Source organism: Poecilia formosa, unplaced genomic scaffold (genome assembly GCF_000485575.1).
Source record: "Poecilia formosa unplaced genomic scaffold, Poecilia_formosa-5.1.2 Scaffold292, whole genome shotgun sequence".
Lineage (NCBI taxonomy): Eukaryota > Metazoa > Chordata > Actinopteri > Cyprinodontiformes > Poeciliidae > Poecilia > Poecilia formosa.
Genome location: NW_006800231.1, coordinates 414,447 through 465,551, shown reverse-complemented (window position 1 = coordinate 465,551; position 51,105 = coordinate 414,447). Strand labels below are relative to the sequence as shown.

Below are 51,105 nucleotides of genomic sequence, written 5' to 3'. Positions count from 1 at the left end.
TATACACACACACACAGTTTTTGGCCAACTGAAAAGATGTCGATACGTGTACACTATTTGCAGTCAATACTTGGCCAGTGCTCATTTTGCATAAATTGCTGCATCACAGCAGGTGTGGAGAAGAGCAGCTTGTTGCTCTGCTGAGCTTTACTGAAGCCCAGGTGGCTTTAATAGCCTGGTGTCTCTCATCTTCCCCTTGACAATAAAAATCCTCCATAAATTCTCTAAAGGGTTTGGATCAGGTCAGTATGCTGGTCCATCACAGTGACACCATGGTAACTTAATCATCTTTTGGTACCTTTGGCAGTGTGGGTAGCTGCCAACTTATGCTGGGAAATGAAATCAACATTTCCATGACGCTTGTCAGATGAAGGCAACATGAAGTCTTTTTAAATCTCCTGCTAGGTAACTATGCTGACGTTAGACTTTAATAAAAACTAACACCAGCCTTAGACTTGGCTACCTAAATCCTCATTGATTGTGGAAACTTCACTTTGGACCTCAGTCAACTTGAATTCAGAGCTTCTGCATTTGCCTTCCAGACTCTGTGAGGACAAATGCTTCCAACATAACTCACAAAGCTTCTGATAGTTGTTGCTCATTTCTCTGATATGTTTGAGTGTAGAAACGTTGACTCAGCTCCAACCTCTCACATCTCCCACTGAATGGCCTTTGCTTCACACTTCTCTCAAGGTTATTGATACTTATGTAGCGCACTTTTCTCTACCACACTTTTTCCTTCCTCCCAACTTTCCATCCAAATGTTTGGATACAGCTCTCTCTGCACAGTCAGGCTCTTTAGCGATAACCTTGAAATGTCTGGCTTGCCTTCTGTGCTGCACACGATTGAGCAAGCCATAAAACAGTCATAGCATTTCAGTATTAGAATCAGTTTTTTATCAATTTAATGAAGCACTAAATGTTTCAGGTAAACTACATCTTTGGCTTTTAGTCAGCTCTAAGTTGTCATCATCAAACTTACATGTTAGAAATATGTCAAAACATGTCTGAAAATTCAGATCTCGTATCTCAAGCTCATTCCTCTTACATTTTCTGCTCAGTGTGACGTTACTCTGGGAACGTAGTGTGAACAGGAACAACTCGTGCTTCCTACAACATCACTTTTATCTCTGCCTCAGTGAAATTTAACGCTGGAGGACAAAGCTGGATAAATAAATGAAAGAAGGGCGGAGAAGTACAGTGAGTAGTAAAGTAAGCAGAACTGTAATTTTTAAACTTAAGCAATACAACCAGAAACCAGTGCTTTATTAGTGGAGCCAAAACAGCATGTAAAAAATGTATCTTTATTGAAAGATTGACCTTTACAGTGTCAATATCCCAAACAAGCTTTTGCACTTCAACAGCATTGTTATGCACTTATACTGTCATAGTTCAATGATCCTCATGTCTTTAGATGGTGGCCTTGGAATGCTGGCCCAGCTTTCACCCTTAGCAGGTTGAGGTATGATAGTTCATGTGTTACTGAGGGTACAGAAGGAGTTCCAGCACCTTCAAACTGGCTTCTAGGTCCTTGTATGACTGGTGTCAGAGCTTGGTCTGATTTTTTGTTTCTGGTTGGACTTCACCAAGGTTGCCCTCTGTCACCTATTCAGTTAACAATCTTTATGGAGGTGCAGCCAAGGTATCTGAGACCACCTTTTGGTGGTGTCAGGTCTCTCCTTTTTTGCAGATGATGTGGTTCCATTGGATTCATTGGCTCCAGCTTTAACTGGAGTGGACTGGAGCAATTTCAGGGATGAAAATCAGCATCTCCAAATCTGAGCTGAGTCAAAGACCATGGTCTTTGGCCAGAAGAAGGTAGAGCGCCCTCTCTGGGTTGGAGAAGAGGTCCTGTACCAAATAACGGAGTCTAAGAGGTTTTTTCAGTGGAGTTGGTCTACTGGGGACCAAATTTGAAACATTTTGCTACATCTTCAACTGGTGCGGTTTCCTGTCACACTGCATTCTGTCAGATGAACCAAACCCTTTGAAAAATCTATTTACCCTTTCACCTTTGGGGGCACTGCACCAAGAACTACTGAAGGAAGCAAAAACACAAACACCCCACTGAGCGCAACTTCTTTCTTCATGAAATGTGTAAGCAAAATGGAGTGGTGTGTACGGATCCGTCTGGTGACATGGAAAAATAAAGTTCATGGTCACAACTTGTTATACACCATCACCCCCACAATCGCACTGGAGAGAAGCGTGTAAGATAATGGATGGACGGACGGAAGCTTGGTTTCTGGGAAGGGCTCAGAGTAGAGCTCCTGCTTTATGCACCATTAAGTTGTTAAAGGAATACCAATATAAGATAGTAAAATCTTTCCAACTCTAAAACATATAAATGACTGAACATTCATCCAGCTTACATTATGAAAGCTGCGTTCACTTTCCTCACTGTGACTCATGCACTCCGCAGGGAAACATGACTCAACATGTCGGAAGATGGTGATGTCATCCTATGTGTTTACATATTAAAGAAGTTAATTTTTGATAGGAAATGATCAATGATGTGAAAGAATAATATGGACATTAATGACACAGCAATTCTACACAGCAGATTTTTTTTTGTGTGTCACTTTTGTCTTTTTGTTTGGCTGTAAATATTTTTTCTCTCCAAAAAAGAGAGACCATTAAAATATTTCAGGTCCTGTTTTAATTCAGATTAATTTTCTATTTTAAAAGTTTAAAATCTATATTAACATATTTCCTCCAACCTCTATTGCATGTCATTTCATAAAATCAGAAATTTCTGTTAAATAATCAGTTTTTAATGATCTAATGTTACATTTAAATATTCTGATAATCTAGATTTTGGTGATTTATTAGCTGTAAGCCATTATAATAAAAACGTTGACAATATTTTTCTCTATGTATAGTGAATATAATAGATTAATTTCGCTTTTTGACATTAATTTGAAAAATAACATTTTTTTTAGTGTTAACTAAATAAAAAATGTAGAATGACGATAAAACATTACTAAATGTTGTCGGGAGATCACGTCCAATCAGGTCTAATTTTATTCGACTGAGAAGGCGGGACTAGTTGGAAAATCTAGCCAATGAGAGCCAGCCAGCCTCCCGTTAGCTGCTATTTTCTAACAAGATGGCTGCCGTTCCTGAAAGCAGAGTTCTTACTTTCAGCGTTTTTAAATGGAGCTCATATTCCTCCACATATTTACCCGAGTGAGTGTTGAGGACATTAACTAGCTGCATGTTTGCATTAGTGTTAATGGCTGATGGAGGGCGTTCCGTCGCTCGGAGCACCGGTGGACGGTCCAGCCGGCTGGACTTGGCCTAGCTCGTCTCAGATCCAACACAGCCAGCGCTAGCTGAGACAAGGGCGCTCGCTGGGATGGTTTATTTATTTATTTATTTTGGCTATTCTAAAGATTTTCTGATTCAGTAGCGTGTGACATTTATAGCCCTTAATACAACGTTAAACTGCCTATTATAAACGTGTAGCTAAGCCTCAGTAGCAGTTACTGGTCATAGCACAAGGTGCTGTGAGTTCTTGCAGTCGGAACGTAAACAAAGCAAAACATGTTACTATCTTTTAAAAATGGGGCATTTTAAACAACTCCAAATTCAAAAATCGATACCCTGTTGCATTAGCATGCTGTGCGGTAAATGTTTATGTTGGCATAACTGAAGTTGATACACACAGGTCCTGTTACTATTGGCTAACCAGCTCATTAGCTAATTAGCCTATTTACTTGTGCTTTGAAACTAAATCAGACTTCGTGGTTTGCTTGAAATATGGCAACACTGTTTAATCAGTGGAGTGTTGGTAATGTCGGGTACAGTGTTTAAGTCTGCTATATTTTAGCTGTTGCTTCTTCACAGCTTCATCGTCATGCTAGCTACTGCTAATTGAACTATCGAGCTTCATACTGTCACCGGAAGCTGTTCATTTACGCGTATGGAAGTTTATATAATTACTGTCCTGTAAATGTTTTTTTTTTTTGTTTTTTTTTTAAGTCTTTTCTTGCCTTTGTTGTTGCTAACTTGATTTGTCACTTTCCAGACTAGGTAAATAAAGCCAATCTTTTTCATTTCTTAGGAATATCTTGGTGGATAAACCTAACGATCAGTCCTCAAGGTGGTCTTCAGAGAGCAACTATCCTCCACAGGTAGGCTGATCCAATTGGCCAATGACGTTGCATCTATAAAATGTAGAAAACGATGTCCCTATATACAAATTAAGATATGAATTTAAGTGCATTTCCTTTGTACTTCCTGATCAATGTGAAATTGAGGACAAATAAGCGAATAACATCACATAACGTCATAATAGTCCTATGCTGACTTGTCTCCATTTTAATCTGCAAATAACTGCCTTGTATGATTGAAAGAGATGATTACCTTTTGTTCACATTTTCTTAATAAACATGCAACTGTGGTTTTCTCCTTCATAGATCACTTTGTTCTGTCACACCTTACAAGTTGGTTTATTGAGGTCAAAGACTGTGTTTTCTTTTAGATCACACAGCAGGGATTACAAGACCAAAGGGTGACCAATAAGTCACAGCATTCACCTGAGCAATGCTGTGTATCCTGTTTTTACAGGACCTTTAAATACATTTGGTGTCCTAAATGCAATCAAAGTTGTTGTGTGTTCTCCTTCAGATGTCATCATCTGCATCAGATTATAGGGTTGTAATATCAGTGGGTTGCCTTCAACTTCTGGACTTATCAGTAGAGCCTCAGTTCTAAAGAACATGTGTAGCTAAAGGATGAGCAGAAAGGGGAAGAGGATAGAGATGCTCTTAAAAGAGGTGAAACTACTAGGCATGTCAACAGCCAATAATGAGTTGTTTATCATGTTTAAATGAAAACATGATTTTTTTTTTCTCTGGATAATTAGTTGTTTTTGACATGCCTGGGAGGAAAGGACTTAAAGATGGGTGACTTTGCTACATTCTAAGTCTGGTAGCTTGACCAAAACACAATGTGTAAAGTTCCATTCACGACAAAAAGGTTCTCCCCTTTTTGTGATTTTTGCAAACTTTGTGGCTCTACTTACTGTGTGATTCCCCCCCCCCCACACACACACACACCCTCAGTTTCACTGCAGTGTCGCAGAAGTTAACATTTACAGTCTTAATTATCACCATACTTGGCGGTACAGCCAGTCTTCACCAAGGAATGGTGCCTTGCTATTTTTATGCTTCATGTTGTTTTGTGTCTCTGTCTGTTCTTCACCAGTTTTTAATCTTGAAGTTGGAAAGGCCAGCGATTGTTCAGAGCATCACCTTTGGCAAGTATGAGAAGACTCATGTCTGCAACCTCAAGAAGTTCAAAGTGTTTGGTGGGATGAGTGAGGAGAACATGACAGAACTTTTGTCCAGGTGAGCTGCTTGACTACAGAGTCCAGTTCTAAAATAGACCACTTGATCTCTGTCTCTTGCACAGCACTTAGCTGTCAGAACCAGGGGGGGAAATAAAAAGTTAAGCTGTTTTATTTTCGCATGGGGTGTTTATCTTTGTTCTCAGTTTTTGCTGTCCCAGCATGATTTACAGTTTAATGCCACATCTCCTTGAGCAAATAAACAAAAACCCTTAAGGAATTTGATTCTAAGTCAGGATTGGATTGTGTCCTAAGGAAGGGAAATGTCAACACTGGACAGTCACTCTTCTCTGTCCAGGTGATCTCTCCACCTTTTCTAGGTGAAGCTCCTCCTCAGAGCTCCTCAGCTTCTTCAGACTAGCCAGCAGCAATTAGCTAATCCAGGTGGAACTGCACATCTGCTGAGCTCATTATAAAAATATTGGTAAAAACGTTAAAGGGTTAATGGAGGAGGAGTGATGTTTTTGATGACTTCCTGAAGGTGGAATTCCAGAAGGAGCAGGAGTTTTTAAAGAGGTCGCTAAATTAGGAAGTCAAATTAAATGTATACAGTATTTTTATGATGATGTTAACATTGTTGCTAGATTATGCTGTTATGGAAATGTATACCTGCCAAAACGGTTATATATATATATATATATATACCTACTTTATGCTAAAATGGTTATATATACCTGAAACACATATCACTGATGTTTTATCAAATATGTAAAAAGCATTTTTTATAAACGTTTCCTACTGCGGCTTTAGTGAAATAAACCAACAATGAAAGTTAAAATAGTGTTTCAGAACTGACCAGTCTTCTTTCTGCTTGCCTCTCAGTGGCCTTAAAAACGACTACAACAAGGAGACCTTTACGTTAAAGCATAAGATTGATGAGCAGATGTTTCCCTGCAGATTTGTGAAAATAGGTAAAAGGCATCCGTCTGTGATCGGGTTTGTTTACAATGCTCAGGTTTTCCATTTCTCCTTAATTTCCCTGAATCTTTTCTGCCTGTTTGCCGTAGTGCCTCTGATGTCTTGGGGCCCCAGTTTTAACTTCAGCATCTGGTACATTGAACTGCACGGCATTGAGGACCCTGATGTGGTGCAGCCCTGCCTTAACTGGTACAGCAAGGTCAGAACTCCAAGCTTTATCTTTCAAAATACTCCTAACATTTCCACTATTTCTCTAACATGAATTTAACTATTTCAAACACCTTTTTTCTTGAGAATTAATTTGTAGAATAACTTAAACTTAGGCATTTCTTTCTTTATTATTATGCCACTAGAAGCATATATATATATATATATATATATATATATATATATATATATATATATACACACACACACACAACTTTACATACATTTGGCACCACAGAGGCAATATTCTTAAAGTAATCGGTTATTCATAAGACGTGCATGTTGAAATACTCATCAGAACATTTTTGATATTATTTCACTATCATACAAGATCAGTGATTTTTTTTCTCTTTAACTTAAACTTATTGTAGAATTTCTCTAAACCACTGTAGATCTGGTTTTAGATGGTGGTGCTGCCATCATGATGTGGGCCTGTTTTCTGTTTACAGTTCTGATGCGTCATAGAAAGAAGCTTGTTTAATGAAGGAAGGATGAATACTTTCAGAATGAGTTTTTCTTGACTCTTGGACACAGACGGGCATGTTCTTAATCCATAAGGCAGATCTATCCAGTCTAATTCTATGCTTTGTGCTCTTAGCAACATCATGTTTTACTATTTATTTTACATTATCTTTCAAATTCCTAATTGCGCTTTCTGAATGAACCATTTGAAAGGTTTGTTGGAGTTTATATTCACATGTTTGACCAAACTTGTTCTTGGTGTATGTAAGTGAGCTGTACTGGTGCAGAGTTAGCAAATGAAGCTGTAAGTCAGTACATTATTTCTGTATTAAAAAGAAAATTAAACATTTTAAAGAAATTCAGCTGTTTTTCTGTAGTGGCTGATACTAGACCTCATATATCTGTACAGGTAATTCATCCCTAATTCAGTGTCATAAAATGACAGGAAGTCGTCTTCAAAGCTCAGATTAGCTTGTGGAATCGATGAAAGTTGCTGTCCATCATGTCATTTCAGTACAGAGAACAGGAAGCCATCCGGCTCTGCCTCAAGCACTTCCGGCAGCACAACTACACGGAAGCCTTCGAGTCGTTGCAGAAGAAGACGCGCATAGCCCTGGAGCACCCCATGCTCACACACCTGCACGACTGTCTGGTGCTGCAAGGAGACTTTGACGCCTGTGAGGAGCTCATAGACAAAGCAGTGAGAGGTACGGCCCTGTGGCTCCGGCTCCGCCTCATTCTGCAGCTCTCTGGAAGTGAACATGTGCCGACGCTCACTGCTTTCCCAACATTCCACCGTCTCATTTCTCTGCTAGATGGTTTGTTTAACCAGTATATCAGCCAGCAGGAGTACAAGCCCAGGTGGAGTCAGATCATCCCCAAGTGCAACAAAGGTACAGGCAGCCAAGAAATCAGCCGAGACGACGTGAACAGTGAGAGCTTCTATTCACCTGGGAAATCCTCCCAGTTTGTTGGATTAAACACTCCAGAGCTCTGAAAGTTCACTGGAAACCTAACCCTGCTTTCTGTTTTTCTGCCTCCTTCCTTCCCACCCACTCCCTCACTTTCATCCTCCATCCTCATGTTCCGCCCTTATCTCCTCCCCGTCTCCTCGTTTCCAGGTGACGCCGATGACAACAGGCCCGGGATGAGGGGAGGACATCAAATGGTCATTGACGTCCAGACTGGTGAGACCCACGCAGATGCTGCCATGAGTCACTTCCTCCTACGTCAGATTGGAAATGCAAAGCTCTGTTTCGGAGTAATCAAATTAAGCCTCGTTTCCTCCCTCAGCCACCTTCAGGCCAGCATTTAAAACTCACATCACTACTTCGGCTTTGATGGTGACATCACTTCAGTTGTGATTTGTTGAGGGTGGGATAAAAGCCTGTGTAATGTGTGGAAGTGGATCTGCAGACTACTGGGTGGAGTCACTGCAGCGCTGAGCTCAGACTCGCTCCAAACAGCAGTTAGCAGTTAGTATGCATCAGCAAGTTGATACAGTTTACTTCCATGGACCATTTATTATAAAAAGAGGAATCATTGGACAGTTAAACTCCTTATTGTTTAGGTTGCTTGTTTTATGCTGACAGTCACTTTATTATGTGATTCTGAATGTTTCATCAACCTGACGTTAACCTGGAGGTGAACCAATCAGGCTTTTTTGATGGAGATTTGGTGTCGTTGTAGATAAAAGAAGAAAGTAACGCTGGCCACAAAGTTTCAAGATTTCTTCTAAAATTGTACCGTTTGTGGAGTCGTTTCAGTAACCATGTCCACGTTTTCCACGCTGCGTACTCTGAAATGTGGCCTCCATTCAGACAGTTCTGTGTGGTAAAACATGGCTGATGAGCAGCAGCAGACAGACGTCTTCCTGGTTCCACCATGGAATCTTTTACCTTTTATCTACAAAAAGGTTGTGTTTTTTTTACTTTATTTTGTAATAGTTTTGAAATGTACATACATACATTCAGACCCCTACTAACAGAAGTCTAGAACGTCTAGTTGGACAAAGGCAAATAAAATAATAATAATTTTAAAAAATTCAATTAGATTTTTTAATTACTATTTTAAGTCTGACCTACTAATTTTGCCAAATTTCTTTATCATCACATACATCTGCTTTGGATTCTTTGATACTTTCTAGTATAGATCCTTTGTGTCTAACCTGGATTATTTTAATGCTGTTGTTTTTTTTTTTAAACACAAGATAAATTGTACAGGTTTCTGTACTTTTTGGGAACCATCTGCGCTGTAGCTTTAACATAACGCCTGACTTTGTCTCAGCTGTTTTTCTCACGTTTCCTCTGGAACAGCTCCACTCTGTCTCCTCTCTTTGTACCTGGCGCTGCTTCGTGACGCTGCAGCACAGCAGCAGCAACAGAAATGAATTTACTGTTAACAGAATAACGCAGCAAAACCTCATTTTACATGCAGCTACGTACGGCTGAAGCAACACTAAACTGCTACGAACAAATAAAAAGCTTGAACAGTGGATGAATACAAAAGCATCAAAGACATGAGAAGTGATCCAATGTCAGCCCGGTTGCCATAAATAATAAATCAATCACAAGAAAAATTAAAATGAGCTCAATTTCCATTTGCATGATTTATTGATTTTCTCTTTTCTCTCCTTCTACCAAAAACTGGATGACAAAAGTCTTCAGTCTGGTGCTTTGGTATTAACTACAGAATCCCTTTATTGAACAATTCTGTTTACACAGACTTTATAATTCATTTTATTTGTTGTTTTTTTTTATTTATTTTGGTTATTTAAAATGTCTTCCCGTTCCAGAATTAGATGTTCATTAGAATTTAAAGTTTATTGATCTTTGACAATGTGTTCTTGCATCATTATGCCATTAACATTATATTACTGGAAAATGGTCTTAAAACAATATTGTCATTTATCGCAATAACTTCTGGGACAATTTATCATCCAGCAAGATTTGTCATGGTTACGGGCCTAATCCCATGTTTTGCGTCTTACATTCTTTTTGTAATCAGTTGACGGCCGTAATAAAAATATTTAGGACTTGTTCATTAACTGTCACAGCAACCCAGTGATGAATCAGATTCTAATAGTTTGACATATACATGTCTGGAATAAAGCCCTTCCTCTCTGACATGTCTGAGCTTGCTGGTTGTGGTCATGGAACAGGTCTGTTGGATGTTGATGGGCTGCTTTTCTGAGTGTATCTTTGAAGCTGGTGCGTGTGTGTGTGTTTGTGTTTGTAGCCTCTGTACTCTGGGCAGGGCGGCTAAATGTTCAAACACAGATTAAGGCTCTGGAGTTCGTCCATGAAATAACGGCAGAATTAAAATCACCCTTTGCTTCTTTCATTTGTTGATGTAACTTAATTTGAGCTGACGTAATGTCAGATGTCCACTCCTCTGATGTCTCCAATAGTGATGTAATATGTGTGTGTGCGTGTGTGTGTGTCCTGCAGAGACGGTGTACCTGTTCGGGGGTTGGGATGGCACTCAGGATTTGGCCGACTTCTGGGCCTATAGCGTCCAGGAGAACCAGTGGGCCTGCATCTCCAGGGACACAGAAAAAGAGGTGAGGGCCAGCCCAACGACACAAACCCACCAGCAGGTGGCAGCTTTGTAAGCCTGTCTGCTGTCCACCAATCAGAATGGCCCGAGCGCCCGCTCCTGCCACAAGATGTGCATCGACTCGCAGCGCCGGCAGATCTACACGTTGGGCCGCTACCTGGACTCCAGCGTCAGGAACAGCAAGTCCTTGAAGAGCGACTTCTACCGCTACGACATCACGGCCAACACCTGGACGCTCCTCAGCGAGGACACGTCGGCGGACGGAGGGCCCAAGCTGGTGTTTGACCACCAGGTAGCGCTCCTGTTTCACTCTGCCTTCTCCTTGTTTTTACTCAGGGTTTTTGTATTGGAGATTCTTTTTCACTTGACCTCTGACCTCTGGTCACCAGCCTTCTTCCTAGTGGATTTCTACATCCAAAAGCCAATAGAATGCTTCCAAAATAATTCAGGGACTTTTTTGTTTTTTAACTTGTCTTTGAGTAGTTTATTTAAAATGACAGTTTTCTTTCTATTTTTTTTAGATTTGCAAGTTTTTCTATAAACTGTGAACAGTGGAAGGCAGCTCTTTCAACAAATCAAATATCAATTGCTGTTTCTTCATTTTATTTCATAAAAGCCCATAATGGTCTTTATGTTTTTCTGTTTTTGAAATTTAAGACAAAATTTTAGTTTGGATTTTGTTTAGCAAATAATCAACAAATCAGGTGTTCACTTAAAAAAAAAAACAATAACTACCAACTACCTGCTACTCACAGCAAAATTTGGAAAGTGATTGTGTGTTAAGACATGCTTGTAAATATTTTTATTATTGCAAATTTATTAGAGGTGCACAATGAATCTGCCAACCGATGAGCAGTTCTTTAAGTTCACTCTGGTTGAAATCAGAATCTATTTGAGCTCCAAGGTTTAATGAGTTATATGTATATAAAAAAGCTTTTCTCCTGTATTTGCCGTGCTGATCAGTAGGACTGCACCGATTCCACTTTTGTGGCCGATCATAAGTTTAAAAAAAAAGTTTTCTTCTGTCTGAAAAGTCACTAAATAAAGCAACAACTCACTAAGTTGGTAACAGTGGGGTGACCAGTGCTTACCGCGGCTGTCACCTAATTATTTCTGTCAGTGAGAAGCAATTACCCCCAAATGAGAAAGTGATCCAGCCAAACTACTTCCAAATTTTGTTGATGTCTGACGTCTTACCAAATATATTAGAATACCAACCTGATCCGATTTCCCTCTCCTGTTGTTGCAGATGTGCATGGACTCAGAGAAGCACATGATTTACACGTTTGGCGGCCGCATCCTGACGTGTAACGGCAGCGTGGAGGACAGTCGGACGTCGGAGCCACAGTTCAGCGGTCTGTACGCGTTCCACTGCCAGGCGGGGACGTGGCGCCTCCTACGGGAAGACTCGTGCAACGCTGGGCCAGAGGACATTCAGTCCCGGATCGGACACTGCATGCTCTTCCACACCGTGAGTCTGACTTCAGACTGGATCCTGGTAGAGCTAACTACTGTTACCTGTTGCTAACTGATGCTACCTCTGTACTGTACAGAGAAACCGCTGTCTCTATGTGTTTGGGGGTCAGAGGTCAAAGACGTACCTGAACGATTTCTTCAGCTACGATGTGGATGGAGATCATGTAGAGATCATATCTGATGGTACCAAGAAGGATTCTGGGATGGGTGAGTTTTTAATTCCAGTTGCTTTAACAAGCTGCTGTTAATTAAATCCAGACTGGCCTCATAAGTTCCTGTCCCGTCTGCATGGCGACGTCAGAACGACTCAGTGTTACAAAATGGAAGTCTGTTGACAGCGGATTTGTTTTCTTTTTTATAATCAAATTTGGGACATTTTAAATAGTTTCTGAATTGTAATAAATGAGAAACTTGATTCTTTTGTGGATCGACTTTCTGGCACATCCCTGTACCACATACCAATATTATCTATATCTATAAAGGTCTGAAAATTAGCTAAAGGGAACAATGACGACTTTTCAGACAAAAAAGATCTTCATCAACCATTCAGCAGCTCAGGTTTTTAAACATTGATGATTGACCGGAAATCTCCAATCAGTGCACACCTATACCTTCAATAGGATGCTTAGCAAACTTTAGGCAGAGCTTCTTTTGTCTTCTTGGTTGGAGGATCTCCTTCCTGCAGGACAACCGGAGTTTTATCTGCAACAAATGTTTGTCATTAAACGTTCTTTTTTTCACCGTTTCCCAGTTCCGATGACGGGTTTCACCCAGAGAGCCACCATCGACCCGGAGCTCAATGAGATCCACGTCCTGTCGGGGCTGAGCAAAGACAAGGACAAACGTGAGGAGAACGTGCGCAACTCGTTCTGGATCTACGACATCGCCCGCAACAACTGGTAGGCCCCGAAACGAAAGTGGTTACGACTCTGATCGTAACCACAACACTCACAGGAAGTTCTCCGACACATGCAGAGCGTCGCTCTGTCACCGTGATCACACCACAGAGGCTCAGTGTTCATGCAGCACTAGCTGGCTGCCAGCACTCAGTGTCTTTATATAACGGCGGACAAAAGAAATCGTCTTTTGAGGCGTTTCAGCAGGGAACAGTTGGATCACAGTAAACACGATATGCAGGAAAAGCTGTGGCCAAATGCTTCTAGTGAATCACATCACTAGCATTTGAGGTTTTAGTCCCTCATGTGCTACAATTTGTTCCTGTTTTGAATTTATGACACATGGTAAGAACTGGGGTAAACTAATTCTGGAAGTGTGGCTTTGTTTGTGTGTTTATTACCACAACCAGAACAGCCTACGCTACGTTTGTTTTTTCCTTGATGGCTTCAGGATGTATTCAGGGTTTTTTTTCTTCGTCTTCTTCCTCGTCATCACTTCTGTGTTGTGTGTGTGTGTTTGTTCACTCAGGTCATGTGTGTATAAGAATGATCAGGCTGTAAAAGAAAACCCGAGTAAGACGCTGCAGGAGGAGGAACCGTGTCCACGCTTTGCACACCAGCTGGTCTACGATGAGATGCACAAGGTAGCACGTCTACGCTGCGCTGCCACACAGTCTGCATGTCCAAAACCCAAACGGTGTCGATAAAATACCCTCACCCTCCTCTCACATCCCTCTGACTGCATACCGCCTCATGAATATTCTAGGGCAGGGGTGGCCAAGTCCAGTCCTCGAGAGCCACCATCCTGCAAGTTTTAGAAGTATCCTTCCTCCAACAGACCGGGATCAGCTCTACAGAGGCCTGATAACGAGCCAGTCATTTGATTCAGGTGTGTTGAAGCAGGGATGCATCTGAAGCTTGCAGGATGGTGGCTCTCGAGGACTGGACTTGGCCACCCCTGTTCTAGGGCTTAGAAATAAAGATAAAAACGACAACATTCCACACAGACCAGCAGGAGCTTTTTGAATACCAGGAATCACTTCTGGTTTATTATTCCTGTTCTCATCTCATATTCAGTTAAGTGGGATTTTAAAATATTTTTTTAATGTAACTTTTATTTTACCAGGACAAAAAACTCTGAGATTAAAAACTTTTTCAAGGGAGTCCTGACCACGAGCAGCAACAAATCCAGAATCATTGTGGCTTCCTCATTTTTTTCAGCACCAGAAAACGTTTCTTACATCATACAGAAACAAAATGAAAATATATTTTCTTTGTTTTTTGGCCAGAATTTGTCAGTATTGTTAAAACCAACATTAAATGTCCGTCTGTTGATAAACAGATTTCACTCGTTATTTTCTCACCACTGTACCTTCGATGAAAAGATCATGTTTCTGTTCCTACCACCGGTCAATCAGTCCCATCTGAGCTCTTTTTAATTTAGTATTACATGAATAATTTAGTGTAGGTGTTGGAGAACGTCTGTTCCATGCATGTTTATGCCAAAATGTCCAGGTGCACTACCTGTTTGGAGGAAACCCAGGGAAGTCGTGTTCTCCTAAGATGCGCCTGGATGACTTCTGGTCCCTCAAACTGTGTCGGCCCTCCAAGGAGTACCTGCTGCGCCACTGCAGATACCTCATCAGGAAATACAGGTCTGCAGATTTCACTGTCACTCCATCACCTGTTATGTTCAGGTTAATGATAAGACAGCAGATACAAAGATTTTTCTGCCATCTACAGTCAGGACTTTGTTTTAAAACTAGAGAACAGTAAATTATGGGAAATAGTAGTAGAGGTAACCTGAAAGTTGTAGCATGTTGCCATCTAGTGGTTGTAATCTGTAACAGCGGTCTGTCATTGTTTACCCAGTGTGTTTGACCATGACTGTGTGTGGTAGGTTTGAGGAGAAAGCCCAGTCAGAGCCACTGAATGCTCTGAAGTACCTTCAGAACGACCTGTCGCTAACCGTGGACCACACTGACCCTGATGAGACCAAAGAGGTACTGCAGCCTTCACACACACTTTTGGTCTAACACACACCAGTTAGACCAAAACTAACTGGAGTGAATGTCAACCTGCATGTACAGCTGAGAGTAGAGCTGAGAGGCTTGGCTTAAAAATAAAATAATAAAAACAAAAAAACAATTATACTAATTTACTTCTGATACCGATATCAGAGGTTTAGTGTCAGCTGATACGATCCAATACAGGAAATCAGCCTAACTCACTTAAAACAGACATAAAGGTACTGAATTTATTTATTTATTTATTTATTTATTTATTTCTTTCAAAATCGGGACCGATACAGATATTAATATCAAATCGTTGCATTTCTACTTTGAACTCCAGAATCTAAAGGTTTCCATTGGTGGAAAACAATCCACATTTTCCTTGAATTAAATCTTCAAAAACCAAAATGAAATGGATCTGCTACCCAGCCGTAGGTGAGAGTAGGGCCGTTTGACTCTTCTGTTCTCCTGAACGTCGGTGACACACGTGTTTGTGTTGTGTTTCAGTTCCAGCTCCTACCAACTGCTCTCTTCAAGTCCAGTTCTGATTTCATCCCTCTAGGTAAGACCCTACTTAGTCTGAATGTGTGGGATACAGATACTGGATAGGTTGAGTCTGCTTGACTTCAGTCAAGAGGAAATAATGTTTATCATATTTGGAGATAAACACCCTTCATTTTGCATGTGGGATTGATTAAAAGTTCACTGTTTTACTTTAAATGAGCAGTAAGTGTCAGTGCAGAGAAACAGCCTGAACCAGACCTGGGGTCAGTCCTCCCTGACCTCTGCTCCCTCCTCCCCTCAGGCTTCTCTGATGTAGACCAGACGTACGCTCAGCGAACGCAGCTCTTTGACACGCTCGTCAACTTCTTCCCCGACAGCATGACCCCCCCGAAGGGCAACCTGGTGGACCTGATCACCCTCTAGCATCCTGCTCCTTTCACACCTGGCTGAACACACACCTGTGCACACACACCTAAAACACACCAGACTGGTCAGCTGAATCCACTTTGTCCACCTCCACTTAACTGACCTGTGTTTACAGGCTTTGTCACCATGGCGATGAGGGTATTAAAACACAGCACCACTTTGCTAGATAGACATGAGTGAGATTTCCTAAAAGCCTTTGGTGCTTTTTTTATATTTTTTTGTGTGTTTTTCTTTAGGTGTGAGCCGAACGCTCAAAGCTCTAAAAGGTTTTAATTTGACAAAAAGAAAATTTGTTGCACTTCTGCTTTGCTCTTCACACACAGGCATTCAGTGAGTACTTTTAAGGCCAGTGGATTTGTTTTTCTTGAAAGTTGGCCGAGTTTCTCCAGTTCATCTGTTCTTTAGGCTTTTCCTGAACGTCTCTCCTGGGAAACACGTTCAGGTTCATCGTCCGGCTTCTTTGCTGCTTTTGTTTTTGAAGAGCTGCTCGGCTTTCTTTGGAGCTCATCACTTTTTTCTAGACGACATGCAGCCGCACCAACCACAAACAAAAATGTAGTTTACAATTTTAGTAGTTTTAGTGAGTGCGATGAGGGAAAAAATATGAATATGTGTGTGTGTGTATATATACATATATATATATACATATATATATATATATAGAGAGAGAGAGAGAGTTATATATATGTCAAGATATCTAAAAGTCCTTTTGGGTCTGACTAATACAGGTTTAAACACTTCAATTATCGGACTGTGAATTGATTCTAATTGCTGAAATTATGTCCAAAATATGTAAATATACATATAGAATATTTTCCTGGATTGGATGCATTTTCTTCTGGAATGTTTCCCACCTTTCTTAAACGTTCTGAGTTTACACATAGACACTCATTAGTTCCTGTATCAGATATTCAGCATAAGGGGAAAAAATCTGTGATTGTGCTTTAAGAACCTTGATTATTGTTACGAATGACCTTCTATAGGTTTCCTTAAAGTCCCTGGTGTGAGTGGAGAAAACCCACAAATGATTTGGTTTTTTCACAGTTAAGTGGATCAGATAATAGATGTTGAATTACATCTACAAACAATATGCCCACAATCTGAAAATATCACTTTTTCCTGCTCATAAAATGCATCAAAACTGAAGACGTCCACGATATAACGCATCAATCACAGCATGGATATTGGTTTACTAAAAATTTTAAAACTTTTATGTTCTGGTTGACACAAAGCTGCTACCTCTATCATGGAATGTGCAGCTCATTTCCTCCTCTTTTACTTTAGTTTAAAAAAAAAGAGAGAGATTAGAATCAGCAGGACCTCATGCGATACATGAAATCATTGATTATATATCATATTTGCTTTATGAAGAAAAATCTTCCTCCCTATTTAAGTAAATGCCCATTATAGGTGTCAGATTTTAACACAAAGCAGAAAAGAATGTATGTTTTAGTTGATAAATTTCAGGGAAGTTTTTATTTACAGTCATTTCCTTAAACTGAACAGAAAATGGTAAAGCTGTGCCCTGCTGTTTACTGAACTGAAGCATAAATCTGTAAATTTATTAAGACTCTGGTTTAAAACCTAAACAACTGAATGATAGTTAAACCTTTTCTGTTAGTGTTCCTAACTAAATCCATTGACGTGTTGACGTGGACGGTCAACAGCGTGGCTGTTTAAAACTCCACCAGGCATGGGTCGGAGTGAATCTTCCTCTCACTCCTCCCGTTTCTGTTTCCATGACGCTCTTGACGTAGTAAATGTAGGTTGATGTGCCTCGCAGTCGTAGATTCCTAACCTCTGACCTTCTAAACACATCAGTTTTTTTTTTTTTTTACTCACCAGCTGGTGTTTCTAACTCCCACTTGAGGAAACATCAGTCAGGGATCAGATCATTTTAAAGAGTTGATTAAGCAGCAGTTATAAAAGTGCTGATATAAAGGTGTGGTTGCCGGGATACATACTTGGATCTGGCTAAGTAAAATGTCTCCCTCCACTGTTCAATAGTTTAAATCTGTACATTCTATTTTACATACAGATTATTGGTGCACTACAGCGCAGTATGGAGTGATTCTACTATTTTTGTTTACTGATTGTTTTAACTTATTGGTCATAAAACATAGATTTTAATCAGGCTAAATATTCATGCATGTCCCACCAGGCATTCCTTACTGGTCCCAGTTTAGGACTGTAGGAACAGTAACAACTGGCCTTTACTGCAGATGACAGGAACTGTTTTCAGTCTCACCAGCTGAGTGGCTCCACTGCAGGAAGGTGAGGGCCACAGCTCGCTTAAAACCTGCAGCTGGGTGGGATTCTCCTGTTGGAACGCTGGGAAAACAGTCCTGGTGTTTTTAGGAAGAATTTGCCAAACGAAGTGATACGAGTTGTTATGATTGCAATCCTTTAGCACAGAGATAAAAACCACTGTCCCCCATCACACGTGTTATTGTGGAAGCTTCATATGTAGCATACGAATATTAGAGCTTTGCTCATGAAACTGATATTTGAAATCACTAAATGTTATCCAGCTATTCTCTTACCAAAGGACACCTTTAGCAAAACGCATTGAAAGCGTAGAAGACGGTATCAAATATCTCCAGCCACGAAGGCTCACTTCCTCTTCCTCTTCCTCTTGTTTCTCTTGGATTGAGTGAAAGTAGCTGGAGGATATTGCTAGTTGCTCTCTGGCAGGAGCATCACCTCTTTTAATAACCGCTAACAGACGTAGCTTTCAAAACTCTTAACATGGCAGACATTTTAAACCTTGGCAGAGAGGAGAGCGATGAATCTGGAATTTAATGTCTTTTAGTAGAGTGGTACATGTCAATAAATTCAGTTTTTCTTTTATTTTGGTAATTAAGTGTAGGAAGATACTTTTATTGGATTCATTAGACCCTGAGTGATGCATTTCTGCTAATTTTGATTATTTTTGCCTTAAATATGGATTTAAAGAGACATAATCATTAGAATAAAAAATACTTACCACTGTGTATCAATTTTCGGTGAAATCCAATTTTTTTCTTTTAGATGCACTTATACTGGATGATGATGAAAGGCGGTGGTGGCATGTGTGTTTTCCTCCCATGTTGCTTCTATACAGAATGGTTTCATGTGATAAATGAATACTTGAGGAAGCAATAAGGATTATTGAAGGTATTCTGATAATGTTTGAGACTCTCCACTTTACTGGAGCATTTCAGTTTTTTACCAGAAGAAGGTTTTGTTTAAGAAAGCTTCATTCTGAACACCTTAATTTACCAAACAATGCCAAATGCTTGTTTTCTTTTTTGGACATGTTGGGGAAATGGTCCCGCAACCTTTGCTGTGTCATAACTTATTACCATATATGGTCGTTGCCCGTCTCCAGAGCCCGCTGTGGGTCTGAGGAAGTGTAAGGCCGGTACTCTCTGATCCACACACACCACTCTGTGCACACACAGAATGTGTAGAAAGCCTTGTAGTATTGCATTGTATGTAATGTATATAACAAATAAAGATTGTATTTTGTTCAAGTTTTCTCAGGTGCTGTTTCTGTTGGTTATGTTCCACCCCCTGGTGGCTCTGTCGGTGCATTACAGAGGAGCCTCACAAAGAAATAGGAAAAAAAAAAGGTTTTTTTTATTTTCAAATCTGAACAGATACAAGAAGACGATGGCAAGAGCCATCAACAATTTACAGTTTCCAGTGTGTCAGACCCCTGTTCGCCTTCAGCAACAAACAAACCATAAATACATTAAAGAATGCTAACATAGTCTGGTGAAAGTAGCACATCTATAACAAAAGTGAAATTTTACACACGAGACAAACAGCAGAATGGGGGCCTTGGACTGGAGAGCCCAAAGTGACTGATTTTCCTCTATATATGTAGCTAGAAGGTAAATATATATTAAGTTCTTGATTGGTTGAAAAAGATCAAAACTAGAAAAAAATAATTGGCTTCTTCTGTGTGATGGTCTCCAAATAAATGTGATTTGATTTCTTTAATATCAGCAACATCTTTTAAAAACAACATGAATCCTACAGCTATGTACAGGCTTTCTCATATTAGCTTTGAGTGAGAAAATGGATTCTTTTCTTCTCCAGTGGAGTGGGCAGCAGTAGATTTCTTAACTCTCTCAACATCTCCAGTTTGAATAAACCCAGAAGCAGGTCAGCCTTCCACTGGAAACTAAACACTTTTCTATCCACTTGGAACAATTTGTCTCAAAATTCTGATGGTAGTTCTATATTCTAAATTTGTTTTCAACATATGTTACACATTGACATTTCCAGAATTGCGCAATATCAGGAAAGAATTTAATTCCATTGTGGCTGAGAATTCCACTGATAGTAATGATTACAGTTATCCTGTATTTTCCATTACCAAATGCATCCCAACAGTTTGTGGTTATGAATTTGCATTCCATATATTGTGCAGCTCTATTTATATCCATGAGGGAGTTCTTCATGTGCTTTTCTGGACTATCAGAAATCATCTGGAGCAAAATTAATTCAATAAGATGGTACCAAGTGGTAGAGCAAAATAAGACACTGACGTCTATTCAGATGTCAGACGGCCAGTACCAGTAGAGCAAAGTTCTGGAGCGTTCCCTGCTCTGCCTCCTAACAGGATGTAACCCGGATCACATCTCAGAAATTTGTGAGGTACAAGGCCATGGATTTACTAGTTCTGACATTGGAACGTCATGAGATATAATTTTAGATGCAAAACAATTCTTTATTTTTTGAGTGTTGTTTCTTTTTCCATTTTGTTTCTGTAGCACATTCATGATCACACCACACAGATGATTAGATTCATGACTGAGTGGAGTTGAAAGCGGTTCTAGTGGTAGTTTTCAACTGCAGTATTAGATGAAGTTACGTTGCTACTTCATAAACCCAACAGCAGCTAAAGGTGGCAGGTGCAAAGTAATATTTTACATTTCAATGAAAGTTTTATGCTTGTTCTATTTAACCTTGATCCTATGTGAATAACAGTTCAGTGATGTTTTGTTTACTGTTTAATTCCTAAAGCACATGTTTCTGGGAGCTTGGTCTGTCAGTGCTGCAAAACGATCCCATCCAAAGCTCCAACTGAAACAAGATCTGATTGTCAGAGAGCTCGTGACTTTAAACCCTGTAACTTTCAAACGAATTATCAAATAATCTGACAAAACATATAATAAATGCAAGCAGACATTGCAAAAGTTGGCAGTCAAGCCTCTATTTGCAGAACACTTTGACAACTTCCACTCATGAACACCTACTGCATGAGAGCAGATATTTCATCAAATTTAATCAGTGTTCTGTCTTAATTGATTGAAAACATAATAAACGAGAAGCTAAAAAGCATAATATTCACATGTGACCTTGTCAGTAATCTGACTCCTACTGATCTGATTTGATCTGCCTGTACAGGCTGGGCTTCCCCAGGTGAGATGTTAGTGCTCAGCTGTGTCTGTTCAGCCGTCTTCTGGATCACCAGAATGCTTTAAAGTATCCTGACGTCGTCTAAGTTAAAACTCTGGACCAGCCGAGGAGATCAGAAACCCAGTTACCCAGCCGGACCGGGAACAGAACCATGTTTCTGGGCTTTTACGTCCCATTTCTTTTCATAAATTACAGGTCCAGTGAGTGATTGATAGTTTTGTGAGTGGGCAGTGGTGGTTTTTGACATGCAGACAGAGCGTGGCTCTTCACCCAGAGTGGCATGTGAGCATGAGCGGCACATGAGTGAGTTTTCCATAACATATTTCCATATTTCCAATTCTCTAAGCAGACATTCTATCTGGTTTTCAAAAGGCATGATTGTTTGTCAGACACTCACTGATATACTGACAGGGTGGCCTGGGGGAGCAGAATGTCAACCATAGTAGATTTTTGGAAAAATGTCATAGTCAGTGATTGATTTGGTGAAGTTTTTCAATTTAGCTCAGTATGTTGATTTTGCCACTGTTTCAAACACCAACGGTGCGCTGTGGGAGTGGGTGGAACCCGGGTCCAGCATCCTTGTCCTCACAGGTGGGTGTCCTCCTCATCGGGCGCGTCCTCCTTCATCAGGTTGTCGATGGGGACGATCCAGCTGTCGCTGAATTCCCCGTTCAGCGCCATCTTCTTCTCCTGCATCTCTGGCTGTACCTCCATCACCTCCAGCGTGGGGTTGTCATGGTAACCATTCTCCACCGTGTGCAGCTCTTCAGTCAGGTGCAGCTGCACAGAGGAGAACGAAGTCTTTGAGAATATTTGGGCTTTCGAGGTCGGTGTGCAACTGCCCAGACGGTTAGTCTTTATGTCTAAAATCTTCTGCTCCAGTTTCAACTTAAACCAGATCGTTCTCACATTAAGAGAACAGTTTCACAACAATCTGAAGAAATCTGGATAATACTTGTATATATTTCATCAGTTCAGTAAGACTGACGAATATTCCTTCACTAATTCAGAGCGATACTCTTCATTTCTTTTTAGAAAGTAAATCATTCAAGTTAACTGAATGTCTGACAAACATGTACCTGACTTATTGGTTACACAACAGTGTAATTTATCCATTCATCCATTTTCTAACATCCTTGTCCCTAGTGGGGTCAGGAGGGCTGCTGGTGCCTATCTCCAGCAAGCGTTTCGGGCGAGAGGAGGGGTCACCCTGGACAGGTCACCAGTCTGTCACAGCAGTGTAATTTAACATAGTGATAATTTCACATGGGCAGAGTTAAATCCATAATTATAAGTTAAAAGTTTTTTGTTTAATTACTTTAATTTTACAAAAACTTGTTTCTGATGGAAAATGAGACAAATGAGTGTCACCGAAAATATAAAGCAACGTAAAAAGAGTAATAGTTTAAAGAATTGTTTTCTGGTTTTCTACCTCAATAATCATTGGTTAATTCTATTTGCGTTACTTTTATTAAACTAATCTTGGTTCTAACCTTCTTCACAGATGATCTCAAGGATTTTAGGATAGAACAGAAACCTCCTTTATGGTTCCACTGCAGGGAAATTCAGGTGTGACATCAAAAATGTTAACACTGCGTCATTTGCAGCTAATGGAGGTGAATTGAATGTTTTTGTCTCTTTGTTTGATGTCAGTTGAACAGGCAACGTTTAGCGCCTACCTGGTTCTCGTTGTACGGCTTGCGGCGTTGGGACACGCAGACGCCCAGGATGATGATCATGATGAGCAGGGCGCCACATGAGGCCAGGATGGCTGTCAGGGTTTTGTTGTCTGTCGGTTCCTCCAAATTAACAAAACAGAGGTTAACTTCTGCTTCTGGCACACAAACCCTGGAAATACAACACCAACAAAATAATACGTACTTCGGCAAGTTTTTTTTCTTCTTTGAGTTTTGAAAGTTGCTCCTGTACCAGATTGATGTCGACTGCAAGATGAATTGTCAGGAGTTTAAATAAAAGGTGTTTAATGTGAGATGTGAGTAACTAACAGGTGGAGGCTGTTTTACCTTCAATCTTCAAACTGCCAATCTTACTCCCGTTGTTCTGCAGCGTAGCGATGCAGGTACTGTTACGCAGGCTGGACATGAAGCTCTTGCACAATTGCACCAGAGTTTTGTTTTTCGTTGACTGCAAGTGAAAATGCAATGTGTCGGTGAATGAGCTGAAAAGGAATGAGAGGCAGAGGCAGGACTCGGCGGTCAGAGGTGACGGCGGAGGTTAGGCCTTCCTGTGCTGTCATGTTCGGATTGTTTCTGTTAGTGAAGGTCCTGTGGTATGTTTGTCAGTCAAAGACAAGGCTGGGAATATAAATAAGATGTGGGAACAAAGGAAGCTGGAGACAGGCAGGAAAGGTTTCCACTGAGGTGTTTTTCCACCCTGCTGTTGGAAACCTTGATTCTTTTTATAGCAGACCTCACTGCCTCCTCCTCCAGAGCCAGGATCCTTAAATCCAGGCCTTCAGGGCCAGAGTCCTGCAGGGTTTAGATGTGGCTCTGCTTCAACACACCTGGGTCAAACAATCAGGTCATTTGCAGAACTGGGCTGCACTGCGGGGGTCATTCAGTCTTCTGATTGAGGCGTGTCGAGGACACCGGCCCTGGAGGCCTGGATTTGAGGAACCCCTCTTTTCTAAAACTGTCACCATCAGGCAGCTTTTCTCAAACCAAACTCTGAGGCCTTCAGCAGAGTGGTCTGACATATTGAAGCCAACGCTGCAAAACGTCTGATTTGGCTGCTAATGGTTCATTAGAATGGTTCTGATCAAAGCATATTTATGTGTTAGAATGTCCAAATCTATAAATTCAATGCAGAATTGAAGACTTGAATGTCTTCCCACTGATCAGATTTTGCTTCCGAAATTAATTTCAAGTAAATCCATTCTGACTTTCAGTAAGACTCTGACAGAGTGAGAGATGCTCTGAGCTAAAAGCTGTGCTGAAAGGCCGTGAAGAACAGAGTTATGATCATTACTGCTTCTGGTAGTCTGACATGCTTTTTATTAGCTGATGTTATATATGTCACTGTATGACTGGAAATGCTGATACTTCTGCACTGCTTCTCCTGAGAAATGAGATATTAGACCTTATTGAGGTTTGTATCTGGTTAAATAAATATTATTAATCATTATAGTACTTCTGCTCCACAGGGATTCTCTTCATATCTCCTGCATATTATATTATTAAGCATAGCAACAGTGATGTTCAAATACTAAAGATCTGAACCAGGATTTAAACAGGAGATAATACCATACAAAGAAACAAGCCTCTCAGTAGGAATGCCAGTGAATTTCTTTCCTTTGGGCAAAACTCTTATGATTTAATATGCAGGTAGCATATTAAAAATGGAAGTTTAAATAGAGAGTCTGGAAAAGAATGGCTACTCAGAACTGCTATGCTCAAATAAATATAGCATTGTTTTTTGTAGTTCTCTTGCATCAAGTCTTCAAAAAAAAAAAAAAAAAGGGAGACCTAAAAACGGAGTGGGAAGGGTGTGGGCTGACGGGACAATGGCTCAGGATTGTGTTCACTGCCTCTTTTGTTATTTGCAAGAATAGAAACAGTCATAATGGTTTGATTAAGACTTCATGATTCAAATCAAAACGTAAATCTTACCTCTGAATCGCTCAGAGAAAACTGCAAGAGAACAAAGACATATGTTAAGCAAATGGTTAATTTGTGTGTTTTGTCAAAACCGCAACTGATGGAAGGCAGCATTGTCCAACTTACCAGAAATGTCTCAGTGTTTGTCTCAGTCACCCCAGGCCGTGTCATGGCTGCAGGGGTCGGGCTTTGAGTGATGACAAGAGTGTCTTTTGCAGTCGGAGTGTGGCTGTGGGTGGAGCTCCTCTCTGGGACCTGGTTGGAGTTTGAAGGTGCAGTCGACGCCAACCCTGACTTTGTCACAGTCTGTGGAGTGGGACCTTCAATCAGAAAGGACAGATTGGTAAAGGTTGTATTCTTATGAACTGGAGGAAGAGATGAAATGGGATTCCTCACTAAGAAATGAAGATAAGGGACTGACCCTGAGAGGGGAGTCATGAGAGACAGAATAGAACAATCTAGATTTTTCAGGAACAAAATATCTAGTGATTTTAGTTATCTCTGGAAAAGAGATAACTTTTAAGTTATCTCGTGTGGTTTAAGTTTAGATAAGCTTGTTTTACTCATTAAACAAAAGATAATAATGACATGTAATCTGAGAAAAAGGTGAAGACACTAAATGCAATATATCCTTTGTCTGCATCGGCTTATCCTTGCAAAAGGGTTGCCTATCACCAGAGGTCTTGGGGTAAAGGGAAGGGTACACCCTCCAGTCCATCACAGAACAGCAAAGGGGGACACACACTCACATTGAGGGACAATTTAGAGAGACAGAGTAACCTAAAAGTCACGTTTCTGACGCTCAGTCCACAAATAGATAAGTTGATGTAGTTTATGAAGCAAACTACTGCTGTCTGAAAACGTTTAGACCCACTGAGACCAAAACTCTCAGCCTGTCCTTTGTGAATTTCCCGTTGCAGTGTCCGGGTTCTGCTTCAGCTAGAATTTATTTACAGATGAGACAAGTAACCCTCAAGTACCGTCTGATAAAAAGTAGAATTCAAGTTTATGTCACTGGTCAAATGAGACCAAAACTAAACATTCTGACTTAGATGGTAAACTTAGCTAACTCAAACTAAGTCGCACATCACCCTCAAAACACAATCTGCACCACATCATGAAACATGGTAGTAGTCACATCATGCTGTGGGGATCCCGTCCAGCAGGGACAGAGAAGCAATGGAAGTAAATAAAGAGCTGCAGAGACCCACAGCTTGGCTTTGAGATGACAGAGTAATTAATGGTTGACAACTCCACAAATCTAAATGGAAAAAAGTAAACTATGTGTGGTTGGAAATGAAAAATGCACATCACCCAGAATGAACCATCCTTATGACCATGGTGGTGGTCTTTGTCAGGTGTGGGAAGGTTGTTGAGGAGAATCCTAAACTGTGAGGTATCACTCCAGTGAACTCCTCTTCCTGCAATTCCAATCTGACACCAAACATCAATTTTTAAAGTCTCTTCCTGTTCTTCCTAATAAACATATTTGGCTTTACACATCAAAGATGAACTAATGTGGATGAAACTGCAATGACTAGCAACGTTTTTCATGAGTTAAAAGACTCATGAACACAAGATATACACCATTGTAGCCCACAGCTTCTCAACCTCAGTGTTTGGTTCCTCAACCAACAGACTAACTTCATGAGTTGTGGCTTTTGAGACATGATATCATGAAATGAGACATCAACCACTCAGTTGTTGCATATGTTGTGTTTCAATTGTGAGCAAAAAGCTGCTTCACCTGCTTTGCTGCCCTCGTTGCTGCTGGCAGTCGTCAATGTTGCTTGGCTCCTCTGAGACGTTGGCCCCACCGGTGGACCAGCTGTGTTGGTTGTCTTCTCCACAGCATTTTCACTTGGTTTTAAGGTCGATGCCACAGTACCTCTGTTGGACACAGTAGCTGTAGTCAACACTGAATTGCTGTTGCTGTCAGGACTCCCTATAGCTTGGTTTGTTGTCGAGGTAGAGATGACAGTCGTAATGGAGGTGGTGACAGTGGTGGTTGGAGGATTGATGGCACCAGACGTGGTGGCAGGTGTGGTTAAGATCTGTGTATTGGTTTTTGACTGTGCTGTAGTAGTGTTTGCTGCTGCTACAGTGGGAAGGTTGTTAGTGACCGTTGTGGGTTGCTGCTGAATCGTTGCTGCTTCACTCGTTGGCTTTTTAGACTCATGACTGGATTTTGTTGAGCCTGGGGCAATGATTGAAGCAGATGTAACAGTAGAAGCACTTGTTGGTTTCCCTGTTTCATCTGGTTTTGTGGTGGAAACGCCGCTGCTCTCTGAACAGATGCCTGCAAGTAAAACAGATAAACTCATTACTAGCTGGGAACACCAGAGTGGGTAGCACATGAAAACAGCAATGAGTTTTATATCTGAGGGTGAGAATGTGGAATCAGTGGGACTCTACATCCTTCTGACTGGAAGGTTTGTGCATAAACTTTCTGACTGGAAGGTTTTGCATAAACTTTCTCTTTATGCCTGTTTAAGTCGTCATAATCTGTCAGTGAAAGATGTTTTTGTTAATTGTTAAAAGAAGCAACTCGGGCTGCGGTGGTGGGATGGGGCAACGCGTGGCCATGTAAGGAGGCCCTAAAGCAGCTGTCACAGGTTCGAGCCCCAACCTGGTGACCTTTGCCTGGTGACCTTTGCCTCACATCTTCTCCTTCCCTCATTAGCCACCTTCCTGTCTGACAACTTCTAAATAAAAAAGGAACTTTCTTGTTCTCACAGGATATAAAACTCATCTTGCTTAAATGAGATACTTTCTTATTTCGACAGGTTTTGCATCTTCTCGTTTGAATGTGATGTTCCTTCTGAATTGACTTCCTCACTCTGGCAGTTAAACACTTGAGCAGTCAGATAAACGTAAGATGTTTGAACAAAACAAGCAAACTTCAAGGTGATAAATGACGACATCCTCATCATGTGGAGCTAATATGATATGCCCAATAACATATTTGGTATATCAAATATGCCAAAATATTTGGCATATTTGACAAATTTTAGTCAGATAGGTACTAAAATGTGTGTCATTTTAGTCATTCTTGATGGAAAAAAATACCAAAAGGTCCTAGTTTCATTAAGAACCGTTTCATTTTAAGGCACCAGGTTCTCCTGTTGGGACATCTTTGAGCTCCAACCTCAGCTCACCATCGTCTTCTGTTTCTCTATTTAGAACAATCAGAGCAGGAAGCTGCAAACAATAAACTTGGAGGCGCCCCACCCACGACCACAACCTGTTTTTAGTGACCCATGAACAGCCCTCACCCAACGCTGCGGCCAGAAAACAATGGCCTTCCACCGTCTGAGCCCCTGAGCTTTCAACGTGTTCATCGTACAGTGGCTCGGTCACACTGGGACCTTTCCCACCCAAAAAAAGAAGTAAAAAATTAATAAATAAAAATAATTCAGTCATGCCAGGTTATTTATTTGCTTACTTAATCTTACTTTAAGAAGAAAGTCCTTTGAAATTAACTATTGTTAGTGGGAGAACTTTCCAAAAAGGATCACCACTGCCATGAACTGTGGTAATTATGATTAATGTTCACTGTCATAATCAAATAAAATACATTGAATTAAACTAAATCAAACCACTGCAGGTCTAAATTCTGAATTAGAAGCAACAATAAGAAGCTTCCACATTGCTTTGGTATTTAATCAGTAAATCACAGAAATATTTTCCAACGATATGAGGCTCATATCTATAAAGAAGAGGATGAATCATTGACCTTCCTGACCTCTGCTTATGAAACCAACTATGCAAAGTATTGCATTATCTCCTTTCTCCTCTGTTGCATCACAGCCTGCCTGGTGCAACAGCACTGTTTTCACAGATTTATTCTCTAGTGTAATTAACATAATGCAACAGAACTCTGTGATGGCGTGTCAATTTCTGACAAAAATTGGAAATATTGAGGTTAATCTAAAAAAAAAAAAATTCTAGAAAAAAAAAAATTCAGAGCTTCAAAAGTTGAACATTGTCAACGCAGAAATTTTCTAGAACATTCTAGAAATTTTCCAAAAAAAAATTCAAAATATTTTCTAGAACATTTCTGAGGTTTTTGGCTGAAAATTTTCTTTTTCTGTTTTTCTATCCACATTGGCCCTGATAAGCTGGTGTAGAATTCAGATTATTTGAATCTCTTCACGTTTTTCCTGATACGGACACAAACATCAGTGAGTTTTGTTAAGACGTTACTTGACACACTAACACAAAGTAGTGCATAAATGTAAAGTGGAAAATGAGAGGTTTTCAAATTGTTTTTCAAATGTGAAAATTTGAAAAGTGTGGCATGCATTTGTCAATCCTTCATTGAAGCCCCTTTATAGTAGTTAAAATAGTTCTGAGTCTACCAGCTTTGCACGTCTAGAGACTGAAATTTCTACACATTCTTCTTAAAATATCTCAAGTTCTCTGATTGAAAGGTGAGCGTTTGTGACGTTGTGTTCGGGTCCAATGGAGGCTGGAGGAGCAAAGACATCAGTTATCAGCTCCTCCAACACACTTACTGAGGGAAGGCGGGGGCAGAGGTCACCACTCAGAGAAACTCCTTTGATAAATCAAAGTGTGCTTTGTTATCTGATCTTATGCTTTAAATATTTGAGATTTGAGTATTTATGAGTCCAAGGAATCATTAGAATGCTTTATTTCTCTTCATAACTCCTGAGGATCTGAAATGTGTTTTTAAAGCTTCATCATATGGAAGCATCTTTGTTTTAAACCTGAAAATATGAAACCAGGCCAAGAATTCAACACAGTTCAGTTTATTTATGCAGAACCATTTCCTGAGAAAAATCATCTCAGGTTATTAAAGGAAGGAAACGCCTTCAGTTGCCAGGGACGATTCATGCTTCCCCACTCACTTTTACAGCAGTTTAAAAAAAAAAAAAAAAGCTGCCACCTTCTTTAATTCTAAATCAGCTTTCCCTGACCGCATTTCATCTGTTCAGGCCTGATTTCTGTCTGGAGAAGAAATCCTTTCAACAGAACCTGTCTAACAACACGAAGCAGACTAAAAGATTTCGAAAAGCAGAAGGTTATCCTCCAGCTTACAGAGAATCAATAAAAATAAGACCCAATGTTACTGACATGGATTTATCTGAAAATGATCACCATCCATTTGTAAGATTCCAGAGAACAACAGTGAGAGTCAGAAAACCTTTCTAAGAGTGGCAGGTCTACTAAAATGATGTTGGTGGCTCAGAAGAACCCAGAACAGCTTCTGGATCAGAAAAGGCTTCAGCTCATCTCAATGTCTGTGATTTGGTTAAGATTTGATATTCAGATGACAAAATACAAAATATGAAAATTATTAAAAATATTATTAAAAATATTCTCTTCAGATCTGTCCTGTTAAAGTTACACAGTTTCAAATTCTTCTAAAATACACGAAAAATTCGTCTCTCAGGTTGTTTTTCTGTGCGGTAACATGTGGTATGACCTCTGACCCCAGCTGTCGCTGATGCATCTGTTTTGTTGAGGGCGACAGCACCGACTGATTCTCCTCTTATCAATCCTGCTGTTTTTACCTCACCCACACATTCCTTATGATACAGCCCCAGGAAAACATACACACACGCACACACACACATACACACACACACACACACACACACGTATATACCACCTGTAATCTATCAAAGGCTCATCATGTTTTTCTTCTTCTCCCTGTGTGAGGATTATTTATGCTAACATTCTGACTCAACGCTCCTCTTATTTTTGATGCACTGATTGTAAAGCTGGCCGATGCCGATACTGTAAGGTTCTTGTGAATCTCTGAGTTTGACATTTTAACTTTTACAGTTTGTATTTCTCATAAAAAAAAACTCACTACTGAACAATTTGTTACTATTACGATTAAAGTATGATATGAAATTTTATTTCTGTTATTAACAGAAATTATTACTGAGCAGATGCATTGGCTGCATCTGCTGAGCATCGACTCGCTGCAACATGTTGATTATGTCATCATATTGTCATTTTCTTTCCACCATCACATAACAACCCAATAAAACATGCTGATGTTTATGGGTGTAATGGGACAAAATGTGAAAATGTTCCGTTTGCCGGCAAGAGCAGCAAATATCCAGAACAGTCGCTAAGTCCTCCTGTTGTATCAGATCCAACCACAGAAAGAAGTTTTATCAACTGAAACAAAGAACTCCATTATGCATAAATCTAAAATCAAACCTGTATCGATGTCGATCTATGAGTCGATGCTCAGCAGATGCAGCCAATGCATCTGCTCAGTAATAATCGTGTGCTGCTGCTGGGCCTGGTTCCTGCCAGCTGATTGGCTGTGGGAAGCGGCCTCTGTCCTTTTTCTGGCTCTTCTCTAGGCTCAGCTCTCTGGCAGGAAGCAGCTTGCTTGGTTTGGGATTTTGTTCAACTTCAAACTCTGATCAGCGTTAATGTCTCCGGATTCAGAGGAAACCACTGGATCAGAAGGCAGACAGACTGACGGACTTGTTACCCACTGGGCCTGCAGGGCGGGGATACTTTCACCAGATAATCGTCATAATAAGTCTGTTCTGTTATATCCATATTATATTATTAGTGTAATAATGTGAAGCCAGTAGATGGCACAAAATGATGTATGAATAAAACATATTTTATGCCAGTTTTATTGTGGACACAGTTAGTTTTGGATTTGTCTGCAGCACACAGAGTGTTTTAAAAGCACATTTTATTCAAACTGATGTTCTGCCATCTTTTAAATTACATGTTATGTTTTGGTGCCTATGATAGATGCAAAATATAACGATGTTCATTTTAGCGGTAAGGCAAAACCCCATTTTTATTTTTTTTCATTTTGAATATAATTGAACTTCAGAAAATGTTAATATTAAAAAAGATGTATTTATTTTAATAATCTAAATTGATATGGATCTCATATTGAAGTACTAAACATAATGATGCATTCCAAATGTTTGTTTCTGTTCATTTGATGATTGTCTTACAGGTAATGAAAACACATAATCATGTACCTCAGTTTCTCAGAGTATTAAAATATTGCATAAGGCTAATAAATAGAAGATTTTAAGTACAGAAATATGAGCCTGCCCAAATGTACATCTATGCGCTCTGTATCTGTGCTCTGAATATTTGCTCTCTGCTCCTTTTGAATGAGGAATGTTCTGGATGTTCTATGTGAGGAGGCCAAAACTTATGAATCTTCTGAAAACTCATGGATGTTTTCAGAAGATTTGGCTTTGTTTGGACAATTTTTTTCCTTCCACTCAACTTTCAGTTGATGTATTTGGGTGCAGCGCTCAGTGAACTGCTTCTTTAGCAGGGTGCTGATGTCACTGTGCAGGACTAGGAATAATATTTCTATATTAGAACATTTTTTTTGGCGGGCGTCTCATAATATTCTGATTTTATAAAGAAAAAAACATTAATGTCACATTTTCATTATCTGTAAGCCATAACAATCAAGATTAACAGAAATATGTGATTGTATGGGATGAATTTGGCTGACATTCTACAGCTGGATACATAACAGCATGTTTTATTTATACTCCAGGGAGTTCTGTCTTCATGTTCTATTGTTGTCTGATAATGACTGACAGTGCGGTCCCTGTTATGACCCACGTTACCCCTCAGCCTGGTTCATCTAGTGAGAAATGTTGTGAAGCTGCTAACTGTGGACAACAGGAAGAGTTTAAACTCAACGTGGAGCTGGAAGAACTTGAGAGGTTCTGATGTCTGGATCAGCTGAACGCCTTCAGTGTTTCTGAGAAAAACCAATCATCTGACTAAAAGAAGAAAAGTTCCACTCAAGGAATCTTTCATTCCACAATTTCTACACAGCTTCTGAGTATGTGGCCAGAGAGACTTTACAAAGAAGCAGCAAAAGCAAATGAGGTGGCTCAGCAGGACATGTTACTGTAAAATATCATCCCTGTCCCTGAATACTGAGCTGTTAGCATGTCATGACAGCTACTGGACTGTCATAGAGCTCAGTCTTCAGTCAGAGGCCTATTCAGAGTCACTGCGAGACCTGACTGCTACAGGAGATTCTTCCTGCCCACAGCATCACCACCTACAGAAAATCTTTGAAGTTGCTTGAATTACATGAGTTAAATATTTTCCTTTTGGGAGAAATTATAGTATTTTTGAATTGAGTTAAATTGAGCTGAACTGAATTGAACCAAATAAACTGAACTGTATTAAACTGAGTAAACTGAATTCAGTTGAAATAAATAAATTTGAATTCAATTGAATTGATTTTTACTAAACTGAACTCAACTGAGCTGTTTTTAGTTTAACTGGATTAAACTGAATTGAACTGAAGCTGCTTGAATCTTCCATGCTTGTGAAAGCCATGTTGTTAATCCTGCAAATATTATAAATGAAGAAGAAATCAGATCTCACTGCTCTGAGTGAACTGCAGCAGAAGGTCTGATTCCTCTGACTCTGCAGTCAGCGCTCTGCTGTTCTGCTTAGAAACAGGAAGTGGTTTGTTGTAGCTTTTCAGTTAAAACAGATTAATGTCTCATGTACTCATAAGTTGTTTTTTTTTTATGTTTGACAGCATCAGATTCTAAAAGCATCACTAACCCCTAGAACCCGACGGACCCACCGGTGGGTCCAGCTGCCGGGACCTCGGCTCGCTCTGTAAACAAAGGCTCCACGTGCCTTTAAATTTTTTTTTATTTTTTATTATCCGCTAAAAGAGGCTTTGATCTTTCAAAAACTATTCCGCATAAAGGTTTTGCCCAAAATGTTAAGTTTAAATTTATTTATACCCCCTGAGGGTATAAGAGGCTAACACCCTGTCAGTGATGTCAAAATCTTTCTCCTTCCCTGCACCTTAATGGCCCAAAATGAACCATTTATTTCCACAGTCGGTTCTTTTAACTGACGGCTCCAGTTAAACTCCTCTCCTCCATCTATCTGAAACCAATCCTGTTCACGGACACAATTCCTCACTTTACACAAATTAACCACAAACATCAATGTTTCATTGTGATTTTATATGATAAACCAAAGCAAAGAAGTGCAAAATTAGTTTTAGGCCTGGACTTTAACTAGGCCATGCTAACATATGAAGCTGCTTTGATCCAAAGTGTCATTTCACAGAGGATCTGGCTGCAGATTTGGGGTTCTTTGTCCTGCTGGAAGGTGAACCTCCAGCCCAGTTTCTGACCTGCCTCCCTTCACTGCTGGAGAAAAGAGATCCCAAAGCATGATGCTGCCACCACCGTGTTTCACCATACTCCAGACACAAACACATTCACTTTCATTCAACTATGGCTTTCCTCCCAGCATCAGGTTCTTCAGTCCTTATTTTCTGCTGACTCTTCTCTACTGATGCAGACTTTTCTTCTGACTGGCAATAAGAAAGTAAAATCATGTCTCCACACTTTTCAGATTTTTTTTAAAGGTTTTATTGGCTCTAGTGGCCTTTATCTGATAGTTAGTTGACAGGAAGGTGGGCAATGAGAGAAGGGAGGACATGTGGCAAGGGTCAGCAGGCCAGGAATCGAACCTGCGACAGCCGCGTCAAGGACTGAGGCCTCCATATGTGGGTTGTGCCCAACCCCTGCGCCACCACAGCACACCCCACACTTTTCAGATTTGATATTTTTTTTACTTTTTTTTGTAAAATGATTAGAGAGGCTCTGATCCAATATTAATATTTATATCGGTATTGAAAAAGATTCTAGCTGGGTTTTGTGACAATGTGTCTGATCCATGCGGGCTGTATCTCTATCAGATCTTTGTGAGCTGATACCAAATCTCAGATATCGGTATCTCTGTGTGTGTGTGGTTGCCGTGGGAGCAATGTGAAGGAGTGTAATCAGTGTTTTTGCAGGGAGCTGTAAATGTGTTCTGTGTTTTTCCAAACTATTCAACAAATGAACTGTGAAGGCTAGAAGTTAAATGAGCTGTCAGTCTTTATCTTCTCAGAGCTGCACAGCTCTGAATTACAGTCAGATGCTGAAAATCTGCAACATTTTCCAGCTGTCTCTGTGCCACTGCGGCCACTGCCTGCTGCTGTTTTAAGGTTCTCCTCAGTCTGTGCAATATACGACTGCAAAATTAGCAGCAAAGTGTAGTTGGGCACATCTCCCACACATGCATTAACCCAGAGCTAATGAAGCAGTCGTGTTGTTCTTAAAAGTTAACGCTGACAGAGCTGAGAGTGAGGGATGTGGGAGAGGTGAGGAATGAGGAGGAGGGTGTGGGTCCATGACGGTACCAGCCACAGCGCTGATAAACATCCACCTGGCTGAGGAGTTTGGCATGCCGGGTGGAGGGAGGGTCTGCAGGGTGAAGGTCCACAGCGCTGCAAAGAGATTTCCACATAGCAGCGGTTCCTCCCTACAGGACAGGCTGACTGGAGAGAACTCACAGAAAGCACAGAGTCAGGTTGGATGTTGGCTCATCTAATGGGCTCAGAGTCATTTGTTTACATTCCAGCTGATTGAAGTTTTAGAACAAGGAATAAATCCTCCAACAGAGAGTCAGACTTTGCCTGTTTTGGCTGATTTTAGCAGCTTAAAGGACACAGACTGAAGCGTTCCTCATGATCGCTCTTATATTAAACTTTCATAAGAAGCAAGGAGATGGAGGAAGGAGTTTGTCTTGTAACATTTGGGTTGCCGGTTCGAACCCCAGACTGTGTCTGTGGTTGTGTCTTTCACAACACCGCCTTGCTTTCTGGTGTTGGTCAGAGGGCCCGACAGGTGGCGCTGCTGTCAGTCTGCCTCAGAGCAGCTGTGGCTGGAAGCTTACCAACAGCCACAACTGAATGTTGTGAGAAGTGCTTTGGAGTCCTCTGGACTTGATAAAAATAAAGTACCAGGTTAAAACAGTTTGGGGGTTTTCCTCATAGATTAGTTTTATTTTGTTGATACTTTTTTTCCAGTTCAGTTCGATTTAATGAGTTCTTACAATGGGTTTGGCCAGTTTATTAGATATTACTAGTTAAATATTGCCATTTAGATTTTATTAGTCATAATAGTAGTTTGAGTTTTAGTTTTATTCATGCTTTGTGTTTACACTGAATACTGAACACAAGATACTATTTTCAAACAATCTTTTCAAGTTTTATCCCATCTTTTACTGTCATTTTGCAGACTAGCAATAGTACTGCCAGGAGAAGTGCTTTGGTGCCATAAACTGCTTGTGTGGAAAAAAAAATCAATTTCACATCAGTTTGATTACCTAACAAAGAGATTCATAAAAAGAAAAACAAAAGCTATAAGCCTCTAATTTCAGTTTTTCCCTATTCCCATTTTTATTTATTTCAGATAAAATCTTTTTCTCTATTTCAGTTCTCGTGGTTTCATTTGTGTTTGTTAACACTGACAGATACGGCTGCTTTTTCTACAGCTGTAGAAACTTGCAGTTGCAGCACCAAGCTGTTTGAGTCCAGTTATTTTTAATCAAGCATGAGAGCCAGTTTGTCGTAAGATAACTTGGTTTAGTGATGAGGAAAAACCAGCACCTGATCTTATTATTATGCCGCTGCTTCTGCAGATTGAAAGATGGATGAGCTCAGAATCATCTGCAGATGTTGAGTGACCGGCAGTGTCTGATATCAAAGGAGAGGCTCTGGGCCCACACTGTCGTCTCCAGCCTGAACGCCCTTCCTTTTCTGGAGTCAGGATGTTGATAAGGTTTGTTCTGCTCCCTTCTATTGTTTCCTCTGTCTCTCCCAGTTCAGCCATTAAACAGATGCCAGTCAGAGACCCTCAGACACCCCCCTCCCCCCACTCTTGCCCCTAACATCATGTGATCCTTACAGGCCGTGAAGCCCGGCTGCCTGTTATCGTATAGGAAGTGGATGAGTTGTGAAGCAGCTGATGCTAAAGAAAGAGTGTGTGGATGGGGTTAGGAAGTCCTGGAGGTGCTGATAAGTGATGACACTGCTCTGTTGTCAAACTCCTCACTACTTCCCATTTATTGATGCTATGACATCACCTTCTGTTCAGCAGTGCAGCTTGGGTCTTTAAGGAAGTCGCCTCTGCAATCCAAAGCTTCCCTTTGTCTTTCAGCTACATAACAAGCTGAAAACCAAGTCTGCTTTAAAACAGACTAGAAGTTAAAACTTACAGTCAAGGCTTAATTTTCACCTGTTTAATTTGGCTTCCTGTGTTCTCTTTTTCTGACTCCCACTTTTATGTAGCAATGAAAAGAAGAATGTTTTTGTTTTTTTGTTTTCCAAAGTAAAAACAAGAATTTATGGCCTCAGTTTGCCATCAGCTATGTTGAAAACACACCAAACACAAGTAAGAGGAAGCTCTGGTCAGATGAGACCAAAACGTAGCATTTTGACCAAATACAATGGACAATAAAGCAACTTAAAACTTCAGTCCTAGGGTGACAGAAGTTCACCCTAGGAATTGATTTTAAAAAACGACTCAGACCTACATTAAGAGAAATTCCTGTTGTATATTTAACTGTATATTTATACACTGACAAAAATGTACTGAATTACAGATTTATTTGCTAACTCTGCAAATAGCACCGAACACTGAAATACACCAACAGCTTCACAAGTTTGGTCCAACATGTAAAAACAACTTTCATCTGTTCAGTCAGAGCAGTCAGGAGTAGAACAGACAATGTAAAATAAATAATAATGAAAGTGACTAAAACAATAGACCTCATATGTAAAAAATAAACTTCAACAAACCTTCTTTCAAATGGTTCAGAAAGTGCAATTAGGAATTCTAAATATAATGCAAAATAAAAAAAAATAAAGCATGACATCACTCAGCTCTCAAAGCATAGAATTATACTGAATAGATCTGTCCATACTGATTGGGCACTTTGTCACTGATACCCGATGTAGATTTTTTTTTTCCAGTATTGTGACTGATACAGATATTGATATCGGATCGGTGCATCTCTAGTTTTCACTTTTTCAATTATTTAAAGGTAATGAATTCAAAGTATCACCCTAAATCAACTGGTAGAAGTCATGAAAAACCAACAATTAGTTTGCCTTCCAAAACGTTTTGTCAGACTGTTGGCTGTCTGACAAAAAGATAGCCAATATTTTTGTCTATCAAAAAGATAGACAAAAACATACAGAAATAAGAAAGTGTCCATTCAATAAGTTAGCCAGACAGTTTAAAGCTGTCAACTCGTTGAAGACTCAGCCGTTCAGGAGAGAGGAGGCACAGCAGTGACGTTAGAGAAGCGGAAGCTGCTCATTGTCTAAAAAGGAGTTTCCGTCTCACCGTTTCTGAGCTGAAGCAGAGAACGTTGAGGAAAATCTGGCTTAGTGCAGTGAAGTCTTCCAAAATGAGACAGAAGGTGTTTGTAACCAGTAATCCTTTCTACAGTAAAATATCTACGTGAATGTTTGTGTGGAACCCTGAACAGGATCGGTGTATTTAAAGAACTCAAGTTATTAGAATTTAAAATTAAATCTGCATTCTAAACAGTTTCTTTTCTTTCTCAGCATTCTGTTGGCTCTACTTGTCATTAATATGTTCTAAAAACTATGCATGCCATTGAGGTTGGTGATTTTGGCCAGCTTAGTGTCTATTGTTCTTGCAGTTTCCCAGATGGCTCCCCTGAGCTCACACTGTACAAAGCTACTTCATCACCGGCAGTTGTTTATATGCAGATGATACACAACTTTATATTTCAGTGTCACACACAGCTGCAGTGGCTAACTGTTGCTGGGTGTGTTGATGAAACTGGAGGTAGAAATCAGTCCCTTTGTGACCCTGCATGGATCATCAGATGTAGATGAAAGGATGTTTGGTGTAAATTCAGACCCCGATGAGCCTGTGAGGTCTGAAGTGGTCTTTGGGCTTAACTTAGGATAATACATAAACAGGTCTGTACCTATGCTGTATCATTGCAATGGCTAGACTGGTAAAGTACCCACTGAGCTAAGAGAGTGTAGCGCAAACCTAAAACCTATGTCAGCCAATCAGATTGCTTCAAAACAAGCACAGCTTCCAGTTAGGACATAAACGTGGCACCAGGAGGGTCATATGCGTGGACAGGTATATAGTTTGAACTATCTCTAAATAGCGTATTAGAGTAAGTAGTTTATAAAAACACAAGACAATGTTTATTTGGATTCATGATAAAGGAAGCATGTGGATATACTGATGCATTACTTGTTGCAGACTGTAGTGCGCAGGACCCTAAAGCTCCATTTTCCCATCTACACATGCAAACACAAATACAGAGTTTTCTTCATTGTTATTTCTTCTGCTTGTCTTTAGTCATACGAAACAGTCCAAAAGGCATAAAAATATATCTGGACCCAAACCTCATCTTTGCCAGAAAAAAGAGATGCAAAGTAAAAAAAAAAAGAAAAGAAAATGTATGCATACTTCAGTTATCAAGGCTGCAGTGAAACTTAAGCAGCAACAGGATAATGTATACCACACTCTCCTCCTTACATCACTGAACTGTCTCCCTGTTTGTAAAAGAGATATTTTAAAAATGTCACTGTTCTAAAAGTTACAAAATAGTTATGAGCCTAAATACATCTGAGAGTTACAGGAATTAACCAGCTGAAACCAGAAGTTTACATACACTGTTTAAGACACTTATGACTATTTTTCACACGATCTGACATGAAATCAGAACAAACTTTTCTCATCTTACGTCAGTGAGGATTAGAGGATTAGCAAAAAAAATTTATATTTTCTAAATGTCAGAATATTGAGAGAGACAATTTTCTGGTTTCAGTTGTAGTAGTTTCCTCTCCACCAAGCAGCTTGTTATCCTGACTGTTTTCATTTCAAACTTTCTGAGAAGGAGAGGTTACCTATTTAAGGGAACCGTTATCACCTCCATGTGATAACCATGTTAAGCAAACATTCACAGATGTGTGCTCTCATTGCCAGCTTCCCTCTCTCACAGGAAAGTGCTGACCACCTTCAGGCAGAATGTTGCTTCGGCTCCCTCCATGTTGGGAAAATAAAAGCCTCCTCTCTGAATTCAGCTGCAGCAGCAGAGACAGAGTGACAGGTGCATAATTAAAGAAAAGCTCTTCGTTCGCCTTTCAGGCGGGAGAGAGCGGGCGGTGTGGGGGGGTGTGCATCATTATTCAAGATCTTTGGTCTTGGCATGTGTGTGTCTGTGTGTTTTCAGAGGGAGGAGCCATGGTGGGATGATGTTGTCTGGATCCTACTTAACTATGTGGTCTGATCAAGGAGCAAAAAAAACAAACAAACAAAAAATCAGAACAAGATTAATTTTGTACTTAATTTTTAATTTTTTTCTGCAGAGTTAAAGCTTTGATTCCTCACTTTCCTGACATATGAGGATTCCAGACATTTCCCAACATTTCAGAAAGAGAATTTTTCTTTTTCTTTCTTTCTTTTTTTTTTTTTGCAGCCACAATCCTGAACGAATTATTGAAATTTTAAAGGATGAATAACACAAAGTAGTGTGTAATTGTGCAAACAAGGAAAGAAAATCTGTAAAATTTGACATGTATTTAACGCCTAAAATCCAGAGCAAAAAACTGACTTCAATGGTCAACTAGTTAGTAAATAATCCACCTGTGTGTCATTTAATCTCAGGATAAATCCAGATGTTGAACAAGCAGCATCACGAAGCTTAAAGCAGGACTAGCTTCTGAAACAACATCCCATATGGGCCCAATATGAACTCACACAGACATGGAGGTTCAGCTGAACTAAGCAAGGAGAGCATTAATGAGAAGCAACTGGTTAACTCTGGAGGAGCTGCAGAGATCCACAGCTCAGGTTTTTACAGTTTTCCACAAGCCATTAGCCACACAGACGATCCATCATGTTGTCCTAGAAAACGAACACTGCACATCACCATGAGCTCACAATGCGCATAGCAGTGGAAATAACACGGCGTTTCCTCATTGGAGACAGAGCTGCTGATGGTTCATGGGAAGGTGTTGGAGATAAATACACACCTATCCTGGAGGAAAACCTGCTGGAGGCTGCAGACTGAAGACTGGGACTGAGGCTCAGCCACCAGCAGGACAACAGCCCAACACTTACAGCCAGAGACAATAGAATCATTTAAATCACAGCATATTCATGAAGGTTCGGCCCTAAATCCAGTAGTTAATCCATGTGAATAGTTGAAAACTAGGAAAAATAGGATTTACTGTCTGTGTGATGCTGATAGAGACAAACCATTAGAGAGGGAGGCTGAACACAAATACACTCCACACTTCTGATTGTTATTTATTAAAAAAAGAATAATATGGTTTAATAAGGCAAGGCTCAAACACTAATAATTTAGTACTGAACTCTCCACACTGGAACTGGAAGATATTTTAAACATCCAACAACTCAACAACCAAAAACAATAAATAAATGAATTATGATGTATCTTGCTTCAAAAAATATGCATAATCAGAATGGAAATCACTGAGCGAGCTCATTTTAATTTATCATGAGATTAATTAATTAATTGATTAACTGATTAACTGCTTATTGTGACAGGTTAAGTTGTGGTTGTTATGTGACGAAAAGGGGAAAAGCTTAGAGGCTGTGAATAGTTTTGCAAAGTTTATATTTTAACAATAATGAATAAACCATCTGAAAAATTTATCAATACACTTTTTATGAAACAACTGAACCTCTATACTGCACCACAATTATCACAACTTGTTAGCATTGCTCTCACTTCTCCACCCACAGCCTCTCAGATGAACCCACCCAACAGCACACGTTCACATATTTTAACTTAATTCCTCCAAAATTTTTGACTTTCTGTAAAATTTTCTGAAATGTGACGGTAGGAATCCAAGTACGAATGTACAGAAAAAGTGTTTCTTGATTACATCAACTTGTACTTTATGTTGTGTTTTTGTCCAATTTTAACTGGAAATCTGTTCTGGACAACCTGAGAAATCAGAAAATTGGACTGGGGAAACCTTCAAAGCCTGTGCTGCAGCCAAACTCATCCGATGCACACCTGTAGCTGCCCAGCAGTGATGCACATCCTGCATGCTCCTTCACACCCTGACCCCTCTGAAGAATGGGTGCTGAAACGTGAGCCGTGTAGTTGGTGTGGTGGTGTACTCACTCAGTGAAAGCAGCAGCCAGGTGACGGTCAGCGTCGCCCTCATCCTGTCTCTGAGTTCGTTGTCCTCCAGACAGATCCGTCCTTCATGCAGCACAGCTCCTCTGGCCCTCACCTTGTTTTTTGGAGATGTTGCTCTGATTACAAATGCAACTGTCACGCCTATCTCCTTCAATTTGGATCTCAAGGGAAAATGATCTTGCTCAGTTTATTGTTATTTTTATTTTATTTTTTTTGTCTCTTTTGCTGCTGAACTGAAAGCAAAGAATGCTTTTGTTGCTCTCTGCACCGTCTTTGTCTCCTCTCTCTGTGCGGACTTGGGGATTTGGGGGAAGAGTATTTCTGTGGTCTCCTTGGCTGCCCCGTTGTTCTTCAGTCGCTCTCCCACAGAGGCTCCGTCCTGTATTGTGCTCCGGCCGGCCCCGCTCTCTTCCAAAGAGTTGAGCTGTTTGCAGAGCAGCAGCTCGGCCCTGCCTTCCTTATCATGAGAAAGCAGGGGCTGACCCAGAGCAGTCCAATCCCACCGCTCCTGGACTTTCTGCTGCTGCTGGGACACTTTGAATAACAAAGGAAACCAGGAGACAATGTGTTCCCCTTGGTTTGGATTCAGTTCTAAAATGGTCAGTTCCTCCAGGGCGTGGGGTCACATCAGCACTGATGTGGTCCGATCTGGAGAATATGGCAGCGGATTCGAGCCACCCAAGATAAAAAAAAAATCAAAATTAGGAGAGCATTTCTGCTAAAAAAAAAAAATATCAGAAATATTCTAGAAAAACAAGGAAAGATCCAAAGTTGAAAAGTTGCAAATTTGCTAGAAAAAACAAGACAATTTTGCAATTAATCTCAGAAAATTTTAAGAAAAAAATAAAAACAAAACATGGATATTTCAAGAGTCAAAAATGTTCAACTCCTCTGGAAGGCTTGAATGTATTAGCAAGTTTTCTTAGAGAAAAAGTGTAACTTCCTATCTCATAATTATGATTCAGAATCTGAATATAATCAATCAAAATTATTCTCATAATTTTAAGTTTAAAACCTGCTTTCATGACTTCCTGTTGGGATTTGAATTGGCAGAAATGGACTTCCATAGAATAGTTATGAAAAAGAAGAAAAAAAGCAAAACATTTTATATTATTTTACACTATACAATTATGCTACTTGTTTGTCTGTCACATAAAATTTCATAAAGTACAACTTGAGGTTGTAGTGTGACACAATGTGGAAAGGTTTAAGTTCTATAAAAGCTATAATGAGTTTCATTGGTCCATATTCACATATGAAATGCTTCATTTCCAAAGAAAACAGCAAAACTTTAGAAAAAGAAAGATATGGAAAAAACATTAACGGTCAAATTAAAATTAATGGGATCATCCTTTAATTTTGTCCTCTAACTGTCCCTTCCTGCATCGGCACCGGCCTGGAATATGACACAGTGACTCATCTTTAGTTGAGATACTTGACAGGAATTACTTGCTTTTGTTAATCCAGTCAGTTATGCAAAACCTAAAATTTTATCTTTCAATGATGTTAGAGGAAACTCTTCAAGTTAAGGACAAAAAGAAAATGTGTGAAGACTAAAATCTTTCTGAATGTATCTTTAAGAGACAGAGCAAGATGTGGTCCAGATCAAACATTAACGTGTTTTGAGCTAACAGTTCATGAAGCTTTAGAAAGACAAATACGGTTTCAGAGATCAGCAGGCAGAATGTCTGAAAGTGTTTCAATTTGGTCGGAAGTTAGAAGGTGTGTTTTGGAACACACCTTCCAAAACACAGTCTATCAGTGTGATCTAAACTGAGGACATTCACATGTTTTATCTGCAGATGGATTTTAAAAGGTGAGCCTTTTATCCAGCAACAACAGCAATGTGACTTCTTACAGAAATGTTCTTGTTGGTCTAACTGGCTCCGTGTTTAACTTCAGATGAAATCTGCAGGAACCTCTGAGTTCATTTGGCTGCTTGTCTCCACGGCAACGAATATTCCCAACTGTTTCAGGAATTGCTTCCACTGCCCTTTTCTTTTTGCAGAGTTTCCATTCATGTGGCTCCAAATCTCTGACTGACAGGAAATAACTGGACCTCCTCCAGATCCTTTTCTTAATGCTAAGCACATAAGCTAAACACTTTCATTGTTAGAACACTGTGTTAGCATGTAACTGCTAACTGCTTCAGGGGATGTCATTTAACTCCACTGGCCTTCTATGGGACGTCTGGACAAATGCGGAGAGATGAGATAAGCATCAGGGTGTGGGAGACTCTGTGGGGTTTCCTGCCTCTGGAACTGTGACGAGTCGTTCATAAAAAGTTTTTGAGCTGAAGCTTCAAAGACGTGTTTGAAGTCAGGAGTCATGCTTGGGTGGCAGATCTGGAAGTGACTGTTAGATTAAAGTCTGAACGTCTGCATTCATAGAAGATCCTATCATCCAAGAAACACTTGGTGATTATTGGTGGATTTGATGTAATGCATATCAGTTTTCTTCAGTTATAATCTCAGTGTTTATATTACTGTATCTCAGTGTGACTTAATTCACAAAAAGCATTTCTCGCTCAAACATCCACAAGCCATTTTATTCACTATGTGTATGTAATTGCATGCTAACACACAGGCAATCATCCAGTCACATGGCAGCGACTTGAAGTGTTTAGACATCCAGACGCTATCTGCATATAGGCCGTCTTTTTGCTCACTGAAGCTGAGTCATCCATGTGCTTTTCTTGAGATAACTACACAATATCCTGTTTTCATGAAAAAACAAAACATGCTGTGACAACAAGACGTGAGACGGTAAACACATCATCCAGCTCAGCAGCCACTCCCTCAGGTTTGGCTGTTGGAGAGTAGAACCAGAGTTCAATGTCTGCGTTTCCGTTGACCATATCACTGCATTTCAAAAATAAATTTGCACAATGGAAACACGGCAATTTAAAAAAATGATAATTCTTCAATAAAAAGTTCTGGTTCCAAGTGGTGTTTTGGCAATATCGCAATTGGTCTATTTTGCAAAACTACAATGAAAACATTTTTTCACGTCACATGAGTCACATGATCAACAGCCAGATGTTGCCACTGCTGCAAGCCATGAAGAAGAAGACGACAGGAAGTGGTTGGAGGATTATGATGCAGAATGATTATTAATGACTTATTGTGTGAACAAAAGTATTAACGTGATTTTAATTATCTTCCTTATTTAATGGAAACACCACAATTGCAAAATTGTATTTCTTCAACATAGCAGGATATAAACAAAGGTTTGTGCACACACAATGGAAATGCAGTTTGTGATGTTAGCAGTGGTGATAGCTCCCTCACCTTCAACTTGCAGCAGACAGATGTCACATCAACATGTTTGTGGGCAACTTTAGCAATGCAAAAGAAAACTGAAACTGTTCTTTACAGCAGGATAGAACGCCACGTTAGCAGATGGTAACAGGCTACAAATTCCCATCAGGCCGTTGTTAAATTTGTGTCTGTTTTACAGAGCCAATAACCATCTATGTTCCTAAGTGGAGAGATCTTCTCTGAGCCAGTCAGCTTGTATACCATATGACAGTTAGTGCTGCCACAGAACGAAGCAGTTTGGAAGTATACTACATCACATATATGATAACATGTATTAGCAACGTTAGCTGAGCTCAGCAGATGTTTGACCCTCCACCGCTGCCATGTGACTGGCCCAGTGGAGCTCAGCCGGGCCCCTGGAGTCCGGGGCCCACAGGGTCTGCTGTGGTTAGAGGCGCAGAATTCTGCATCAAAGACAAGATGACAGACGGAAACTGGAGAAGGGGAAGGATGTGTCACTGAGCTAACAGGAAGATGACATGTTTGAGGACGGCAGGATGCTCTTCATTCACTTTGATGTTCACTGTAGAGCTTTACAGACTGAAAACGAGCGATGGCTAAACACCATCAGCAAAACTACACAAAGAAAGAAGCAAAGGAAGGAAAACTATTTATAGATATATTCACCTATTAAAATAGAAAAATCAAATTACTTCACCAACAAAAACTAGTTTACACAGCAGAACTCCCAAAATTTTATTCTCTTCTCTAATTAGGTAGTTTTCCAAGTTAGCGTCTGGTGTTAGTATATTTTTAAATTGCTTAGTGAATAATAAATAATTATGTTTCTTGTGTGCCTTTTCAGTAAGTTGTAGTTCAACCTTCATAAAGACAGAGACAGCTTTGCTTTAATGATGATTTTAAAGCTCAAAATAAAAATATTTAAAACATTTATTTCTCTGTTCAGGGGAAGAATAACTGACTTTTTTAAACTTCATTCATAAGTTACTGCTGTATGTGTGGCCAACAGAATTTCCTTAAAGTTAAATTTAAACCTCAGCTGTGGCTTTTTCTGAAGGGGTTAACATTTGTTTTATTGCAGGTGTTCCAGTTGTTGAATACAAACGCACTTTTCAGATTCATATGTGAAACATGTATTTATTTATTTATTTATTTATTTATTTATTTATTTATTTATTTATTTATTTATTTATTTATTTATTAAGTTGAATCATTTTCTTCCAGCTCCAGGTTGGTCGTGCTCATGTCTAAACATTTTGATTGTTAAATTATTTTGAGGCACAGACAGTTTGGAAATGGAAATATTTTCCCATGCTGTACTGTCTCTTCTGATATCAGTCCAGAGTTTCGTATTTCAGACTTTTGAAAACTTTTCAAGAAAATTTTAATCTATATCTGCCAGTGATATAGATTACAAAATTAAATTTGTTTAATTTGTTTTAATTAAACAAATTAAAAATATCAAAGGACAAACAAATACACATGAGAAAACAAGAAACAAAATCATGTGTAATAATAAAGCCTAAACAAATCTTTCTTTTTTTTCCCATCCTGTGTTTTATATCAGATTTTTCACATGGGCCCATCTTCATCAGAGCAGTGATGATTCTCTGTGGTTTCCTCAGTCTGTAAGTTCAGCATCTGTTAGCCAGCTCTGCTCCTGCGCTTGTCTCTGGGCTCCATGCAGCATCCCTGAGTTTCGTTAGCCTGTCACAATGAGGCAGGAATGTCAGCAATGTAGGAGCACATTCTTCCCTCTCTCCCCCGGCCCCTCTTTTGACACCCCATCTCATCCCCATTAACCTCATCAGAACCTTCTCCATCTCCTTCACACTCTTCTCTACTCCCCAGCCCCCCTCTCTCCCTTCTCTGGATGGCACATAGCATACCCGTCTCTTCATCCCCTCCTCTTCACCAAGATTAAACCTCCCACTCCAGCGCTCCTCACTGCTTCACCCTCCAACTATCAGAGGTTGCTGACATTTTGGGAAATACACTCTAAGGAGATAAGGAACTAATCCTCCTTGTGATTTAGTGAACACTCACATTCTGGACATTTATTTCCCTTGTTAGAGACCAAAATTAAAAAAAAACAACAACAGAAAACTGATGTGATGAAGTCATTTATATGGGTTACTAATGGAGTTACCACAGGGTTAGTGCTTTGTCCAATACTATTTCTTATATATCTGCTTCTACACTGTAAAATGATCAGCTATTACGCTGATGATATTCTGCTGTGTTTATTAATAAAACTTGGTGAATCTAATCAGTTCATGAGATTACAGGAATGTCTTCAATGCATAAAAAACCCCAGAAGACTTCAACATGTATGCTTTCAAATTTAGACAAAACAAAGCCGTCAATGTTGGACCAGAACCCCTGAGAAGCAAACTGCTGAATCTGGTTGGTGCTACATGGACTCCAGCAATGGTGCAGGAGGCCAGTGTCATTTAAACATCTTAAAGAGATTTCCTTTGTTTGCCTCGTAGTGTTACAACAGCTGGCATTATACTGACCCAGAGTGATGCAAGAGGACCAGTCCTCTTGATTTGTTGAGGTTGTCGTTCTTCAGTATCAGGAAGCTCAATGCATCCCATAAACCTTCAGGTTCCAGAACCTGGAGTGAGATCTGTGATCAACTCAAAACCAGAAATCACATCTCACCAATTTAACTTCTCTTTGTTGTTGCTGCCTTTAACTTTTTAACATAATGGATCATAGCATCGGCTGCTCTGGAGCAGACTGTGGCATTCAGCTATCAGCTCCCAGTTTTAGTCCATGACAGACTCTCTGCCTGCTTTAAAGACAAGACTGAAACATGATAAAACCTGTACTCAGACTGGCTGAGGTTATCCTCAGCTATTTCTGTGGTCATGCTGCTATCAGTTTAGACAAACTATTCTTTCTCCTACTACTCTAAAACGAAGCGTGATCTGCAGTCATTCTGCCTTTAACTATATGATCTCTCCTCTGTCTTCTCAAACCACAGCCGCTCACTCCAACTGTGGTTCACCTGGATGTTTCTTCTTGTTATCTGGGAGTCATTGCTCTCCACTGTCACCATATGCATTCTCAGTATAAGAGATTGGTACAGAGTTAACAACATGATGCAACTAACTGTGTACATCCTTGTTCAAGAGAAGATGAGTTGATGCAGTTTGCTGGGTTTCCTTAGAATACTTGCTCAGATTAGCAAAATTAACTCCCCTTGATTGCATCATCTATATGACTGAACTGATGGAGACATTTCTGTAGATAAATGACCTGGTCAGGTGTCTTAATGTGACATAAACTAGTAGATAAATTGAATGCTAAACTGAAGACCTGTCAACTCAAACCATACCACCACCATGTTCCATCAGAAGAGAAATCATCAATTTCAAATTAGTTTCCTTCAGTTTATAAATCGTGTTTATTGATATTGATATTATTGTTGTAATTTTAGGCAGTAGCATCAGAATGAAGTATTTTCTCAAAATCAGTTCAGGTAAAAGCATCATCACAAACTAGAATGGCCCACTCAAAGGCCAAACCTAAATCCAACTGTGATTTGAAAACTGCTGTTCTAGACACTCTCACAGACTCGCAGGGACCAAAAAAAAAATCTACACACCACACATTTCAGATTTTTTCATTTTAGTTTAGTTTTGAAGGCCATGTATCATTGTCCTATTTGATGCAGCTTAAACACATGAAACCCAATGAAATGTAATGAGATTTTTTTCAAATGGTAAAACAGCCCAAAGGTTGTGACTGTTTGCCAGGTTTTGCGTATCCCTTCAGTGAACTTGGGTTGTTTACAGTTTTTCTTCATTTGGTTCGGCTCTGACTTGTGAACTGATCATCTTTCATCAGCAAGAGCTTCTCTTGTTTTTGCCTCTCTGTTCTGCATCACGTGTCCCGTGTGGGAGATGCCATGACATGAGAGTAAAGATATGACATGACACAGAACACTCCTCACCTTGTTATCAGCAGCCTGGTACCAGGCGGAGCTGCAGCCTGAACCAGGCATGCACACGTCACTCCATCGAACTTTAAGGGGGCTGGGTCGGATCCATCCACATGATGTTTTCAGGATTCCTCCATGGACCCTCACAGAGTCAGAGACTGAAGGAAGGAAGGAGGTGACGTAGGATAAGTCAAGAAAGGAGTGAGAGGATGAGGGACGGTGTGTGTGTGTGTGTGTGTGTGTGTGTGTGTAAGAGACATTTCCCAGACAAGAGGAATGACAGGAAGGTATCAGTCCATGTAGGTCCAGAGTGACAGCAGAGGTCAGGCTGGCTGACAGAGAGGATCTATCGCCGTCTGACATGGCGGACTGTAAACCTCCACCAGTGCATCTCTGCCTTCAGTGGAAAGAAAATCTACGAGGGGCCGTTTAGGACAAAAATTATGTTTTGTCTCACACACTACTAAAGAGTCGTACACACACACAAAATATTAAAATTGCACATCTATATTATTAAAATGTCCCACACACATACAATTTTTCTCTCACACACACAGACACAAAATACTAAAATTTTGCATATACACTATTAAAATATTGCAAGCACATGCATTTTTTTTCTCTCTCTCTCACACACACTCCAGAGCATTTGGTGAGGAATGAGGATTTCAACCTCACACACTGATGACTTCAGTCGGTGACCTCTGCCCAAACACAGATCAAATGACCACTTTGTAGAGTGATGACCAAGAAGTTCTGTAATGGCTTTTACAAGACAGAGGAACCTTTTCCAGGGTCCAGAGAAGTTTTCTGTTTCTTCTGCATTTACCATGGTAACAACAAATGATCAATATAGAAATGTAACCCCATTCAATGGCCCAGCATGGAAGAGAGTACTTTCTGATGAAGATTTTTGGACAGAGAGTGCTGTGTAATTGCAATTAGTAGATTTTTTCTTTCAATGTAATTGACTCAAATCAATTTAAAATAATGGTGGGACTAATTTAAAACATTTAATTGAGATAAATAATTAATTGCATTTTAATTGAAAACATTAAATTGATATGTACAATTCAAAAAACCTTTTTTGTTGCTAAATCGTAGAATATATAGACATGAGTTTAACAACAAAGCCCTTGGTTGTATTTAGTCTGTTTTTCAGGTTCTTCAGTCATCAGATTGGAGCAAAGTGTTATTCTATCCATTCATCTTTCCAGAGTTTCAGGAACTCCTGATCATTCATGGAACTTCTACATAAAGGAGGACTGTAGTCACTGACATTAATTAGCATTGTCTGCTGCTACATGTTTAGCATTAAGATGCTATTTTAAGCTGGATTAGTTTCACTGATAGATCAACTGCTTTTAGAACAACTTGAACACAACAGTGTTTTTGTTTCTTTTCCACAGCCCCCATAAGATCAGTTTTTGGAGTAAAAATGAACCTAAGTGGCCAAGAGAAGCAGCTTTGTTATCCATCGCTGTTGTTTGCCAATAATGTTTGTGCATCAGATTTACAGGTGTACCTGAAACATGCAAATGCATAAATCAACTCTGAAAAAGCAATTATATGCATTAAAGTTTTTAACAAGTTAAAATCAATAGAATGAGTTATTCAAAATTGACTTCTTAAAGTTCCAACCCTCGTCTAAAGCCCATATTGTCTAATAACTATGACTGCAGTAGACATGTGCAGTCACAGGGTAATAAGTCAGATGACTTAGAACATTGCATTAATAACTCAGAAATAGTCCAAATAGTTTGGATCTATTTTCTCTTTCTAATGGAAAGTTTCTGTTTATATCCCAGGTTTGTTGTGCATTTCTAAAGAAAAAGATATAAAACTTCAGATCTTTCACAAGAAGATATGGTAACACTTTATTTGAAGGGGGTTGAATAAGACTGTCATGACACTGTCATAAACATGACATAACATCTTCATTAGCCAACTTTGTCCTCCCCACCATGTGTCCTTAGGCTAGCTTGGGTCTTCATGTG

General features: G+C 39.9%; 2 protein-coding genes across 3 annotated transcripts; one reads left to right on the top strand and one right to left on the bottom strand.

The window, feature by feature from the left end:
- Positions 1–3,072: 3,072 nt before the first annotated feature.
- On the top strand, positions 3,073–15,988 carry mkln1 (muskelin 1, intracellular mediator containing kelch motifs). 2 transcript variants are annotated; one of them, XM_007572019.2, is made up of 18 exons: positions 3,073–3,189; positions 4,067–4,136; positions 5,212–5,354; positions 6,176–6,264; positions 6,361–6,470; positions 7,455–7,647; positions 7,756–7,833; positions 8,062–8,127; positions 10,390–10,502; positions 10,578–10,790; positions 11,748–11,969; positions 12,052–12,181; positions 12,726–12,873; positions 13,400–13,514; positions 14,386–14,525; positions 14,771–14,873; positions 15,390–15,444; positions 15,688–15,988. In XM_007572019.2, exons 1-18 carry the CDS (start codon positions 3,110–3,112, stop codon positions 15,807–15,809), a joined length of 2,190 nt encoding a protein of 729 aa, XP_007572081.1. In that variant the 5' UTR covers positions 3,073–3,109; the 3' UTR covers positions 15,810–15,988. The 2 variants fall into 2 exon arrangements, with proteins under 2 accessions (XP_007572081.1, XP_016537239.1); XM_016681753.1 differs by having other exon boundaries at positions 7,756–7,872.
- A 3,423-nt stretch (positions 15,989–19,411) lies between these two features.
- podxl (podocalyxin-like) lies at positions 19,412–42,350 on the bottom strand. The gene is made up of 8 exons (XM_007572018.2): positions 41,858–42,350; positions 26,589–27,140; positions 24,968–25,161; positions 24,854–24,874; positions 23,249–23,369; positions 23,106–23,167; positions 22,904–23,023; positions 19,412–22,004 (listed from the first exon to the last, which is right to left on the bottom strand). The coding sequence occupies exons 1-8, from the start codon at positions 41,898–41,900 to the stop codon at positions 21,810–21,812; spliced, it is 1,308 nt and encodes a 435-aa protein (XP_007572080.1). The 5' UTR covers positions 41,901–42,350; the 3' UTR covers positions 19,412–21,809.
- Positions 42,351–51,105: the final 8,755 nt, after the last annotated feature.

What these genes read in the sequence shown, in the direction of transcription:
- mkln1 (XM_016681753.1), top strand. Translation starts at nt 3,110, where the DNA reads ATGGCTGCCGTTCCTGAAAGCAGAGTTCTTACTTTCAGCGTTTTTAAA. An exon ending in CATAGACAAAGCAGTGAGAG is followed by an intron (nt 7,648 to 7,755) that starts GTACGGCCCTGT and finishes TTTCTCTGCTAG; the next exon opens with ATGGTTTGTTTAACCAGTAT. An exon ending in CAAGAAGGATTCTGGGATGG is followed by an intron (nt 12,182 to 12,725) that starts GTGAGTTTTTAA and finishes ACCGTTTCCCAG; the next exon opens with TTCCGATGACGGGTTTCACC.
- podxl (XM_007572018.2), bottom strand. Translation starts at nt 41,900, where the DNA reads ATGAGGGCGACGCTGACCGTCACCTGGCTGCTGCTTTCACTGA. An exon ending in CAAACACTGAGACATTTCTG is followed by an intron (nt 24,875 to 24,967) that starts GTAAGTTGGACA and finishes GTTCTCTTGCAG; the next exon opens with TTTTCTCTGAGCGATTCAGA. An exon ending in TTTCTCTGAGCGATTCAGAG is followed by an intron (nt 23,370 to 24,853) that starts GTAAGATTTACG and finishes TTTCACTTGCAG; the next exon opens with TCAACGAAAAACAAAACTCT.